The sequence below is a fragment of the Candoia aspera genome, chromosome 6, assembly GCF_035149785.1.
Source record: "Candoia aspera isolate rCanAsp1 chromosome 6, rCanAsp1.hap2, whole genome shotgun sequence".
NCBI lineage: Eukaryota > Metazoa > Chordata > Lepidosauria > Squamata > Boidae > Candoia > Candoia aspera.
Genome location: NC_086158.1, coordinates 82,835,483 through 82,907,571, shown reverse-complemented (window position 1 = coordinate 82,907,571; position 72,089 = coordinate 82,835,483). Strand labels below are relative to the sequence as shown.

Genomic DNA, 72,089 nt, shown 5'->3' with positions numbered 1-72,089 from the left:
TGGGGTATAAGCTCTCTGGACCCCAAGGCAAACCTCTCATCTAGGCGGCAAAACTCCAGACCAACAAATGCAGCAACAAGTTAAAGAGTTTTTTGTGTCTCTTTGCAGTCATCTGCAAGGTTGTCTAGATTTTAGCAGTCCATGTAAGGTCTGCCTTTTCTTTCTCCTCTTGTTCCTTCCCAAATTGAAGGAAGAAGAGAAGAGGAAGATTCAGAGAATGGTCAAGAGTAAGCACAATGAGACCAACCTTAAGCTCAAAGGCACCTGAAAACAGATGTTAAGATGTACCAATGTTAGTGTCTATGGCCAGCTGTTTTGCTCCTCCAGCGTAACCTGAGATGTTTATATAAGGTTCTAAAAATCATAAACTGGTTCTAGAAGGAAGACCAACTGACTAGATATCTTGGAGGAGGAGACAACTGCCAGCCAGTTCTTTGTTGACTTTCACTGCCATCACTCCCAATGCTGCAAAGCTGAACATTTCTCCTTTGCACAGGGTATCCAAGAAATGTATATTTTACCCTTACAGCTGCTTTGACCAGCCTGGCGCTTACTAAGTGTAAGAATTTGCTTAGTTAGAAGGTCTCACCTTTGTTAGGTGAGAAGAGCCCATTCAGAATGCCACGTTTGAGAACCTCCAAAATCCTGAAGTTCATGGTGATTATTGTTGTCTTGGAGTTACCAGACCAGCAGGATTGTAATGGGTGACCCAAAACAACAGAGGATTCCCTGGTCTCAAATATGCTGACGCAGTCTTGTTCCCCAGCCTGTGCCCCAGCTCAGTTCCAGACCAACAATCTTACGTAGGCACATAATAGCAGGGAGCCTTTTGTGAAAGCTTTCTCACTGTGCCTGGCTTTGCTGTATAACCTTTTCCTACAGACTGAGCTCTAGGCAAAGCTGGTTCTTCCTGTGTGAAGTGCAAGATAACATGCACAGCATTGATTGGCTGGGCCATTATAATAAACAAGAAATTCTCTCCCAGAGACCAACCTTCTTTGGAGCAGTTTATGTAGCTGCTACACACTGCCAGAATGAATGATTGGAGTTATGCAACTGGTACATGTTATTTGAATCAAGGCATTTTATCCGTGGGTCCTGGTGCCATCAATACCAGAACTACTTTAATATTACTTGATAATGCAGTTATAGGCTGTTTATAAAAATCCCAAAATTGTGCTTACTTTACCCCTGTGAGAACTTGCCATTGAAAAATTATCCTATATCATGCTGTGGCATGTCAGCTATGTAGAATTTGTTTGGTTTCTTTTTAAGGGCTCAGGAGTGCGAGGTTGTGATTGTCATACTGACAAGAAGGGACATCCCCAACTTCTTTGCCACAAACAGATTAATGTCAGCCCAACTCTTACTGCCGTTGGAGCTACTGAAGACAGCAGAGGGCATCAAATGAAATTCAGGCTGCTTCACAAAGATTGTTACTGGAGACGTAATTAATTTATACGCTTCTGGGAATGAATGTGCAATTGTGCAGTGGTACAAGTCCTGTTTATATTATGATTCCAGTTTAAGGCAGCAATATTTTTTTTGGTGAACAATTACTAACCTTTTTCTTGGCCACAATCTTACGCTGATAGTACACCATGTTAGTATGATCTCCAGGAACATTATTATGCCACAGAGTTATTCCTATTGCACTGTATGTGTCAAACACCACAGTGAGAGGCAGCACATAAACCAAGACAATGACAGCTATGTGATACCTAAACAGGAAAAAGGAAGAAGAAGGACAAGAAGAAAAGCTGAGTGAATTATCAGGGATAAATATTTCCCTTCCTTTATTGAGAAAATCCCCTATGATATTGCGGGCAGTCTACATCTACATGATGTAGATGTACATGGTGGTGTGATAAAAGCTCTGCCTGGTTTTTATGTGCGCCTCATTGTAAAAGTCTGTTAAGTTTTGGGACCACCCCATTTTAACCCGTATTGCATAAGGATGCATTTTAAAAGGGCATGGCTTTAATTATGCAGAAGAGTCATTATCCTGACTTTTTTGACCATCCCTGAGGATGCCCCTGCTCCAGAGGGAAACTGGTCAAGCTTTTCTATCAGTAATGGATTCCACAATCTTCTGATCCAATCAAGGGCCATTCAGAAAAGGAACTTCAGCAAGTGAACATGGCCTGTGTCCACCATCTTCACTCTTCCCTGTGTGAGAAATCTCAGAGCAAGATCTGGCACTGAAAGTGATGCTTTAATTACGACATCAGAAAGCGCATGACCATCTTCCTTCAGGGAATTGGGGTAGCTCATTAATGGCAATGACAAACTGCTGAAATCATGATGGCACCATGTGGAATATGTGGAAACAGAGAGAAAAGGAAGTGATGGGATCTCATAAACAAGACTTGGCTGTAGAAAATGTTGTTTTTCTTCCTTTTGGAAGGAGAGGGAATGGAAAAATATTTTAAGACTGCACAATAAAGAGCTTTTGTTATTTGTAGTGCAGGGAAGCATTTCCAGTCTCCTGTTTTCTTTTCATGCATTCTTATCTCTTCCTGTATCTGTCTTAATTTTTTTCCCCTTTGCTCCAGAGAAATTCAGAGTCACAGGGATGTAGAAGAAACATTGTAATGCATCAACCAGACCTTAAGGTGCTTCCATATTTTTTAACTGATAAAATAAGTATTCAGACAAGGCTTGTTTTCATAACTTAAATGTCAGGAATTGGACACAGAAGTTAACTCACTTCTGTAATACAAGGTGGTGTCTTTATTAATGTAGTTTATGTACTTCACTTTCCCATTTCAGCCATCTTTACAACACTGCAGCCAGTAGACCACCATTATTAGCTAGAGAATTCTGGGCTCCATTGGGGCACACATCTGTGTGTGTGTGAGAGAGAGAGAGAGAAAGAGAGAGAGAGGGAGATACATGTGCCATTTTGAAAATGACAAAAACTCAGGGCCAGAACTGTCACCTTGTTTTTTTGGGTCGTCTCCATGGACATCCATGCAAAAACTCTGACTAAATGTTTACTGCTCATGTTTTGAATAGACATGGGGGAGAGGACAGATGCTGGCAACACGTCTTGCTCCCAGCTGTGTTATATATCCTACACGTGCACAGAGGAAGGATTTTCTTCTAGCTGCTGTGAATACCAACAATATTAAAGACAACAAATGTGAGAAGTTCTTGGGAACAAATGGCAGAATCTATTTGACCTTCTCTGAGCTCCAAAGCTTAGCAGGGTTAAATCTGGTGAGAACTTGGATGGGAGTTAGTTAGCTACACTTGTGTTCAGCTCCTGATGATTATTGTGTTTGGTCAACATTTTATATATTGGGACGGTTTTTAAAAAATGTGTACTGTAGTGTTGGTTTGTTGGGGGGGTATTTTTTGATTTTGCTGCGCGCCATCCAGAGTCACTTTCTGTGAAGGTCCTGTGACTTCTCAAAAATATCAGGCATACTCTTCCCCAAAATCTCACTTCTTCTCCTTGCCCTAAAAATGGGATGCAGCTACTTATAAAGCTTAGTTGGATAAAATTTGAGGACTTTGACACCAAATTCTATGTGCTAATCTTTTAGGGCAGCCCTGACCCCAGAATGTCACAATCCAAGGAAGATAATAGCAATTTTTCATCTGTTGAGCAGAACCTGTGGTATTTCTTTCATCTTGTTATCTGTCATCCTGCTCCATAAGTATGAAGATGATACACCTTGAAAAAGGCTATGGACTTTTTCGCTGATGGTTCTGAAAACAGACGTAAGGCAGAACTACCAATGACCCAGCATTCTCATGCCTCCTCTTTCCTTGGATTAGATTTGTCAAAACTATTTCTCACTTCAGTTTACGTGGGGAACTTACATGAGCTGCTGTCTTTGGCCATGATCGTGTGGCCAAGCAACGATACATTTGGCCGTTCCGCTATCAGTGATGACTTGCGCATAAAAGAACTGTGGAAAAGCTAGTCCACAAGCCACCAGCCAGATTACTCCTATGATCACTTTTGTGTTTGCTGCAGAAAGTTTTTGCTTGAAAGGGTAAATGATCGCCATATACCTGAAAGAAACAGGGAAGAATCAGAAGAAAAGAATGTTTCCATTGAACAACTGTGTTAACAAACCCTTCAAATGTTAGTTGAGGCAAATTAATTTTTTCTGTGTTAACTTGTAGAAAATGTCAATCTAGCTTCATGTAAACCCAACAAGTTTTCTACAGTTCATCAGTTCTGATCTATCTTAAGAGCAATATGGCCCTTCCCCAACAGCTTGCCTGGGTAGCGAAAGGATCTGAAAAGTGAAAATGGAAGGGAGGAAGAATGAAAAGGAGATGACAGAGAAAGAATGGGAAGCCACCTTGCCAATCAGCAGCTGCTTCAGCCCTGCTCACCATGAGCTTCCCTAAATGCTAGAAAAAGGATTACTCATCCTCTGGTCCAAAAAAGTTGAATGGGGCCTTCGGTGCATGCAACAAAACTTTTGAGCATCTCTCCCCAACTATTTGAGAAATACATTTCTTAATGTATTTTTTAAAATGTAACCAAGGAACTTTAAGTATGATGTAAATTGCTTGGAGTTGTTTTCTAGGTATACAATCAATTAATTTTTAAAATGTAAAAAAATGAAAGTAAAAATACTGGGGGATGTTGCTGCACCTAGATGGGGTTCTGAGGGCCAGCTAAGATGTATGCCATCTTCAGTGCCCTCTGTGTCGACATATTTCCTCGATTCTAATTTAACTTGTAATTGAAGAAAGGACAGTCCAACTCTCCCACTCCTCTTCCCAGTATATTGCTACCAACAATCTTGGATTGTGCAGATATAAATCTCATTGCAAGGTCCTTAGTAATTTCCCCCCCGCTCCATTCTTTGAGATGAGGCATTACTTTATTCCATCTCTAACCTTTGTGAGACAGAAGGGGAAAACTAAATGGCAATTTGTATAGGACCTCTGAAAAATGTTTTCCTTCCATTTTTCTAATAGGAATAGATAGTGGTGTCACAGTTTACTCTGATTTGTATGCAGCTCTGGAAATGTTATGAGTCATTTTCCTTTTCCCACAAAGGCTGTCCAATCTTATCCCTTGAAGCTGAAAGCCACATGTTGCAAAACTTTCTATCTCACACCTGTCCTCAACCGTCATATCAGATTGCTAATTCATATGTTGCTTGGAGGCCAGTGAACTGTTGTGTACATACTGTAGATGTTATGATTTTAGCGCAGTCATGCTCTGGGGCACTGAAAATATTTCATTTTTGGCAATACTTGTCCTTCCCATTTAATTTTTCTGCATCTGTATAGTTAATCTAGACTTGCAGGAATATGTCTTGTGAAATAAAATTCAGGTTGTACTGGGTTGGGCAATACATATACATATTCATATTCATATACATATACATACAGAATATCTGAAAAATATCATATGATTTGCCTTTTTGGAGAATATTTAACACTTTTTACACTTTCATTTAGCCAAACCCAATACAAATTATATGCTCCCAGTTACTTTTTTATTTTATTTTTTGTTACACAGGCTAAAAGCCCTGGCCTAGGAAGATCTCTAGGTTTTACAGTAGAGCATAAAAGAATATTTAGGGATGACAAGTATTTTTCCTTGCAATGTTCTTCAGCCAGAAAAAAATGCACGAAAAGCAAACATTTAATGGGCGAAGTTTGTCTGATCTCACTATCTGCCTGTCATACACAGAAAAAAAATGGCCGAACCTGATTGCAACAAAATCTGGCTCATGTTTGGAAACTTAGACAAGGAGGATTAATTTAGCTTACCTCTTTTCCTGAAAAAAGGTTTCAACAGCTGTTTGAAAAGCAAAAGTTCAAAAGTGCCAGTCCCACCCCACATCAACACAGGTTGTTTAACTGCTGATTCCTCTCTGACCAAATTGGAAGGAGGGCACCAGCAGCATGTATGTGGGTGTGTTTCAGGTTACTTTCATAAGGTCTGATTGCTCAAGTGATCAGTATCAGCAAAGACCAAAGAAAAATTAATTAAAAGTGATTCATAGATGGTATAATATCCCTATACAAGTAAACTTACCGGGAAAGGCCCATATAAATGTTGGAAGTGTGGTGAAGCGGAGGGCACCTCTATGAATAAAGGTAGTCCTCGCTTAACGTCCATTCATTCAGCGACCGTTCGAAGTTACGATGGTGCTGAAAAAATGGACGTATGACCAGTTCTCAAACTTACGACCATTGCAGTGCCCCCATGGTCATGTGATAAAAGTTTGGGCTTGCCTGCATTTACGACTGCCCCCTGCTGCCGCTGCCACCCCCACCCCTGGGGCTTTATGCCATGGTGCTGGGGTGGCTGACAGTGGCGCAGGGCTAAAGGTGGCACTCTTTGCCAGTGGTGGTGGCACCAGCAGTGCCAGGGCTGAAGTAGAAGCCTGGGTGGTGGCGGCAGGCTGAGACTGCTGAAGGCCCCAGGCCTGTACAGCCCCAGTGCTGCTGGTGCTGTCACTGCTGCCAAGGAGTGCTTCTGTGCAGGGCAGCCAAAAGGGCAGAGATGGGGGGCAGATAGGCAGGTGGGGGGAGTTGAAGAGGAGGCAGTCCCTTACCTTGGAAGAACTGTGGCTCGGGGCTGGGATGGACCAAGCCGCGAAATGGCTTGGATTTGGGTGGGTCCTTGCCTAATGACTGCATGGGATTCATTCAACAACAGCGACAGGAACTGCCAGAACTGCTGTCGCTAAGCAAGGCGATCATGTAATGTCTCACTTAACAACCATATCACTTAGTGATGGAGTCCCTAATTGCTGGTCCCAATAGTGGTTTTTAAGTGAGGACTACCTGTACAGGTTGTCAGGCAGTCCTCGTTCAGCAACCACGATTGGGAATGGCAACTAGGTTGTTAAGTGAAACAGCCACTAAGTGAAACCGCGACTGTGCGTATGATCTTACTTCAGCTTTCCTTTGCTTTATGGACCTGTGAAGGTCGTAAATTGAGGACTGGTCATAAAGTTACTTTTTCATCACTGTCGTTAACTTGAATTGTTGCTAAACGAGGCAGTCACTAAACAAGGACTACCTGTATATGGTGGTTCTGTGAGGTTGTAGAAAGATTCTGCTCAGAAGTGAGAGAGATAAATAGCATGGATATAGGCAAATTTAGTTATGGCCCCAAGATGGATTTAGTGTTGTCATTTAGTGAGGCAACTAATGAACTAAAAATTAGATAACTGCTCAATTCATGATGGTGGAGGCAAGATGGTGCTGTAGCACACTATTGGAAAAAACCAGAGGCTCCATTACTAGAGCTCTGGTATGAAAAAGTATGGAAAATTGCTGTAATTGAAAATTGACGTACGAAAGATGGAGGGTGTTGGGAGACATCAAAAAGTTTCTTTTGACTCAGTTTGGGGAAAAGTACCCCTTTTTCCAGTACATAATAAGGCAAATTCTCTTTTTTTACCCCAGTACTTTAAAAAGTTACTATTGCAATCTTGCCTTGATTTTAGACCTTTTTAATACATTTGTTGATTTTTAAATTAATGAAGGTTTTTTTTAAAAAGTTATGTTTGCTAAGACAAAGCAAAGCAGCTGAAGAATGCATAGGGAAGGTTCTATGCACCTTTGCTCAGGACTCAGGGCTAGTACCTTTTTATATCAAATTGTACTATGATAAAGCAGCTCCTTCTGGGAGACTTGGGGAAATTTTTTCATGAGGGTTTAATTTTGTTATATTTGGCTTCTTTGCAATTTACAGGATAGAGCTGATTCAGAAAAAGCTGGTCTTGTCAGTTCCAAAGCTTTGTTCTAAGTAAAGGAAGTTTCTGAACAAGTTGAACAACCATCATTCCAGAGAGCAGATGCTGCAACAGAGAAGGTGCACTTCCTGCGTCCTGATAGATGACAGGGTTTAATTGAAGGAACCCAGATTGCACCACCCTGTCAGCTTGAATTAGCCAGGCAGATAATATGGGAGACAGTTGATCTCTTAAGTAACCAGGCCCTGTGCCATGTAGGGCTTTATAGGTGATAACCGGCACCTTGAATTGCATTCAGAAGCAAACTGGCAGCCAGTGCAGCTCACAGAGCAGAGGAGTCATATGGGCATACAAGCATGTCTATAATTGCCTCCGCTGCTGCATTATAGACCCATTGAAGCTTCCAAGTGGTCTTCAAGGGCACTTCAATGAACAGCGTGTTGCAATAGTTGAGCCATGAAGCAAGTAAGGCGTGAGCGACTGTCTGCAGGGCCTCCTCACCAAGAAAGGCTGCAACTGGCATATCAGATGTTAAATCATCATCGTCATCATCATCATCGTCATCATCATCATCATCATGTTTATTACAGCCCTAAGGTCAGACACAATAAAACTAGACAACAGCAATAATCTTACATTAATACATATATATATAAAAACAAAAGCAATTAATATACTAGGATCCAAAATTAATTAAGAATGAAAATACTAAAATGAATTGAAATAAAATACTATGTTAAGAAATTCAAAATCTAAGTGATGGTGTGGTGTTATTATGCAGATGGTAGCACAGGGGCAACCTGGGAGGATATTTTGGGTCCTTGTTCAAAAGAAGTAGCATTAGATAGAAGTCACTCTCCCTGTTTGGAAATTTCTTCAATAATGGATATATAAGGATCTGTCTAGAATCCTTATATAGGGAACAATATAATAACATATGGCTTAGGGTTTCTATTGAGCCGTCACCACACGGACATAACTGAAGGTGCATAGCGGTACCCTTAAAACAACCAAAAAGGACTGCTGAGGGCAGTGCGTCCAGCCAGGCTAAAGTGAAAGCTTTATGAAATTTAAAAATTGTGATAGATGGTAAATAAGAAGCTGGAACGAACCCTTCCGTGTAGCACCTTACTTAAATTTGTTTGGAGATCTATATCCCAGATTCGTTGTTTCAGGCCAGTTGTAGCATTATCAAATCCTAATGAGCACAGACTTGCCATAGAGTAGCCCAACAATTTAATTTTGCCTAAGCCTTTTTTTGGCCAAGATGACTTAAAATGATTAATGAGGCTAAACCTATAGGCAACATAATTAACTTTAGCCAGAAGTTAAGAAGAAGGAACCACGTTAAATAAAAAAGGCAAAAGCATTAAGTTGTGAGGCATCCGACAAATAAGGGGACCTTGGGCTCACCATCTCCCAATTTGCAAACATTTGCAGGATCTTTCCAAGGTCTATTTCCAAGTGCTCCTCCCTTCCTGAAGAGTGGTCTATTAGAAGTCCAATCAGTTCCTGTTTCCCTGGCTCTCTGCTTTTCGTTAGCTTTACAGCTCTTAGCTTTTCTAGAGAGTTAATTCACTGAACTGGGCGACATTCCATCTTCAAGGAGGATAATCTTACTTCTGTCCCCCTCTCATTTTTAAAGATTAGCTGTAAAAAAAATCTAGATCAAAGGTTATGCACTCTGCTTCTCCCATCATCTCCCTCTGATTGCAAATGTCTTTACAGCAGACCAATAATTGGAAGGAGGGGTTTGGGGACAGGGGTTGTAAATCACTAGCATTTATTGATGTTTTGTGAACTTTCTTTGCAAGTAGCAAGCTGTCTATTTATTTGTTTATTTGTTTGTTTGTTTGTTTATTTATCTATCAATCAAATTTATCACCGCCCATCTCCCCCCAAGGAGGGACTCTGGGTGGTTTACAATAAAACACAGTTAAAACAATGCAATATAAAACTATAGAATAAATATAATACATAATAAAATATAAATATGATGGAAACCAGATGGTTAAAAATTCTCTATAAACCTGCATCGATCTATGCAGTCTGTGCAGGAATACGTTTTCAGCTTGCCAAAGCAGCAGAGAGAAATATCTGTGAAAGGCAAGGAATTGACTGGTGGGTTTTGAAGTTTGCTTTCATTTTCCCACTGGCTCAATCAAAACAAAATGAGACGCAGCTCAGTGATGGAGCAGAGAGATTATACCCAAAGTGTTGGCCTTTTTAATCTGTTACAGTCAGAGCTGGGTAGTGCTTGATGTCTGTGCAGAAAAGGTCAGAGGTACTTCTGCTTACGGCTTATCCTTTCTCCCCCCCTCCCCCAGCAGCTCTTTATTTACCCAGCCCACCACAGCTGGTGTGAACATTTTCCATCATCCTGGGCACCATCTTTGAGTGCAGTGAGAGACTGCAAATGAAGCAGTATCTTTCATTGGTGAATCTTCTACGGAAGCAGAATCTTCCATACAGCCTACACATATGACATTCAATCTAAAAAAGTAAGCCAGAGGGGGGGAACCTGTTCTTCTCCAGATGTTTCTGAAGTACAACTTCCTGCAAACTCAACCAACATGGCCACTTTTCCTTCTTCGTATATGAGGATTTCTTAGAGCAGAGTTTTGAAATTATTATTCTTCTTGGAAGAAGAAATGAGGAACAATGTATTACTGGAGGCTTGTTTCAGATCTGATTACATTTACTATCCCTGTGGCCAGGAGCAAAGAAATCTTTAGTGAATACTAGACCCTCTTTTCCAAATGGTGAGACAGTTCAACAGCAGTTTTCCTGGAAGGACTGAAGCCATTGTTCTACTCCTCCATGTCAAATGACTTGTTAATTTGTCTTGCTGCACAGTGCCTGCTCTTTTGGAAGAGCAGTAGACGGTTTTTAGGAAAACAATCAAACAAGAGAAAGCTTTGATGGGTCTGTGCACATGCATGTGTGAGTGCCATCAACTCCTTCCCCACCACATCTGCTAGGCATCAGGAGAGGGCTGCAGATAACATCAACCTCAAGATTTGCCTTTCCCTCTCTCTGACCCAGCTTCCAGCACCCAGTGAAAGCGCCCAGGGAATTGACTCAAGTGAGAGACATAACAGCAGCATCTTCTCTTTCCCAAATTGCATTTCAGTTCAACATGGGAAACCAGGTGCAGAGCCCCTGAACCACAGAACACTTTAAAAAACAAACGAATCCTTCTGCTCCTACCCTAAGGTATTACTTTGACATCTCTTTTAATGTTACAGGGGTACCTTTAAATACAGCACTATTCTGAACAGCTGTATTCCATTGTATCACTAAACCTGTGTCAGAAATGGTTAGGGTTAGAGTTGAAGCAACCCTATGAACGATTCAAACAAAACCAGAGCAGTGTTTGACAAATGGCCAAAGCCATTTTGCTAGCTATTGTCAAACCTTGTCTCCATCCCAGCTCCATAGAGCAGCATTTTTCAACCCTGGCAACTTTAAGATGGGTGGACTTCAACTCCCAGAATTCCCCAGCCAGCAAACACTGCCATAGAGGAACTGGGGGATGTTTTTCCCACCCTGTGGTGATCTTTGGTTGGAAGGCAAATGAAACCAAGGTAATCCACAATGGCTTTCTTTAACTTGTTCTGCAATAAAATGTTAAGGATAGCCCAGCCCTACTCCCTGGCATCGCAACTGAGGCAGAATATACCTAAGCATTGAGGGCTGTGAAATTTATGCCTGCATGCTTTTATGCCAGCTCAAGGACATTAACTGGAAGGTGAGGAAGATCTCTCAGTTTCTTCTAGAGGCCTGAACTAATCTGCTAATTTCCTTCTGCTGACTCATTAAGACAGAGATCTGATGTCTGTTCTGTTTTCTACACAAGCATCTTTGGGGAGGGTCAAAAAAGTCAAGATGGTGGCCTCCAACTCCCCACCCCTTTTTATGGTAGCTGCCCATGCAATGCATGCAAAAAAGGAGCAGGGCTTTGATCTCACTGTCTTGGCTGCCATCTTGATTTCTTGGCTTTCCCACGCCCCGTGGACAGCCCTGCACACAAGCATATGGCTTGTTTTAGTTGGAGCATTTGGTACCTGAGAAATGTTAGCACGTATGTCTTTCTTTATAAAAGCAAGATGCTAGCCAAGGACAGAACAGGAGAAACATCAGGAGTCTTACAGTGTCTTCAAGTACAAACAAAAGTTAGTACTCAAAGTTCGTAGAGTACTAACAAAGACTAATAGACCTATTGCAGAAGGCTAATAAAGATAACCCTCTGGAAACTTGGAAAACATTTGACTAATGTTTAGTGAAATACCAGAAAGGGCTGAAGTGTTTCCAGCAGTGGTGAGGCAGGTCACCATTCCCTTGGAGTCCTAACCAGCAGAATCTGAACAAACGATGTAAAGCTGGCAAGCACGTTTTTGTAAGACTGTCACCGAAATTGGATCTTACAAAACAAAACAGTACAGAATGTACATAGCAGTCGATACGGGATGCCCCCATACAATTTAGGATTAGATTAAGTTAGCTACATGCACATCTACAAGTAGTAAATATTTTTCAGTTCCATGGGATTTATGACCAGTAAATGTGCACAACAGTCTAGAACAGTGTTTTTCAAGCTTGGGAACTTTAAGATGGGTGGACTTCAACTCCCAGAATTCTCCAGCCAGCATGGCTGGCTGGAGAATTTTGGGAGTTGAAGTCCACTCATCTTAAAGTGGGTGGACTTAAAACTTCTTAAACACATCTTAAAACTTTACATTATTCCCACTCAACACTTCTGAATACACGTGCTTTACAGTGTTAGTTTTCATATTCTAAGAACTATTCTACAGTTATATATCTAACACCTTTATATACAACTAAGCACCCAGCAGCAGATTTATACTTATTTTTTTTTATTCCAACAGAAAACTTTTCATCATTGCTTTTCTTACCTCTCCGCAGCAACAGCAGTCATAGAATAAATGCTGACAAACATTGCAGTAATGGGAACAAAATTAAGAAAGCGGCAGAATCCCTCGCCAAAATACCAGACATTATGAGAGGCACAAATGAAATTGAAAACTGTGTTTAAAGCGCTCATGAGCAGATCGGAAAGAGCCAAGTTCACAATAAAATAGTTGGCGACTGTTCTCATTCGTTGATGCGACAGGATAATCCAAATGACGGTGCCATTGCCCACAATGGATGCCGTGATTCTAAATAAGTAGGTGATGGCCCAGAGTGCAATTTGCCAGCCAGGCTGAGAAAATGCAATCACCGCAGTCTGGTTAACATCATCTTCAAAAAATGCGATCCTTGGAAGCATTGTTAATGTTTGAGAAGGAAACTGTTGTCATGTCTTTCTTCTGCTAAAAACAAAAACAAAAACCCTGGCTGCAATCGACTCAACTTGGAGATCTCAGTCTTATCAGTAGAATTATGAGTTCACCATAATTTTGGAGATTGAATCTAGAGGCATTTGATTCATCACACACTGACATTCAAAGATGCAAATGAATGAGAAGTGATTGCTGCTCTTTTATATTCATATCACCACAATTTGTGATGAGAAGAATCTTCTTAAAAATCTGTGTGTGTGTGTGTGTGTGTGTGAGAGAGAGAGAGAGAGAGAGAGAAATTAAAGAAGATACTGATAATGCAGCATGGAGTTGGTAGACTTCAGTTTGTTCTTCCTTTCCAATTCAGAACATTACGGAAGTGGCCAAATGGGGGGAAAAAAATCTACACAGGCTTAGGTAAAGTAAAGGTTTCCCTTGACGTAAAGTCCAGTCATGTCCGACTCTAGGGGGCGGTGCTCATCTCCGTTTCTAAGCCGTTAGAGCCGGCGTCCGTAGACCCGTCCGTGGTCATGTGGCCGGCATGACGACACGGAACGCTGTTACCTTCCCGCCGAAGCGGTACCTATTGATCTACTCACATTTGCATGTTTTCAAACTGCTAGGTGAGCAGGAGCTGGGACTAGCAACGGGAGCTCACCCGATATCAAAAAGAGGTGGGGAGACAAGAGTTTACAAAGTTAACTATGCATCAAATCAGATTTCAGGAAGCAGGTTTCTCGTTTCCTTCCAAAGCTGTTGCATTAATTAATCTCTGTGACTCTCCCCTCCAGTTATGTGAGTAGCCTCACAGATTTTACCCTACAAGGACCAAGATCTTTATTCCTTGGATAACTACATATCACTTTTTGACTCCAGTGGGAGTTTCAAGAAGCAGAACTTGGCCTGTAGAACACCATAAATATTGCCAGAAGAGCTGGAGAACAGCTCCAAAGCCATGATACAGAAGACAGGAAAATTATTTAGGAGTCAGAGGGAAATCCATTTCGTGTTTCAAAAAATCTGCCTACCGACTGCTCTGTGAGCCTCTCCAAACATTTTTAGGTAACCCCAGGCAATGCCTATTGTGACCAGGATCTGAATTCCCATAGGACATGCTGTCCTGGAGTTTATTTCCTAACAGTGGCCACATCTGTACCCCCAAACTCAAGGGGGTCTTCAGAGTGTTATTCCAAGACTGAGAGACAGCTAAGGAAAAACATTTTGCCTCTCCCCACAATATGTATGAACACTTTTCTGCCCGTGGGTGGGAATTTGTGAAATGGTATTTTACAAGTGCCACATGTTTCTCACCCATTTTCTATGGGTGTCATGACATCACTTGCATCCCCCAGAGTGGGGAGCTTGCGACATGAGGCTACAACCCTTCGCTCATCATTCCAGCAAAGGCAGTGACAGCCTGTGGGTGCCAGTATTTGTCTACTACTTTATAGGCCCATATAGTCAAAATCCATTTTTAAAGTTCCATTGTTATTTCTTTAATTTTAAATTGTACAATTTACATTTTAAATTGGGCAATTTCTTGTATATTTATGTCTTCAATGAAATTTCTTGAACTAGTCCACTCTCCACATGCAACATCGCCTTGAAAACATATTGAAGACTTCTGATTGACTTCTGATTATTCAAGCAGGTGGAGATATTTTTGTAGAACAGAAAAGCCCTTGATCAAATAATATGATGAATCCCCTATTACAAAATAGTCAGAATTTATGCAAACATAATTTCAAGAATGCTGTGCTCAGTTTCTAAAATGTATTTGGAATCTACAACTACTGTAAAGTTAAAGACAAATACTTTTACATCAAACAATGCCACAAATATACCAGTTATGAGGTACAAGTTAAAATCAAGCAGCCCAACCTTCAATAAATACCTTATCAACTCCAATTTCCCCATGTGCTTCCTATCATTAATTTTTTAATGTATGATCAAATCAATAAATCAACCTCTGAAAGTTACTAGTTTACAAAGAAGTTAGAAGACTATGTTCACACAAAATACTCAACCAGGTCAGTTAATAACTGCATTCACACATTAAGTCTGGTTAGTTTAAAATTTGGTTAGTTTTTTGTGGCTTAGTATCCTGTAAGACATTTGAGTCATTTTCTGGTCCAATGTATAGTGCAAATCCAGAAAAACTGGTTAAATCAGTATCCAAGTTCTGTGAACACAACCAAAGCTTGCATTGCCTAGTGATTGTGGAGAAAGCTCGCAATACAGAAGCACACACTCCCATTATCCTAGGGGTTTAACAATAACTAAACAAAAGCAAAAACAAGCAAGCAAACAAAACTTCCAGGAAGGCTACAGGAGGAAGGACAAAATGATGAGTCCCTTCTATTCCAGTCTGCACACTTAGTACCTATATGGATGGCACCGTTGCCTTTGGGTGTACATTGTTATCTATCATGCTGCATTTGATTTAAGTTTTGCCCTTATGCTGCTATTACCCCAAATGCTTAGTGTTATAGGCTGGGTTTGATTCATATGAATGAATAGAATTGTTCCATCAATATATACAAAAGTCTTGTATATAGTATGAAAGTTTTATCTTTCCATGTAAATTATGTCTGAGGAAATGAGCTAAAAAAATATCCTGTATCTTGAGGTTTCCCAGCTTCAATTTCAATTCCCTTGAAACCTTGGATAGATTTCAAATTCATCTGAAGACTTTAAAGAACTGTTCTTTTAGAATCAATTCATGTAAACCAGTCCATAAACAAATTTGAAAATGCACTTAAATTTTAATCTCTAAAGTTTCACATGAAATTTTTTTAGCAACTTTTGAGATTTTTCTCACAGACTCAACTCTTGCACAGCTGCACGAAGGAACGGAAAAGACCAACATTGTTGGATATTCTGTATGTGACAGAAGAAAGTACTTCGTTATATCCAAAATAGAATGGATTTGACATTTAATATCTTACTTAATGGAAAACTTCCGGTGGGGACATGGCGGACTGAACAGCTGTGCCTGTGGGCTCAGCAGGCAGAACTGACAACATGGCAGGTTTTTTGGATTCAGGCAGGTTTTTCTTGAAGCCCAGGAGTGTTTTTCCGGATAAGGAAAACACATGGAATCAACCCATCTGTCCTCCGGATGGCTGCTTGCAGCCAGAAGATCACAAACAGCATTGGTGCTCAACTAGTAAGAGCAGCCAGGAGGCTGGGATGTCACCATTTCCAAGCCACACTGTAGCTTTAAAGGGACACTAAAACCAGCCACCCCATTTCTAAATCACCCAATTGATATTTCTTTTAACTATGCGCACCCTAAGAGAGGCTTTCTACAGCAAGGAGAAAAGGGTACTTTTGGTGCTTATTGTTATTTTTGTGATTAATATTTATTTATTTATTTTCTCTAGCACCCATCTCATAGACGACTCTTTAAAAAAAATCTTTTTAAGTTTTGGACTTTGTTTTCCATCCAAATATTAAGGAAGATTGAGTGCAAATAATTGTCTCCCTGTTATTATTTTTGTACTAAATTTGAAGATATTAGCATTTTCCTACATGTTGAATCAGCTGTTTTGAACTTTCAGTTTTCTGCCTCTACTTTTCCTGAGGAATTGTCTGTTAGCTCACTTTCACTTGTGTAAACACATTCCAGAATTTAAATTTCCAGGTTAAGCTCCTGGGGGTGCCATAATCTACTGCTTGAGACATGGAGGAGTTTAAGCAGACTTTCTCTGACTTCCACCAAGATTTTAAACAGATTCTGTCTGATTCCCGTCAAGTTTTTATGGAAGGCACAGGACATTGTGGAAAATATGAGGTCTAAAATGTGTCATCTGGTTGGGGATGTTGTGGAGGAAACTGAGGAATTTAATAGCGACAGAAATGTCTCTTCTAAGGGTGAGATTGGGGCTTCTGTTGAAATGCTGGATGAAGATCGGACAGATGAGTTGAAGAAATTAAAGGGAAAGGTTGAGTTGCAAGCCATAAGTGAAACTGATTTTCTGATGGAACGCCATGGAAAAGAAGGGGTTATTATGTATGGGAGGTCTGTTGAAATCAATGTTTTTGAGGGGGGCAGTTGGTGTCAGAACCAAGCCTGCCTCTGACTTGGAAAGCGAAACTCTTTCTGAGTCAGAGGAGGAATTGGAAACTTACCAGGCTGAAACTGGGAAAATGAAACTCCAGGATGAGTCAGCAGTGTGGGAAAAGCCCAAGGCGTTGACTGGCCAAGATTCGGGTGAGGATTTGAATCCACCAATCAGCACACACCAACAACGGGCAGAAAAGCATGCAAAGGAAAAGGCAGCCTGATTAGCTGCAGGAGGGTCCAAGCGCGCCAAGGATCGGGATAAAAGGCAGCCGGATGAAGAGTGAACTGCCAGAGACAACCGATCCTCCAAGCCTCCAGCATCCACAGAAGAGTCCCTACCTGCATTGGAGACAGCGTCTGTTGCCGAGGAGGAATCAGAGCCTTCGCTCTGCTCTGAAGAGGACTTGAATCCTGCTTCTGCTGCCATTGAGGATCCTTTGCTCGCCGAGCCCAGCAGTCTCAGTTTTGCTTCCAGTCTTGAAGCTCCGCGATCGTCCAAGCGGCTTCTTCGTACCTTGAAACTCTGGCGCAGCCGTGTGCCTTCAGTTCCGTCCAACTAATACTGTGTGCTCAGCTGTGTTCAGGGATTTCATACCTATCTTGTTCTGGATCTGGATTCCAGCCCAGTCCGGGGCTTCCAGCAGAGTCCAGTCTTGCTCCTAGTTTCCAGTCTTGCTTCAAGTCTCCAGTCCAGAGAATCCAGCCTAGTCCAGGGCTCTCAATCGAGTCTAGCCTCGCTCTGAGTTCCAGTTTTGCTTCAAGTCTTCAACCCAGTCCAGAGTTTCTAGTCCAGTCCAGCCTAGTTCCCAGTTCCTAGTCCTGCTTCGAGGTTCCAGTTGCTGCTCCAGTCCAACGCAAGCTTCCAGCTATCCAGTGATCCAGCACCAGAGCAGCTCCAGTATTGTTCCAGTTCGAGACCTGTTGCCTTCAGCTTCAGCAGTATATTGAGTTCCAGTTCCAGTTAGAAGTCCTGTTCCACTGCCTTGTTGTGGCCCAGTTGGGCTCGTTGAACCCACGTCTTCATTTATCAAGGACTTATTTATTGTAAATAGGTATTAATAAAGAGTATTTTTGGTATTACTCTGCCTGGTTGCATAGTCTGAACAGGACAGTTGGGCTGTTCGATTTTTTAAAGAAAAACGCTCTGTGCGTATTGTGGGGATAGGTAGATGCTCTGGTTTATTTTGAAGAGGGATAAGGGTTTAAGAATATTTATCTGGATTGCTTTTAGGGTTTGGCTAATTTCATTTATCTTTAACGTTTGGATTATTAAGGTATAATAATAATACTAAATGTTTGGTTTTGGGTTTAATATGATTAAGATTATTAAAATTGTATTGTCAAGTATAATGGCAGACAATTTATATGTTTTTAGTTTGATCTTTATTATAGTAGACAGGAATGTATTGAAGAGTAGGAAGGAAATAATTAAATAAATGTTATCTTTGCAGGGAGTTGATTAGGAGGTGTGTATCTATACCTATACCTAAACCTATATCTTTTAATATAAGGGGAGGGAGCAACTGTATTTAGTGATTTTTATAATGTGCCAATGGAATGATTTATAGAAATAATGTGATTTTGGTTGATTATTGAGTAAGGGATTGATTATGGAAAATTGTTGTATATCCTTGCTGTTAAAAGTCAGAGGTCACCTCTTTTCGTAGTTTTGAAAATTTTACAAAGTGTGTTTCTACACTTTTTAAGTTTTTTTTTCCTTTGTAGTTTTTTGTTTTTCTGTAGCTTTTATCTTTAATAAAATTCTTATAAAAATATCTTACTTAGTGAATTTAATGGACACTTAATGTTCTGTAATTATTTTAAATAACTGTATAGTATTTATAAGAGTTCTCAAACAGTCTCAGGATGGTAATTACATTCTTTGAAGAAAGCTTCACCACTCAAGTTTTTGATGCTTTGGAAGATGAATAAATATTGTATTTATACAAAAGAATATGTACAAAAAAGAACTGTTGTGTTTACTGCCAGACCCTTATACAGTAAAGGGATGTACTCCTTTTTGGTTAGCAGAAAGATTCTGTTCTGCTCCTAGAAGAAAATACATTTAAAGGTCATATAGTGTACAGGAAGTCCAGCAGAATTTCAAGCAAGTTTTTGTAATGTTGCACAATGGAATTATTTATAAACCTTCAGTGTAATTTAGCAAGTAATACTATAGTTTTAAGATACGAGGATGTGTAAGTAAAATTAAAGGAAGTGCATTAGTAAACAAAGGATTCTGTTAAAGGAAAAGCATACAATTCAATGAGATGCATGATGTATAAAACTTGAAAGCTACTCAAATATGTTATTAGACACGGACACATTTCACAGCTTCTGTAATGTTAGTCATTTATTCTCAATTCCTTCATTCATTAGCTTGCTTGTTGGCAAACAGGCAAGAACAAATTCCGCAGTTGTTGGCTACATCAATAGGCTATTCTCCCTCAAGAAAATAGCTTTCTTGTGTAAGGCCTGAAGTGATACATTTCACTCTTTTAGCTAGGTTAATATCAATCATATATTCTCCTCATGCTAGCTAAGTAACATCATAATACGTCCCTTGCAAGGTCATTGTGAGGATTGTGCTAGGCATACTGATGGATTAAGTTGCTCGGATTCACTCTGAGTTGGACTTCAGCTGCGCTGGTCCTGAAGACTGGGATCCAGACTTATATAGTTCTCTGGGTGGAGTTTGATCTGGTTACTTCTGAGGAAGTGGATAGGGTCCTTGGGATGAATTCTGCCACCTGTGCAGAATTAGATCCATGCCCCTCCTGGCTGGCCTTGGTTGGGTTCAAGTGGTGGTGAATGTCTCTTTGCAGGAGGGGGTGGTTCTGTCTGCCTTGAAGGAGGCAGTGGTTTGCCCCCTCCTCAAAGGCCATTGCTGGACCCACGTACTAGACAAATTTCGTCCACTCTCCAAACTTCCCTCCAGCTTGCAACTCCAAAGGAGGAAGCGGATTATCTGGACCTGTGGCAGAGGAGGTTCAGGTTGGATATAGCACTGATATGGCATGGACTGCACTTGTGGATGACCTCTGGTGGGCTCAGGATGGGGGTAGGATGTCCTTCTTGGCCCTCTTTCATCTCTCTGGCTTTGGATACCATCCATCATGATGTCCTTCTGAAGTGGTTGAGGGGGCTGACAGCGGGAGGCACTTTCTTCAGTGGTTCTGGGGTCAGAAGGGGGAGAGGTCCAGTCCTAGGCCCCTGCTTTGTGGGGTGCTCCAGGGCTCAACTTTGTCCCCGCTCCTCTTTAACATCTACATGAAGCTTCTAAATGAGCTCATCTGTTGGGATGGGGTTAACTATCATGAGAACTCCATGTGTTCATTTACTTCCCCATTCAAATGTACAGGTGGAAGGGAAAAGAAAAAATAAATAAAATAAAACATTATCTGTGCAAACTTTCAATTAATATTCTGCTGCCTTTATTACCCTTTACTTCTCATTTCTATGCGGTTGTGCAGAATATTATTTCCTGCACACAGGCAGGCTGATCCTATCCATGTTAACTGAACGGGGTTTTCTTCCCAAGCAGCCATCCTGAAGAGTCACCCAGTTGTGGAGCTAAAAAAGAGGGGTGGAGGACTTGGAGCAGTTATGCGGCACAGGAGAGGTTGGACTAGGGATCTCTGAGCTCACGTCCAGCAACTCTGATTCTACAATGTAAGGTTTCCAGGAGACGGGAAGCGTTCAGGCACTCTGGAAGTGGGATTCACTCCGGACGGAACCAGGCGTAGACTAGGATTTCAGCGCAGCCCCTGTCCGGTCCCGGGCTTAATCCGAAGCGCGTCCTTTCCAACGAGATGAGGTCTACGGAGATCAGTTTGACCCCCGCTCGTGGCCTCGTTTCCAGTTGCCCCAAGACGCCAGCCCAGCCTTCAACCCTTCCAGCCCTAGCAGGGCGCGCCCGTCTCTCCCCTCTGCAGCTGCTCTGCCGCGCTCAGCCACGCAGGCCGCCTGGCGCAGGCGAGCCTCTTGCAGGAGCTGCCGCCGCCGCCAGCGTCGCCGCCTCTGGGCTGGCTGGCACGGAGCGTCGCAGGTGGCGAGCAGGAGGCGGCGGGCGATGGCGGCGCCGGGAGACTCGGAGCAGGTTCGCTACTGCGCGCGCTTCTCCTACTTGTGCCTCAAGTTCACGCTGGTTACCTACTCGACGCTGTTCTGGGTAAGCGCGGGAAGGGGCGGGAGGCGGCTGCTGCAATAGGCGCTCCGGGAGGGGGAGGCCACGGGCGCCGGCACCGGCCCGGCTGGGAAGGGCGGACGGCGGGCTCAGCCAGCCAGCCAGCCAGCAGGTGGCCGCGGGGCGTCTCCGGGCGCTGTGCTCGCCCCGCTGCCCCCAAGTGCGCGAGGGATGCTCGGGGGAAAGGCGCCGCTCCCAGACGCGGGGCGCCCCGCGGGCCACAGGTGGTTTGGTTGCCGTGGGGCGGCGGCGACTTCCCGGACGGAAGCGCGGCTGTCCGGGTGAAGCTCGTCTGGAAGGCTGCGGGAGTTGCCGGCGGCGCGCGGAGGAGGCGGCCGGGTGGCCAAAGTTTCCGCGCCGTTTGGAGGGCTGCGCGGAGGGGAGGCTGGGCAAGGCGCGGTTTCTGCTCGAAATGCCTGTTCGGAGGCGGCCGCGGCCGGTCGGGGTTGAAAGCGGAATAACGTCCTCGCAAACAGAGGCGAGGGGGGTTCGATTGTGCGGTCAGCGGACGGGCAGTTCGGTTCGTGCGGGACATTCAACGAGGAGACTTTAACGGGACGGTGGCCCTTGTCAGTCGCCCCGTTATTTTTCCGAAGGGAATTCCTTTTGATTTCTTCTACTGCTTTGTTTTTCGATTTATACTTACCCTCTGCCGTGTGTTTTGATGTTTTTAGTTTCATTTTTTAGACCTACTGTTGTATTTGCATTGTGTTGGGTAATGCTGGTTTTGAGTTGAATTTCTCAGAGAAATGTTCCTAATCAGCATCAAAATGCAGCTGTACTGTCATTGAGTTGATTTCAAGAGTTATTTTTCTTTATGGTCAAATACAGAAACAGAAACGCTATACGTTATAAATAAGATTTTACTCTCATGAGGAAATGAGGAGCATAAATGTCCTGCACGGGGCAAAAGGATGACTCATTTTTTAAAAAATGTATTTGTTCTAAAGGACCTGCAGCCTTTATGTTTTGTATAATAAAATCTAGGGCTGTGAGCTGACTGGATACCTTTTAGCTGATTAATTTAAGAAGATGGATTACTGCTTTAAAAATTAGACGTATCAAATTGGGCATATTATTTGTAAAATAACCTAGGAATAATAAAGAATAAATAATTTATGTAGTGATAAATAATATAAAGAAGTAACTAATAATAATATAGTATAAATAAAAATATGTCTTTTTGTGAATGTACATAAACTGCTTGAAGAGCAGGTGGCAGCTGTGGCCAGAAGGGCTTTTGCCCAATGCCAGTTGCTCCCATTCCTGGATTGGGGGGTTCTGCTTGCTGTCACTCATGCATTAGGAACCCATCAATCAGATTGCTGCATTGTGCTCTACATGAAGCTGCCCTTGAAAAGCATCTGGAAGCTACAGTTGGTACAGAATGCAGCAGGTGGGTAGTTAGGGATGTATCTTCATCCATCCCATGTAGGATCACTACTTAGTTTGCTGGTCTGGCTCCCAGTTAACTTCTAGGTGCAATTCAAGGTGCTGGTTATCATCTATAAAGCTCAACATGGCACAAGACCAGGTTATTTGTGGGACCGCCTGTCCTCAGTGGCATCTGCCCTTCCCACATTTGGATTCTGCTTGCTTACTAATTTTTTTTGTTTGTTGGTTTTCTTGCCCAGAGTCACAATCTTTTGAGTTGGGTAGCCATGTAAATTTCTTAAAAAAAAAAATTGGGAGGCAAATGTAAAAATTGGGAAGCAAATGTAAAATTTTGAACAATTAATCATATAGATCCATTGATGTTTACACTTCTGCTTAAAATATATTATTACCTTGTTTAGATTTAGTACTTTCTTTCCTTCTCCTGTTTTATTTTCCTTGAGCTGAATATAGTTAAATTCTTTGGGGAAAGGATTAGTGGGCTAGTACTGATGTAAAACCCTTTGCACATTGCTGATTCCATAGAAACAACAAGCAAATAAATAATATTTATGAATATTTATGAATGAAATCTATTGTTGATAAGAGTAGAGTTGTTCTGGGGATTGTAGAAACTCCGAGCTCTTGTGTGATCAGAAATACAGTTTAAATATCACTACATGCTTCTTCCACATTCCTTTTCCTTTTATACAATGCCATACTTTCCCATATATATTTGCTATTTAAAGCTGTTTAGATGCTTTTGAAGTTTCAAATAATCATAATAAAAATACTGTGCATTTTTGATTAATTAACCATCAAATATAGATAATATTAGCCATCACATGTACTGTAGATAATATTAAAACATAGCTGACTTGGACTGAATGTTTCTGGCTTCATAAACCACTGTTGTGATTTATGAACCAGTTAATGAAACCAGATAATAAACTGAGCTCAGTCTTATAATAAACTGAGCTCAGTCTTATGCTCATGTGGTCCTCTCGTTATGTTGATAAATCAGCCCTGACTCCTGGTGATTTCGGAGACAAATCCATGCAATTTTAAAAACATTTTCAGAAGTGATTCCTGCACCTTCTTCCTAGGGCTGAGAGGGAATGATTGGCCCAAAAAACAGGATTAGAATTCACAGTCCTCCAGCTTCTAATGCAGCATTTTGACACTTGACCAAACTGGTTTTTAGGGTTCTCCCTCATCCCTCCCTTTTTCTCTTTAGAGCAGTGTTGCTTAAACTTTTTGCTCTCAGGACACCTCCCCACTTTTAAAAATTATGGAGGACCTCAAAAGAGCTTTTGTTTGTATGGGTTATATTTATTGATATTTATTGTATTAAAGATTAAAACTGATGTATTCATAGAATATTTATTGAATCATGTAAAAATAACAATATTAAACCCATTAGATATTAGCATAAATAAAATATTTTTCATGAAAAAACCCTATATTTTTTTAACAAGTAAAAATAATAATGAGAAGAGTGGCATTGTTTTAAATTTTTGCCAGTATCTTCAATAACTTGCAAATAATTTTGATTTTGTGGACCCCTGAGAGGGTCTTAGGGACCGCCAGCAGTCCTCAGACCACACTTTAAGAAACTCTGCTTTAGAGTAAGGTCCTTGCTTGTTTAGGAAATGTAAACTTATTAAACTTTTAAGCCAGGTCTGACCTTGAGTTCATCTCCTGTTTAGTAAGCTAACATTAAACTAAATTTTCAGATGAAGCAGGGAACTGTTCTTTCTGTACTCATTCAAGTTTGTGCTGGGAAGAGGAGAATGGATATGGATATGGCCCTCATTCCTGGATTTAATCATCATGGTTATAAAGCTGGGACTATTGTATATGAACTCATTCCCTATTCACATGAATACAAGCATTTTAAAAGGCACTAATTGAAAGAAAAAACTCCTGACCATATGAAACATAAAATGTTTAAATGTATTTTTAAGAAATACAATTGATTATGCCTTTTGATTCTTGATGCTAACTAAGGCACATTGTTATGCAAAGGAACTGTCTTTAACGACTGTAGTTAGAATGTTATCTACTAAAAGGTGATTAGTTGCTTAATGCCCCTTCACAGAATCACTGTTTCCATAACAGGCATCCAGGAACTTTTTTTTTTAATAATAAAGAATGCTCATTTGCAGGGAGATTACTTGTTTTTGTACCTAAACAACAGCAACAATTTATTAAACTTGTAAGTGGCCAGACTTTCAACGACAGGGCAGCATACAAGAAGCGTACAAGAAAAACATTACTTTGGTTCTGCAAGAAAAGCGAGAAAAAATAAGAAGAGCTGAGGTGGTTTCAAAATGGTATGTTGGTAGTTGAAATTCTGGAATTCTAGAATTCTGTTTGAGAAGACAGGACACCCTGGAGAAGATGCTGATGCTAGGGAGAGTGGAAGGCAAAAGGAAGAGGGGCCGACCAAGGGCAAGATGGATGGATGATATTCTAGAGGTGACGGACTCGTCCCTGGGGGAGCTGGGAGTGTTGACGACCGACAGGAAGCTCTGGCGTGGGCTGGTCCATGAAGTCACGAAGAGTCGGAAGCGACTAAACGAATAAACAACAACAAGAATTCTGTTGTAAAATAGATAAGAAAGCAACATTTCAATACCAGTGGGCACTGTCATCCATGGTTTATCTAATGGAAGTTCCTCTGTTCTGTATTCAACGCAGAACTGTATGAGCAGCATGAAAAATTAATATATGACTGCACTTCCCTCTCCAAAAAAGGAAGTTAAAGTCTCCTATCCCCTCACACTGGGATACCAGTTTGGATCAGATCCTTTTCACTTACTTTTGACAAAGAAAATAAAATTTGTAGGAAGTCTTGAAAGCAGCGTGTGTGACCCTAACTCTTAATTAGTGTGGAAACATGCTTGATAACACCCTGGCATGACTTCTCAATATCTTTGAATTGTTCCAGAGGCCTTAATCTCTCTGAAAGTGAGACTTGGATACAGATTCTTCCATATATCTTTTCTTTTCCTCAAATATTTTCCTTTGTGTTTTCTGTGGCATTAAAGGAAAATTCTATGCTCTGCATAGGTTTATTTATTTATTTAACTACAGATTTTACAACCTGCCCAACTTAAAAGAGTCTAGGCAGGTTACAGCAAGTTAAAATTATAAATGCAGCAATACAATAAATGAAAATTATAAAAACAACAAGAAGAATAAATCAACAATAGTAAGTCAGCTGTACATTCTGCTTCTCAAAATGAAGCTCTCTTTAAACATATATTGTGAAGTTTTTATGCCATGGGTGTCCAACCTTTTGGCTTCCCTGGGCTACATTGAGTGAAGAGGAATTGTCTTAGGCCACAGATAAAATATATAATATAGCTAATGTATATAAGGAATAAAACTTCATTTTTTAAAAATATTTCTATTGTAAAATTTTTAAAAAGAGGGCAACATAAAACTAGTGGGACATTTGTCCTTGTTTTGTGAAACTAATGCATCAATGTCTGGTTTGATGAAAGTGCTTGCAATTCTCAGTGAGTTCTCAAGGTGCTCGTCAGAAATTTTAATTCTAATTTTACTTTTTGTGTGCTTCATCCTTGAAAATAGTTGTTCACAAATGTACATGCCGCCAAAGAGCGAAGTCATGAATAAGGTGTGATTGTGAAGTGAGGGATATTTTTCTCTAGGAAGATAGGTCAAGTCCAGTAGAGAAACATCAAATTTTTCTTTGAGTTGAATGTCTGATTGCAACTCTATGCGTTCCATTTGAAAATTTGGAGGTAATGTAGTTACGTCGACTGAAATGGAGTCGAAAATATACCAAAATATTGGTATATTGGCAAGTTGAGCCATATCTGTAGAATCAGTACTTTCATCAATCGCCAAAGCATAAAATTTGAAATTAGCAGCTTTACTCTTCAAACCTCTTTTGATAGATTTTCCTATTTCTTCAATTCACCTGGCTATAGTCTGGTGAGACAAACTGATTTTAGAAAAATTGCTTTTTTTATCAGGACAAATTATATCTGCCACACTTTCCATACATTGCTTAATAAACTTACTATCAGTAAATGGTTTTGATTTTTTTGCAATCAGATTTGCTACCAAATAACTAGCTTTTATAATAGAGTCCTTTTGAGTTGTGATTTAAAAAAAAAAAATTGTTGAGACAACAGATTTTTTTTCAGTTCCGCTAATTTGTCTTTACGACAAATTCCTTGATACACTTCGAATTTGGCAGCATGTTTTTCCGTATAATGCCTTTTCAAATTGTAGTCTTTGAAAACTGACACATTTTCCCTACAAATTAAGCATAGCGCCTTAGTACTTATCTCAACAAAAAAGTACTCATCTGTCCATTTTTCGTTGAATACTCTTCCTTCATCCACGATTTTTCTTTTTTTATTTTCTTCTTTGGGCTCTGTTTTCTGTTGAAGCCATGCTGGAATAAATTTATTTAGGAATAAATATATTTTTAAAGAAATAACACAACAAGCCCATCGTCAATTGTTAGGTAGGCAAATAAACAAAGCAAAGTTTAATAATCAGATAAGAAAATTTACATGTCTACTTAATAATAATAATAACAATAAACGCCTGTCATCACCGAACACATGTAGGTAGGTAGAAATATTATATAGAACGCCAAGTTGCCACAAGCTGACGTGTGTAGCGGGTGTCATCGTCAGCACTGCACTGTCCCCTCCCCTACACGGCGTTCCGTTGTTTCTACCTATGCAGGCTGCGCTTGAGCACTGCACAATCGAGTCACAAAAAGGCAAAATAATGTGAAAAGTTTACGATTTTGGGGGGCCACATTACTAGCTGTTCAGGGCCACATGTGGCCTGTGGGCCATGGGTTGGACACGCCTGCTTTATGCTCTCTTTCCCTTGTTCTTTTTTGGACATTGATAGTTTATAGACACTTGATTTTTTCATGATTCTATGAGTCTCAGTTCTTTGTTAGATTACTAATTTTGTGACTATTTATGGACACATGGACTTTTCTTGGGCAAGAGTTTATGCTCTCAGTGCAAACACACTTGAGAAACTTGTAAAAAGCTAACATGCTTTCTTGAAACTCACATTTCATTTTTTTCTCTTCAGTAAACATCTAGAGACTTAATTTCTTTACCGTATCACTTTTCTAACTAGGCAAAGGATAGTTTGACAGAGTGCTTCTTCTATTTAAACTACTTAAGAGCATGTTAAATTACCTCTCTAGTGTTTGGGAGAAGAGGAAGAATAAGATAATTAAAGTAGTTATTGCATTTTGTTTGTTTAATAATCTTCCAGTATTTTTGCTGGTGATTGACTGAATAAACATTACTAGTTAAACTGGTTAAACCTAGTGACATGTCCAGATTTCACAAACCAAGGTAGTGCACTACTAGGGTTCTGTCAGAATATCAGAATTGTTTGAAAAGCATAAATATTTTCTTTTCTCTCTTGCACACTCTTGCACACATCTTTTCAAGAATCTCATGCACCTTTCCATTCAGAATGCAGCAAATGCAACCTCTTTCAGGTCAACAGCAATAAAATGGACTTTCCTTTCTGGGTTTTCACATTGCTCTAGAATTCTGTTCAAAATCCATTGCTGAATTTGAGTTGGGAATCAGACAAGCGCTACTTTGGAAAAACAGCCTGCTCAGTAGCTCTGTGATCCAGCCGCAAATAATTGCTTTTGTAATCTAGTCACTTTCCTTATAATTCAGATTTTCCTCTGATCTTTTGTAATTCACTATTAGATGACATGTGACCCACAGAGATGGCAAATTAAGGTAGCACATCTGAAAATTATAGTTAATAAGGTACTGCAGTGTGAAATGTCTATTTTTTTAATCACGAGATACAGTATAGATCAGATGAAATCTCTTTTAAGTGAATTTATTTTTGATCAGGAATACATAAATGGAAAGAAAATGAGGATTTTGAGAAAACTATAAGTACAGTACACAATATATAAAATGCATAGTATTTACTGGAAATCTTTTACATTTCCTTACTGTACTACAGTAATTTAATAATAGAGATTACTGTTCAGTAGAATATCAAATAACTGAATTATTATAAGCAATAGGCGGAAGAGTTGCCTTTCAAGAAACATAGCATACCAATATAATTCCTTGCTTTGGATCTGCTTTCCTCTTATTTTCAGTTGTGTAAGTCTGCCATCCTTTTCTCCTCTTTCATTATATCAAGTATGTAGAAACATGGAGTCTTCATACCATAGTTTTCCTTCTGGATGGAAACTAAACTAGATTGATAACTGTTTGTTTAAGTATATATTAGGATTATGAGTTCATACATGAGTTAGATCTCTTCTAGCTGAGGCGCAACTGCACTGTCCTTCACTAATCTGTTGACTCTGTCACTTGGCCCTTGTGTCATGCTTTGCCCCAGCTCCATCTTGCTGCAGTAACAAGGTGTGTTGAAAACAAGGAAATCCGTTTTCAGATAGCAAGTGTCCATGCAGAAGTTCTGTTGCCACTGTAGCCCAGGTGGTCATTAGAGTGGGTGCCAGACTACCACCACGTTCTAGATCCCAGTATCCAGGCCTGGAAACAGGAATCAGGACTGGGTAAAGAGGCCACAATGGAGAAGATAGGGGATACAACCACTTGACATCTTAAACATGCTCCAAAATGCTTGTTTGCGGTTTGTTTGCTTGTTTGTTTTTTAAAGCAGAGGGTGGAGGGATTTGTTTTTTGGCAGAAATCTGAGGGAACTGGATGATGTGTTCCTTATTGCCAGCTGGCCAGGAATGATGAGATCCGACTGGCTGTCAGTACCTTGTGAGTGTTGCAGACTTGCCAAAAAATAAAAGTAAATTTACCTATTCCAGTAGCATTCTTGTAACCTCACCTAGTCAGATCAATTTGTTTAAACCCAACTCAGTTTTCATTGATTTGGGCCATGGTCAAACCTGGTCAGCTGGAAGTTCACTTAATGTTTATAGATTTCATAAAATACCATATTGCAAATGAAAATAGACTGATTTCATCTGTTTGTATACAGTGGAATTGTTTTGTAAGCTTCTGGCCTCTTAAGCACATCTTCCAAGCCATATTAATCTTGATCGTTGCAACTTCTGTATTTTTTTCCAATACATCAGTTAGTTAATTACTTAGATTATAAGAACACGAAGTTGTTCAAAATATCTAGAGTAGCCTTTCTCAGCTGGGATTGAGGTTGCTAAGTGTTCCATGAGATATTGTGACTGAAAAAAATAAAGATTGTTTTTTTAATGTTTAATGTACTGTGAGCTGTAGAAATAATTTTTATGCAGGGGTTCCCTGAGATCTGATAATTATTTCATGGATTTCTCCAGGTAAAAAGGTTGGGAAAGGTTGATCTAGAACAGTGTTTCTTAAAGTGTGGTCTGAGGACCCCTTGGGGTCCCACAAGACCCTCTTAGAGGTCCACAAAATCAAAATTCTTTTCCAGATAGTGAAGATATTTGCAAAAATTTAAGACAGTATCACACTTCTCATTATTATTTTTTACTTGTTAAAAAATACAGGGTTTTTTCCTGAAAAGTATTTTATTTAAGTTAATATCTAATGGGTTTAATATTGTTATTTTTACACGATTCAATAAATAAATATTCTGTGAATTTTTAATATGGTGAATATCAATAAATACAACCCATACAACAAAAGCTTTTTTGGGGTCCTCCATAACTTTTAAAAGCGGAAAGGGGTCCTGAGAGCAAAACGTTTAAGAAACACTGATCTACAGCAATATCTGGAATTGTAAGGGATCTTGAAATTATCTAGTTTGACTCTTACCAAGTGCACAGTCAGTCTGAGATGTGGTTATAGCATCCTTGATAGCTGTAGCTGTCCAGTTTCTGCTTAATTGCCTCTTGGAAGAAAGATCCTGTCTTCTGCCAAGGCTGTGGAAAAGCTTGTATTATTAGGAGGCCAAAAACTGCTTCCTACCACCCCAGTTTTAGAGGCAATTAGAAAATCAGTTCATCTATTACATCCCAGAGCAAAATGTAGTCAGAAAATCCATGTCTTCCATTCTTCTTCACGGGGCTACATTCCATCCACTGATTAGGGGAATACTGAGATGCTTGTTGAACAAACCAACTAACCAGCGTTTGTCCTTGCTGCCTGCAAGCTGTCCTTGGTGGCTGTCTACACGTCCCACCCCCACACCACATATGAGCTTAGGCAAATTTTGAACGTCATATCCTTCCTTAAACAAGCAAGCAAGCAAGAAGCAAGCAAACAAGCAAACAAGCAGACAAACAAACAAATAAGGGATTCTCTTCACCTACCCAATTTGCCTACTGTGAATCCAGGTCCATAATTTACTAACTGAGTGAAAAAAACGTAATGGCAGAAATGACATAGCAAGGGATCAAGGAGATTTGGACCATCCAGAAGGGCTATTTTTCTCTGAAAGGTTTGCCTCATCTGCCCTGTAATTTGGTCAATTGATAAAATATATTTCCCCCCCTCCCTTGCCCAAATACAAGGAGGTGTTTGGGAGCTGTGCACCTGGGAGAGCAAAAGATCACTAGGTAGCTGATCTCCTGGAGACTGAAAATGATGTGGGAAGAATTGAATGTCTCTGGAAGATCAGGGAGTGGTAGGAAAATACTCCTCTAGCAAAATGTCATAGAAGATTCACCCCCAAAGAATGATGAAGTGTTGTAAAAAGCCCTGACATTGTGTAACAGTGGAGCAAGTTACAGAAGAAATAATGGTGGATTGGGGCACAAGGCTTTTTGGAAGTAATTGATTATGGAGTTGTGAGAATGGTGGATGCGTGGCTTCTTCAGGTAATGGAAAAATGGGGAATTTAGAAAGTCTTGTTCTCAAGAGCAGCAGAAAACCAATTTGCTCCATATACTTGTTCTATTTACACTGAGTTCAGTTTTTAAGTTCATCATATTTTAATGAGTTGTAGCAAGAATGTTTATTTTCTGCCATTCAAAAACATGGGTAAAAATGACTGAAAATAAGAGTAAAACTTTTCATCATTTCAAATAAAACGTAAACCTAGGAAATAGCATAATGCACCAGGTCTGCCTTTCTCCACAGGGTGCCTTGCAGATGTGGTAATGGTCAGCTGCCAGACCTTATCCAATGGCCAGCTCTCTGGGGGAGTCTGGGAATAGGGCCAACATGTCTGAAAGGCACCAAGAGGAGAACACTGTAGCTGGTTTTCTATCTCAGAGTTGTGTCTCTCTCAATGACTATTTCAGATGAGTAATTTCAGGTATTATTTATTATTTATCCTTCTCCAGCCTGCTGTCCTCAAGACAGATAGGGCCCAAAACTCCCAAAATTCCCACTGTCCAGTCTAGGCAGAAAATCTGTAATGTATAGTCCTAACATAGAGCAGTATGTACAATTTTAAATAAATCAGTTGTTCCCGTGAGTAGTTAGATACTGTATACTTCAAGGGGATAATTATGACCTTATGATCAGTTATACTGATTCAGCTACAAACAGTTCAATAATAACATTTCTGTTGTGTGTAATAACCTAAAGGAAATGTAGTATGCTCATTTTATCACTGATCAAGAAGGTCAACATACCTCTGCTCTGCAATGATTGCTTCTGGTCTAGGCTTTGGATTAGTTTAGTGATGCTTATCAAAATTTCTGCACTTAGTTATCAATGAAATGCACAGAATTTGTAATTCATAAGCCATACATTTTTTTTTCTGTTCCAGTTGCTAGGAGCATTTGTCTTGGCTGTGGGCATTTATGCAGAAGTTGAAAGACAGAAATATAAAACCCTTGAAAGTGCCTTTTTAGCTCCAGCAATCATTCTAATTCTCCTGGGCATTGTGATGTTCCTTGTTTCCTTCCTTGGGGTGTTGGCTTCCCTGCGGGACAACTTAGACCTTCTTCAAGCTGTAAGTATTTTTTTTTTTAAGTATAAATCTATTTTGCCTTGACCCTTAAAGCAATTTTTATGGCTCCTGATAGGGATCTGGAAAAAGAGCAGAAAAAAAAAGGTGGAAAAAGGTGCATTAAAAACATCTGGAGAAAAGTACATTAAAAAAAGGGTTAAACAGAAGTAAAAATACAAAAGTAAGATTTATTTAAGAAAAGTGGAATATAAATTCCGGATTTTAAAACGTTTATTCTTAACTAATATTTAATCCATATGCTTGCATAGTATGATGTTAAAAAACAAATCAGTACTTCATTCAAAACACTCTACAGTATAGACATACATATTTCTTGGTAATAAAGCAAAGCTGAGCAAGATTCTTTCTTTCATGCTAGAATGTTGTTCACTTCCTTAACAAAATTAACTATTTTGAGGTAAATTATGTATTTTCTTATTCATAAATAACTTACATTGAAGTTAAAAAATAAGTTTGAGTTAAATTGAAGGGTATTATAATTATAATATTAATTATCCCTCTATTACTAGAACTATTATAAACATTTTGTTAGCCTGGTTGGTGAGATCAGAACTGGAAGTGAACAACTGAGGTAGTAACACTGTTAACTAAATTGCAGGATGATGATTGACAAAAAAAATGGTCAGAAATGTCTGCAATGAAGACCAGATTTAATTTCAGAGGGAAATTGTAGGATGAGCATTTGTTGTTCCAATATTTATTTCAGGCATAAGGGAAAACCTGGGTGAGTATTTGTCAAGCTTTTGACCTGGGACAGATTTGTGGTCACATTTGCAATCCTGTTCATAGTGTAATTACATACGTTTGTAATCAAATATTACAAACTTGTATAATTCTGCTGTAGCATGGTTAGATACAACCACAGTTTCAAAGTAAAATCTGCAATACTTCTGAGAACATATAGTTATGTCAACATACTTCGCTCTTTTGAGACATGTCAAAGCTTAAAATCTGCCCCCCAAAAAACTGAGCAGAGAATTGGATGGAAGAGTTGAAGAAAACTGTGTTGTTGCTCATCTCCTGGCCTCTAGCAGCCTGAGTGTTTTACCATGTAAGTGTAATAAAACCTCCATAAAGGAATTCCTGTGTACAAAACATCCTTATTGAAAAACAGTTAAATATTCAACTCATGCCATGCATCTAACATAATACCATTTCCTGTAGTATATTTCCTGATAGAGTAGAAGAGGGCTCTTTCCAGACTTTTTTTGTTGTTTTGCTTTTTGTTTCCAAATACAGTTTACCTTCAGTGGGTGACAGGAAGGGGCTGTTTCGTTTAAATCAGTGTTTTTTACCTTGGCAACTTTAAGATGTGTGGACTTCAACTCCCAGAATTCCCCAGCCAGCAATGCTGGCTGGGGAATTCTGGGAGTTGAAGTCCACACATCTTAAAGTTGCCAAGGTTGAGAAACACTGATTTAGATTATTTCAAAATACAGCCATTTAACTGACAAGACATTAAAAGCCAACCAAGAAGCCCATTGGGTCAGGAAATGCAAAAACAGAATGTCCTGTGGTTGTGTTTTTTTTAAAATACCCATCAGCCTGGTACTGAGAGAGCTATTTTGCTGGTAAATTGAGATAAGCAGGATGAGGAAGGGGTTGGGCTTGATAAATATAGTTTATGCTCTATACATATATTCAGAGCTGCTGTTCTGTTGCTATCCAAGACAGGAAAACTGTCAGGACTTGCAAAAATTCTTTTTTCCAAATGAGAGAGGATCCGTAGAAGCAGCTGCTGAGAATTGTACATGAATAAGAGGAAGAACAGTGACATTTCCTTGTAAGCAAGACAATTAAATGGGCAAAGATGGCTCCAGAAGCAGGAGGCATTGCTGTTTCCAGTGGATCACTAGAGTTAACACCATGCAAGCCCTGGTAGCTGAATAAAGGATACTATAAAATGCTCATAGCATGTTGGAGGCTATGCTATTGGACCATGCTGCCTTCAGCCATCTATGCCGGACAATTCTCTATTCAGTATTTGTGCTTTTCCACGTTGTTGGCAGATACACCATGCCTTGCATTGCTGCCTTGGCAAGTAAAGGTTCGAACCAAAGGAGTCGGAATGCCTCACAGTGACCACTAATGGCATGTTCCTAGTAAATTGCCATGCACTGACTCTCTAAAAATTGAGTGCTGCATGAGTGGCTGCAGTGTCAGAAGTGTGTCGAGAACCTGGGGCAGTGTGTCTCTGTGTGAGTATGCGTAGAAACGGGGTGGGGGTGGGACAAAGTGACTTTTTTCCTGCTGCTTTCTCAACTGAGTAGATGAGAGGCAAAAATCTGCCCAAGGCATGGGTAAGAACTAGGGGTGTTGCCAAGGTATGGTCAAAAAAGTCAAGATGGTGGCTGCAGTGCTACAATTGAAGCTCTGCCTGCTTTTTATGTGCATCGTGCACATTACGGCCACCATCCTGTCTTTTTTGACCATACCCTGCAGACACTCTTGGCGAGAACTCCAATACGTGAGCTCATCTCCAATCGTTCTGAAAGTTATTTGAATTAAATAAAAGTTAAAAATTCATGATTTCAAGAGTAAGGCTTTTGGATTGTGTGAGTTTTATGTAAGATTTTTAAAACCATTCTTTTGCAGTTCATGTACATCTTGGGCCTTTGTTTGCTCATTGAACTAATTGGTGGAGTTACGGCCTTAATTTTCCGAAATCAGGTAAGAAAACTGTTTGCCAGGTGACCAAGAAAGTAATCTACTTGTAGGTTAATGAGGAGTCGAATCAGAAGAGAAATTAATGCTATTAATTAAATTATGTGCATGTTTATTATTATTATTATTAACAAAAATATTGTGAGAAATGTCTGCATTGAAGACCAGATTTAGTTTGAAAAATATAGAAAATGTACTTAATTTAAAAACTAAGTGTCTGAAGTAAGATAATAGCTAAAGTAAAATGATGTGTTAGATTCTTTTGCCACTTGGACTTTTTTATTTTTTACTCTTATTTATATTATTTATTACTGTAATTTTATACTGTATATTTTATTTATTGTATGGTTGTTTTATTTGATTATTGTAAACTGCCCAGAGTGCCCCGATGGGAGGAGATGGGCGGGGACAAATTGGATAGATAGATAGATAGATAGATAGATAGATAGATAGATAAGATGTGTAGTTATGGCCAAGTTACAGAAGATCATGCCAGTGGCAAGGGTTGACTATCCTTGGCTATGAGAAAGCACCCCACAAACTGTATTCTGATAAACTCTGCAAACAGAGAACTTTAAAGAAATCCTATCATTTTCCACAATTTATTCTGCAATGGTTATTATTTTGCATGTAACGTTCTCCCAGCCAGATTATTTTTCATTAATCCTTCTGGCTTTCTAACATATTTTAACCACATCTTGGTAACCACAAAGGTTAGAAAACTTAATTTCTTTGGAAGTTGGGATCAGTCCCTAATACAATGTCCTGTTTGCCTTCCTGTCGTAACAGAATGCAAGCATCGGTTTAAACTCTTTCGGTATTATAGAATTGGCTTTCTCCCTTGCATATTCTCTTACTATTCACAAAATTTTCACTCTGGAAACTTTGTGGGCTTTGACAATTGTTCTTACATTATTGATAGTATCTTGCATGTGTTAAAATATTGATGGATCTGCTGCATCAGTGGAACATTGATGGTTGAATATAATAAATATGTCTTTTATCTAATGTAATTTTAAAAGGCTGGCAGCTTCTAACTTAAAATTATTGGCTGAAAACTCTGATGAGCAGCCCGAAATTGAAATCAGCTTTGTATGTGCCACTAGGAAGCCAATAAAGCTTTACACTGCTTTAAAAAGATTTAGGCAGGCAAAGGTCTGTATATTACCCATGGTATTTCATTATCCTTCAGGGGCTTTTCTGATCTAATATGTGTGCAATAATATAGAAACAATAGTCTGAACCTAGCCTGTACATGCTGCTAAAATAATGTTTTATTATTTTCCTAATCAGAAAAACTAAGGAAGTGTTTCAAGATGAATCCACTGTGAGGTTATTCAAAGGTAGTATGTTAGAAGGAGTAGTGCACAGGGGCTCAGGGCATAAAGCCAGGAATTGGTAGCCTTTTTTAGTTGGAGGGTACTAGTGATTTGAGAATGCTTTGGGGTGGCGCACCTCAATGGAGCTGATGGATTGGGCCAATCAAATCAGGCCACAGGCACTTCCCCTTCCTCTTCTCTATAATACACATGGATAACTTCCAAACCCAGAGACATCTTCAGCGTAAGCTCATGGGTTCTTCCCATACATACATATAAGGGCACAGCTGCACTTACTGCTTGGCTCATCATCTGTGCTGGCCATTCATGGCTTCCTGAGTGCAGGAATGGATGATGTCATCCTTCTCCCATTCCCACCTGTGGCAAATGCACTTCCTGCTTTGTTTTCCAGCATCCATGTGTGCAAAAATCCAGGAAAACAATGGACAGGCATGAGGACTAGTGAGGAGGGAACAATCCCTAAAAAGAAAAGGCAGGCACTGGTAGACCAGTCCATACAGAGTCCAGCCACTGAGACTTCCCTTCCTTACATGGAAGGACAAGAAGCAAGGGAATGACCAGTTGGGTCTTGAATTGAACATCAGCCTTGGCCCATTGCCAACTCACTGTAATCTGGACTGGAATTTCTGAATTCGGCTTAAGAAAAAGGTAGGGGCAGCATGGGAGACAAGCAGCTTAAGGATGGAGTGCAGAATTGCCTGTGCACTTTCACCTTTCATGCAGACACAAACACACATCATTCACCCAAATCCTTCCTCCACCAATAATTGGAAATCTGGAAGTTAAGGCCTCCCTTCTTCTGTTCTGGTGCTCAGCGTTGGGCACAGATATGCTTTTAATATGAAGGAGTAATGAACTTAACTGGGGTGGGAGATTAAAGCCCTGTTGCCCCCCCTCCCCCAAGCAATTGTGACTGAGATTGTTGTTTCCCTGCCACTAAGTGTAGTCATAAAACAGAAATCTCATCCCTGCTACTCAGGGATTTTCTGGCCCAGCATCAGTCCACAGGGAGTGGTTAAAGAAGCAGGGCCTGGCAAAGAAATGACTACTCACAGCACCACACACACACACACACACACACGCAAACAGTATATATCAAATTAACTTGATATAATGAGGCCATGTGATCTACTCATTCTAGATGAGTTAGCAGGATGGAAACCGGTTACAAGAAGTCTAGCTGGAAAATGAGAATCATAATGGGTGTAAAACACATCCAGGTCCACCCTACAGAGTAACTTAGGGATGTATCACCACCATTATTAAAAATTTTCATTTTGCAACCATATTCCGTGAAACACTTAGGTATTAGTGAAGTAGAGGAAGAATATTTTCCTACTGGAAAAACAGTGCAGTTGGAATACTTGGAGAATTAAGTCTGTCTATTACAGAAGCAGATGAGTTAGTTATTTAGATATTTATTTAAATCCTGGATACTGAAGAGTATCCAGAAGCTACAGCTGGTCGAGAATGCGGCCGCGTGGGCAATTCTTGGTGCCCCAAGATCGGCACATGTAACACCATTGCTGCGCGAGCTGCATTGGGTACTGGTTTGCTTCTGGGTCCAATTCAAGGTGCTGGTTATCACCTTTACAGCCCTACATAGCATGGGGCCAGGTTACCTGAGGGACTGCCTCTTCCCAGTTAAGTCAACCCGTCCCACCCAATCATGCAGAGAGAGCATGTTGTGGACCCTGTCTGTAAGAGAATTCCATTTGGCGGGGTCCAGGAAGCAGGCCTTCTTTGCAGTGGGTCCCACCCTGTGGAACATGCTGCCCCCAGAGGTGAGATTGGCCCTATCACTCCTGGCCTTCTGGAAGAATCTGAAGCCCTGGCTCTGCCACCTCACTTGGGGCGGGAAGGGGAGTAGTTATTCTTTGGGAGGGCTGGTGCCTTAGAGTGCTCCTCACATACATATGAACTGAATTAGATCTTTTACTGCCATCTGGATTTTATTTTTATTTTTATTTTTATTTTTTTATATTTATATTTATATTTTGTATTTGTATTTATATTTTATATACTATTTATAGCTATTGTTTTTAATTTGTTAACTTTATTGTAAACCACCCAGAGTCCCTCTTCCGGGGGGAGATGGGCGGTGGCAAAATTCGAAAAATAAAAACAAAAACAAACAAACAAACAACAAGGATTATTGCATAATAATATCATCTGGAAGATCCATAAGAAACAATCACTTTGTATGAGGGTTTTTTGTTTGTTTGTACCTTTGAATGTTGACTCCTGGCGACTGCCTGGACAAGTCCCTGCAGTTTTCTTGGCAAGGTTTTTCAGAAGTGGCTTGCCATTGCCTGCTTCCTAGGGTTGAGAGAGAGTGACTGGCCCAAGGTCACCCAGCTGGCTTTGTGCCTAAGGCAGGACTAGAACTCACAGTCTCTCCCGGTTTCAAGCCTGGTGCCTTAACCACTACATCAAACTGTCTCTCTCTCTTGTAGGAGTAATTCATGATTTTTCTACAATTTGGTCAAGTATAGATTTGGTAAATCATTTATTTGCCTATTAATTCACTCGTTGCTTGCCTTCAGTAATTTATTCAGTTAAATCTAATAGAATATTTTCATTTTTCTAAGATGTAGACAACGTGAGATAGTAACAGTTTAATAAACAAAGTTACCACTATTAGAAGAATAGAAATTTTACTATTTTCTGTTTGATATTTGTCATGTAACTCATTAAACTAAAAAAAAATCTTTCATTTGTAGCTTCAGTGATTAACCTAATGATTACATTAAAATTGTTTCTAATTGACTTCATATTAGGGCCATGCAACCTTTTGATTGTGCTATTGTACTGTTGTTTCTTTTCCTTTTCAACAGAGCAAGCAGGGGTGTCTGCAGGAAGGGGGTCAAAACAGTCGCAATGGAAACCACATCCATGTGATCAAAACCCTACCCCTTTTTGATGTGCAAGGGTTTGATCACATGGTTGTGGCTTTCATATTAACTTTTTTGACACCCTGTGGACCACCTTGAGAGAGAGCAAAATAGGAAAGTGATTAGGAGGCCTGGGAGATGCATGTGAGCAGAAGTCTTCAAGGGGGTAAATGATGAAAACATGGTTGCGCTGTTGCATTGCAAACTCTACCCCTTTTGTACCTGAATTGTGATGTCACCCGTATGAAAGGGGTGGAGCTTGGGTTATTTTGATGAAATAGTCCAATTTTATGGATGTCTCCAAGAGGCTTTGTTGCCAGCTACCATGTTGTATATGAATGTATGCCAACTTGTTTTTGTTACATATCTTCTCTTCTTTTTCCTTTTAAAGACAATTGCTTTTTTAAATGAGAATATCCGAAGAGGAATTGAGAATTACTATGATGACTTGGACTTCAAAAACATTATGGATTTTGTTCAAAAGCAGGTTTGTTTTTCAGCATCAGCTCGATCCTGCCTAAACTGCTTATAGATTCGTTAATATTCCAGAGATCAGCAATCTTTTGGCCTGCAGGTGCCATCTTATATAATGGCTCAGGCATTCCTCCTTCAAAATTGCCAGAATTTCATGAGAGAGTTGCTAGATTTTTGTATTCCTGCAAGAGAGCTTGTGAGATGTTGGTGATTGCACACAAGTCTCCAAAAATGGTGGCAGTCTTGCACTTCTGATTAAGAATACATCGTACCAGGGCATACATTCAGAAAAATAAAATTCATTTGATAGTAAAATGTTTAATAGCTCTTGTGGAATTCTACCAGAACTGCAGGCCATTTCTGCTGCTCATCCATCCATGAGTGACTTCTATTGCAGCTCATGACAAAATGAAATTAATGGGTGATATCCAGTAGATTACAAACAGAAGCCATCTATCAGCAGAAAGAGAAAGAATGATGATCTTCTCCAGTTCCTTCCAACCATGACAATCTCTATTAGTTTATGTTGGGCTTGACTCACGCACACCATATTTCATCTCTGATGTACTGTATATGTCAGCTATGAAATTCAGGTGCCTGTGTGGCGTTCTTCCTTTGAATATATGTTTTGTATTTATATAGTATAGTTTCCACTGTTTTTTGATAACTCTTTGGTCTGTAGCTTTATACAGAAATATTCTTCCTGACCTTTTCCAGCACGACTGTTCTAGAAATAGTGGATGGGGTAGGGAGTCCTTTCTTATTTGGGGTAAGAAAAGGGATCACTGGAAATTTCCCTTCTCTGTTTCAGCCCAATTCTATAGTAATGATTGGTTAGATACTAATATGTCTGTAAGAGTGACATATTACTGATGGAGTTTAAAAGGTTCATCAAAGAATCGAGGTTTATTTCTTAACCACTTACAACATTACAATTTGCAGCATAATTGTAAGCATATCTGAAGTAAGCCCCACTGAATTCAATAGAGAGAAAGCTTGGATGGAACCCTTACTGAATTTTTCAGTCAGTAAGAAGTTTGTTGAAACCTGAAATTCTTAGTGAAGGAAATATGCTGTTAAAATTCTCATGAGCTTATGGTGAATTGGATTATTTTTGCCTTAAGCCACTGAGAAGCTCAACGAAATAAAACCATCCAGAGAGGCATCATATATGTAGATGATAATGAAATCCCCTGTGATCATATAGGTATGTTGGAATGCAAGCTGAATAGAATGACTGAGAGGTGTGGAAGAACAGTTTTATATCTATATCACCTTTCTATTAAAGCTGTTCTTTATAACATAATTAAATTAAATTACTATAGCAATCTTCTTTCTTTGGAAGGAAAAAAAAAAGATAAATTGTATTTATACCACTTTACTGCTTTCCAAGTTGCCCATTTCTTCTATTTTTGTAAGAGTCTTGTTTATCCTTATTTAGTTTTATATCAAGTAGATGTTTAATTCATGTATTAAGTTTGATTAACAATGGTTAGTCTTCAAGCTCTATTCCATTTTCTAAATGTTAAATTATATTGCTGTAATCTGTTGCAATTTAACTGTGTCTCAAGTAGTTCTGATAAAATCTGTGAACCACATTTGTGATTTGTAGGCAAAACCAACTAAACAAAAATGCAAATGATAGAAGCATGCATTAGTATGTCAGAACTAATGCGTCTAAGGTTTATTGCCATTTTATCTGTACATTTCTAATCAAAATTCCAATTTATTTTGAAGCTAACTTTCTTTAGGATTGTCAGCACTGGCAGATCCTATTTTGTATGTTGAAGGTGCTTCTCTGTAAATGCATTGGGATTTTCACAAGATATTTATAAAGATCTCAGAAGATTTTAACCATTTAATTACAGTATACAACATTTTGCACGTTTCTTTACTTTTGAACTTAACGCTGCCTTTTTTCCATTTCAAACCAACTCATTTATCTTCTTTCTTTATGATACAACTAGACATCTTCTTGCATACATATGCACATATATGTGTACAGAGACAGAGGCAAAACACACATAACGTACTTCTTAATCACTAACCTGGGAAGTGTACGGTAGATTGGGATTTGATTGAAATCCAGTCAAATCAGATCTTAAGGCCTTATTTCCCTGCAGACTCTTTTCCAAAACTGTATTCTGAAGATTACTGCATAAGACAGTCCAGCTACTCTCTTATAACAAGCATTATTTTTTTCCTTGACTTCATCATGGTTTTTAAATGAGGAATGTTTAGATTCTGCAACAGTGCTAAGTCTGCCACCTTTTATTTATTTATTTATTTATTTATTTATTCATTCATTCATTCATTCATTCATTCATTCATTTATTTATTTGTCATATTTTACAGACCCTAAATACAATTATATAATACCCTTTTCTCTTAAAGTTTAAGTGTTGTGGCGGAGAAGATTTTAAAGACTGGTCAAAAAATCAGTATCATGACTGTTCTGCTCCAGGACCATTAGCCTGTGGAGTTCCTTACTCTTGTTGTATCACAAATAAGGTAAAAACAATACATTACTCTGGATTAATTGGGCAGTTTCTTGAGTGTTTGTCATGTTCCATGGTACCACAAAGGTTGCCAACAACACTGCATGTAGTTGCCAGGAGTCAAGTTTGCCTCAAAAAACCACAACACACAAAGATTGTATAACATAAACAGAAGGAAGCATAGTTCATGATTATATGGACATAGCCTTACAGGTATTGGGAGCATAGACTCTACAAGCAACTTCCCTAGCCAGCATTTGGATAAATCTAGTATAAATTAATTTGTGTTGGCTTTTTAATTGATAATTAAACAGCATTTTTGCCTTACTGTAAATATCTTTTGAAGGAAGGGAAAAGCCAGACTTTTTTCCTTCTAGCATGTCACTGAGGCTTATTATATGATGTATCTCTTTTTGTGACCAGTCACAAATGCACTATGAAATACGGCTTTTCAGAGGCACAATTCTAATAATAAAGTCCAATGTTCAAATGAATTATAATGTCCTACACCAGTGAGATTCAATTCATTGACAGTGTAATCCTGTTCATCTGCTCAGAAGCAAATTATTGTTTTCAATAAGGCTAAGCTTATAGTAATGCAGCTGTAGGCAACAGATTTTGCAGGTAAACTATCTGTGATGCTCTGATATGACTATCAGTGAGAAAAATGTGCACAGTCTATTATCAGATAATACCAACACCTATGTGAGGGCAATACCTTCAGTAAGTCAACATCACTACATTTGTGTGTTTTTTTCAGACACCTTCACAATGATAAAAATAGCACTGTTTTTTAAAAGCTTTAAAATTAACATTATAAACGCATCAAAGAATAGTCCTTGACATCTTTGCAGTGCTGTCTTGTGTTATACACATTCGTCTGAAAGATGCCACACTGGCACTCTAAAAATAAATTAAGCCGAATAAATCTTTACTGTTTGACATAGTTTCCAAAACTAGCTTGGCTTTTGCATTGGAAAAATACAGATGCGAGCAGCAATTATTCATTTACTCTGTGGTCATGGAAAAATACAATTAATATGGGAGGACAGTGTCTTTCTCTTTAGGCAAGTTTCATGGAATATACAGTATAAGATCTGGATATTAGGCTTTGCCACTTCAGTGAAAATCTATAGGGATAGTGTAAACAAATGCTTGTGCTATTCAAGCCCAGGAAATTTTGCCAGATTGAGCAAGCTTACTTTTTGCTATCTATAATCGCATGCTTATCAGGCCTATGAGTCAAGTCCATTTCTCTTGCATAAGTCATTAGAACTAAGTTGGGCTGTGTCATGGCTGATACAGGAAAAAGGTGAGCATGGCTTGACTCAGTCCAGATCATTTCCCACACTTTAACAGATAGGAAAATAAGGGCCAACAATTGCAAAATAAAAAGCTGGCTACACTCTATGCTAATTCTAAGGATACATTACTTTATAGCCAGCAAGTATTTGGGATGCTTGTATTGCTGGCTTCAGCTTGACTGAAGGGCTCCCAAACTTAGCACTACCAAAAGAGTTGTGGGGTTGGGGGGGGGGCAGGATTGTAAATAATCTTATTTCTCCTATCCTCAAGCTTGTTCTTAAAAAGTCCTATTTTGCAAGTATTCAGTGTGGTAAGTAGAATAGAAAAGATCTCCATGTGGAAGATAGTAAATGGTTGGCTTCTTAAATGTCCCATGCTGACTGTCAAATCCCTAGGGCACTTTTAGTTTTCTTTTAATGTTTTGATCCATATACAAGTAGATGTGCATAAGTGACAGTTTAAAGATAAATGAAGAGTAGCAACCCATTTGAATCAAGAGGAGATTGACCATCTTGGCAGCTAACCTGATTATTCAGCTGTCTGATGGGTATAGTGTGAGCTAAGTCCTTATGGTAATGCAGCTGGAATCCTGCCCACTCTATCATAGCTTCAGGTGGCTTCTCTCTTTGACAAAGGTTCTTCATTTTACTGATGCACACTGCTGGTTTCTGAGGCACCAAAAAACCCCTGTTGTAGATAACTAGAATATTTATATATGCTATGTTTTGGGAGCAGATAGTAGCAGGGACACCCACAGGAGCAGTAAAATAAAGTCAAGAGGATGGCTGTGGCTATGGAATTGAAGACCTGTCCCTTTTGATAGGCATTGTTTGTGCAATGCATATAAAAAACAGATGGGGATTTAATTGAATGGCTGTGGGTGCCTTCTTGACTTTTTTGACCCCCTGAACACCTCTGGGTAGTGGGAACTTTGTAAATGGCATTGATGCTTGTGATGTAAACCGAAAGACCTTTGGCTCATAACCAAGTAATACAATGTAGGAAAAAGGGTAAGCTGCATATAAATTTAACAAGTGTCTATTGGACAAGCATGTTTTTTGGTACAAGTATGAGGCCTGAAAGCTGACCAGGTGACCTTGGGCCAGTCACTCTCTCTCAGCCCAGCTCACCTCACAGGGTTGCTTTGGGGAGAATAGGAGGAGGAAGGAGTAATAGGTATGTTCCCCGCCTTGAGTTATTTACAAAAATAATAAAGGTGAGATTAAAAAACTTAAAAAAAACCTGAAATGGGTGGAACCTGTTTTTTTAATTGATTGCCTTATTTCAGAAGGGTTAGTATTCAGAGTATAATCCCAGTGAATTGTACCTTGATTTGTTCAATTCATGTGACTTGCCAATGTTGTTGGATGCTCTTGTTCAATACTTAAATATATAGGACAAACAATCTTGATTTTTCAGGGGAGTTCTTTTGGAATGGCTTAAACCTTTTACAAGTTGTTTACAAGAAAAAGTGTGGCCTGGTAAAACCAGGTATATGGTTGGATGGCCAAATATGTACAGTGAATCAACAAACTGAAATGTAACTTTTGAACAAGTATTATTGATGCCAAAGTCATCTATAAAACGCTTTGGGCGTTACTAATAAATTGTACTAATAATTTGGATGCAAGGAGGTTTATTTGTGCCCCCAAATACTTCCTTTTGAGATATTTAAAAACTTGACAGAACTATGTAGTGATTTTTGACCTTCTAGTGTTTTTCTTAGCTAGAACATTAACAGAAAATGTGTTCTATGCAACAAGGGAATATATTTGTTTCTCGAACTATAACAATAGCATTTGGAGTTTTAACACATACTGGGTTTTAATTTTTCTTGTTTATTTAATGTTTCAGGAAAGATAAAAATAACTAACACAAGATTGTGTTTTATGTTATATTCAGTTCTAAAACAAGCTCTATAAATCTGTTCATGTTACATTGTGTGTGAATGTTTGTATATGTGTTTTTCCCAGACAATGGTCATTAATACCATGTGTGGATATAAAACGATTAATGAAGAGGTAAGGATATGAAATATTTTTATATATAGTTAGCATTAAGTCACTTAACAATTTGCTGTTTTAAGAGTGGCTAACTTTATGCATGGCAAACTTTTAAGAAAGGGGACAGGAGCCACCCGCTACTTTGTTTGTCTTGTTCTCTTTATTATGCTTTGGCCCCACACCCACAAAAAGAAGAGTGCATAAGTGGCAGTGTTCCTTGTGATATCTGTCTATTGCTGGTAGATTAATAGCTTGATGAAGTACTGGCTTCACTGAAATAAACACCAAAGAGAACAGGACAAAATGCCAGCGGAATCCAGGTCTTGAGTGGTAGACCAGGAGAAGCAGCTATAAATCTATCACGCTACTATTGCAGTGCAGGATAGCATTTAATTTCAATTGCTACCTTAAATAATATCAGTCAGAAAACAGGAGTTAATTGCATGTCCTTTCTCTTATCCCTTCATGATTTAAAATTAAGATCCTTAAATAAAATGTAAATGCAACTTGAACTAATGTGGTTTAATATCCACATGAAACCAGTGAGAGAAATCATCCATTAGTTCACATGCTCTGCTTCTTGCCCCCAATTTTATTTGTTCTTAAATTCTTTTAATTAAAAGCAAGGGCAAAAGTCAAGATGGCAGCTGGGACTGTACGTTGAAGCCCATCCCTTTTTTATATATGCATCATGCCCTGTAACATAGTCAAATTCCATATGTACCTGGTGATTGCCAAATGCTGGAGACTTTGTGGTCTGTCTTACCATGTTGCATGTCTAAGAATGGCTAAGCTTATCCCCAGGCCCTTTGGAACAAATCTGTTTTCCATAATTTTCAAACCAACCATACACAATGTAAAGCTGTCCAGGTGTGCCCATAATCTCAAGATGCCAGACTGAGAGCATCAGATTGAGGAAGGCTTTTTAAGTAGAAAAAATAAGTTGGCCTGGGGGGGACTCTTTGGAGAGAAAGTTCTACAAGGAAGGTGGCAATCAAAGCCACCATCATGACTTTATTGAGTTGTTTCTCCACCACCCTGGATCTAAATGATCAAAAAGAATTGGGTTAAGGGCACTCAGATATCTCAGCTATGCCAAGCCTTCTCCAGGGAGTCCTGTTTGGTAAGAAGTTACTCTTGCCAACAGAACCCCAATAGTAAGTTGTCTGCATAAAATATGGTAGGGGTGTAGGCAGTCAAGAGAGGGGAAACCCATTTTGTCTCCCGCATTAATGAGGTTGCTACTTATTGCCTTCCAGCGCCTGAGTGTTCAACATATCATATATGTCAGAGGATGTACAAATGCTGTACTCATTTGGTTTATGGACAACTATGCCATCATGGCTGGAATTTTGCTTGGTGTACTGTTTCCACAGGTAACTCTCTTTGTAAGATAGAGGGAGCATTGCCCCTTCCTCTTTCCCTCCCTCCCTCCCACTAAACAGCACCTGAGTCTGGGTCTAGATTCCACCGCCTCCTCTTGCCCAGGTTTCTGGGTTGGCAAGGAATCGAGAACAACAGATTGCAACAGACAGAGTTCTGTGTGGTTGGGAACTTCTCCTGATAGGAGGGGAAGCAGCTTGAACTCAGAAATCTTGCTCAGCATCAGCTACTTCTTTGGGCTTTGCAGAATGTTCATGATGATGAGTGCAATGTCAAAGTTGGGCAAGTAGGGGTTTTTAATGGTCCCTGAAGGCCTATTGGGTGACAGGGAGGAGGAGGAGGAGGAGGAGAAAACAGATCCTATGGGAACAATTTTATTTATTTGTTGTTTGACAGTTTCTTGGAGTGTTGATAACTCTGCTTTACATCACCCGAGTAGAAGACATAATTGCTGAGCACAAGCCGAACGAGGGGCTGCTTGAAAGAGGAAGGCGACAGAAGGACGATATTGAGCTCGCTGGAGCTGGGTGCTGTATGTGTTTTCCTGAGTAACACCAGGTTGCCCTTGGAACAAGACTAACAGTTAATATCCCCTTGCACTGTGCCTTGAATGTAAACTTGAATTGACTGCCGTTTGTAAACCTACTGTCTCTTTCCAGATATCATTAATTAAAATATCTCAACTCTAAGCATTCTTTGTTATAGTGATATTTGTTCCTATCTTGGAATCTGTTTTCTCTTGTGATATCTAAAACAACTAGCCAGTTTCCTGCTTTATGATAATCCAGGAGAGAAATAATAATTTATTCTAATGTAATTATTGTAGACAAACTGACTTTATACCTAGCTGATCTATCTAAGAGTATATATAACAAGATGAAATTATATTAGAATTATTTTAGTCAGTGCCAGAATATGGCAAGTCAGCCAATGCAGGAAATGTTTCCAAAACCCATATGTACTGATTTCCCACCATAAAATGATTCTGTGCCAGAAGCAGCCCATGCTTCTTTGTTTCATGGAAGGATTATATATCTGGCTCCTATATGTAATTAACTGGGTGAAAACTGGGCTTGCTGCAGTGTTGTTTTTAAAATGAACATAATTTTCAAGCTCCTCGTGCAGATTTCATAATCACAACTGCAGATCATAATAATTTTCTGGGAATAATCAAATGTGAACTCCTGTGTGGGAGCCTACATAAGAAACTTTCCAGTTGTTTCTTTGTTGATTCCTAGCAAATGAAGTATTTTAAGGAACTGATTTTCACTCTTGTGCAATCAAGTTTTTTTATGCTGCTTCTTACAGATAACTGGAAATTTTAAGAGGCCTTTGCTGTGTTTTTTGTACTCTCCTGATCTAATCTACTGTGTGATTGGTTAAGTAAAAGTTGCTTATTTTGATGCCAGTTTTTAAATTTCTGTTTTTAACTGTACAGATTTTTGTGTGAAGCATATATTTGATATCCCTAACTAATATGAGCTTGTATATACCATGTGTATTTTTCTTCTGCCTGTGATCAGGATTCAGGTGTGGAGAGATGTGCCACTGAAAAATTATATTGTTTACATTGAAAATAAAAGTTACAGTTTTGTAAAATAAAAATGTAATCTTTTCACTATGGAGTTGTAAAAACTGAGTGGGATTTTTAAGGAGAGTAAGTGCCCAAAATAAAATAAACCACCCTCTTCACTCACTGCTTTTTATGTAATGCCAGGCTGTTGTTTTACCAGCTAAGAGACCCTTCCCTTTCCATGTTTTCATTTGCTTGAAAAAACAACCTATTTCTCACTTTTGGTTTTCCAGCTGGTGCACGCATCCAAAAGATCCTGAGCATAAAATATTTCTGTTCTTTTTAAAAACAGTGATAGCTGGCTTTCCCATGCTGGCTGGGGAATTCTGGGAGTTGAAGACCACGGATCTTAAAGTTGCTAAGTTTGTGAAGTCTAATGTATTATGTGCAATTTTCCCACAGACATTTTTAATGAATTTTCTCTGACATATTTTTATGCAATTGTCCATAATAAGATTTTTTTTATATACAGTGAGCATCTTTCCCAAGTAAACCTATTTTTATTCAAAACAGAGATGAGAATAGCAAACATTCCATGCTTTTTTGCTCTCCAGCTTATGATCGAGTTTGCATTGGTATATCACAGTATTTTGTGCCACATCTATGCAGAATTTCTTTCATATCCCAGAACTAAGGTGCCTATTACCTGCAGTTGGGGGGAACTACTGTTCCCCTCCCTTTTCCCCCAAAAGCCCCCCAATTGTTGTTGTTGTTTATTCGTTCATTCGCTTCCGACTCTTCATGACTTCATGGACCAGCTCAGGCCAGAGCTTCCTGTCGGTCGTCAACACCCCCAGCTCCCCCAGGGACGAGTCCGCCACCTCTAGAACGTCATCCGTGGCCCGTGGTCGGCCCCTCTTCCTTTTGCCCTCCACTCTCCCCAGCACTCTCCTTGCCCAATTATTGGGGTGATATTTTTCCCATTAAAAACAATGTATGCATCAGGACTTGCGTAAAGAAAAACAAGTTCATTTCTTCTTAAGTGATGGTTGTTTTTGAGTAAATTATGGCTTCTAAGGCATCACAGAAAGTTGTCACCTCCCACTCTTCATTCATCATCCCCATCATGCAACAGAGAACAGGCTGTAATTGAAGCAACCAAAGGAACAAAAGGTTATTTTAACTCCTGACCCATCAGAGAGTCCAGAGATTTAAGGTTACCAAATTAAAAGTCCTCTTTCATGATCTCAGGTACTATAGAACTGCAGCCATTGCAAATGTGTTATAGTACTTTCCTAAGAAATTGTACTTGACCTGAATTTGGGGAATAGATTGACTCAATAGTGATTGGTAAGTTATTTACCTCCCCTTTAATAAATATGAACCTTCTGTTTCTCACCTTCAGTACTCTGGGTTCTTTAAAGCTTAGACAGACTTTAAATATTTTTACTTATTGGTGCCTAATGCAAAGTACTGTTTATTAAAATGGTTATCATTAACGCTGTCTGTCCTATACATTTCTTGCAGCATAACAAGTGAAGGGAGAAAAGGATCTTACATATCTAAATATTGTATAACTTTTTATTACGTCTCCCAACTTCTAAAATTTGGTGAAATAAGTTTAGGGATATCTACTACTTTTAATATTTTGCATAGTATAAAAGAAAACAAATCCATTCATTAAGAAACTTTATTATAATGTTGCTTGGTTTATTCAACTCTGCAAGCCTGAATTTTGAGCTCTGTGTGCATTTACTGTGTCCTTTCCGGACAAATGTAATTCTGGAAAGAGAACATTAAGTCACATGACTGTGAATTAGCTTTTTTGCTAATACAGGTTGAGTACAGGTTGGTTCATCAGTTACAGTCTTCATCTGCCAGAGATATTTTAACAGCCATGAGATCCTTCTCAGTCTTTTCTATACTAGAGGCATTTTAAGACAAGTTATAACCTTGACTAGCAGTCTGAGCTATGTCCAATATTAACCAAGGCAAGTCTTTAAATTATTTGTTAATTCTTTCAGGTATACTTCGTAAAACTTTTTTTTATGAAAGTAAAGGACTTTTCCCATTCCAGTTTCAGATCCTGTTTGAATTCTTTGAACAAGATGATTTAAGAGCTGTGATTTGCATTTTGGTTTCCTCCTCTGGTGGAGGAGGATGTTTGATTCCTTGTTTTTGGCTCTTTCATGTATGTTCTAATCCCTTTAGGGTTTTTTTTTTTTTTGTGCAAAGCAGCTCTCCTGGACACTTTGTATTTTTTGTTTGTTTTGGAAAGAAATTCAGTTCCATGAAACAGTTGATAATATCTAAGAACATGGCGTTGGGGGAAGAGCAAGGGTTTCAGCATGCCACCTGAAATTGGCTAATTATCATTCTGGATATTAAGGATAGGATTCAAGACATGTATAATCTATCAAGTTTTGAAAAGGCATTTTTTTTCTGCTAATCAAAACTTTATGTAATATTTTTCTCTTTGGTGCAGATTTAATGACATTTCATAACAATAGAGGTTTTTCTTTTTTTCCTGAAAATTTGAAATGTTTATATATTGTTTAATATTTCATATATAGGCAACATGCTAAGATTTTTTCTTTTTTTTCTTTTTTCCTTTTTATGATGTGTTACTAATTTCGTTCTTTTGTTTTTCTTACTTTTGCTTATAGTTTGTTTTTGTTGGTTTGGGTAGTTGGTTTTCCTTTTCTTTTTTGTGTTTGTGTTTGTGTAATTTTAAGTGTAAACATCTATCATCTCTGTCTGTCTGTCTGTCTGTCTATCTACCTGTCACCTTCAAATGAGGCTAAGCCAGATCCCCCAATTTGATATAGAGTGATGTCTGAATCCATCCCAACATATTTTTTTGTTTAATTCCTCATGTCTGAATCCATCCCAACTTACTTTTTTGTTCAATTCCTCATGTCTGAATCTGTCCCAACTTACTTTTTTGTTCAATTCCATACTTTTTTGTTCAATTCCTCGTAAGATTTGCTCTTGACTATTTTTAAGTTTCTCAATCTTTAATAGACCGGACAGTCAATTATAAAGTAGGTTCTGCTGCAATTTCTGATCACGCTCCTGGTACATTATCATTTGTTTTAAAGAAAAAAAAAAGTACAGTTTCAAGCTGGCACTAAGATACTTGGTTATTAAAAGACTCACATTTTATAAAGCAGATGGAGACAAGTCTTTGAAGAAGATTGTTGTTCAACCTCTTGGTTTAGCCTACAGCTCTGAAATTTCCCTGGAGTCTCCCATCTAAATACTAACCAGTTCTGGCTCTGCTTAACTTTTTGAGATGACTCAAATTTGATGGATTCTGCTACCTGGCTGGACTTTGCAAAAGTAATTCTGCCCAAAAGTGTCAGTGAGGACCTATTAAAGAGTCTCTGAGGACTTAATACCACAGTACATTAAATATATAATGTTCAGCTGCCCTTCTCTTACTTTTCCCCCCTGTGGCTTATGTACTCCTAGGGTTATTGATCCCGATCAAGATCATTGGGCAGGTGGGAGAGAATTAAACCTAACCTCAGTCACTTGATTTTCTCTTCATCCCCCTGCCTGCTCCTATGCAAGGATATAAATCAGAGGACATCCCAGTTGTGCTCTAGGAACCCAACAGGTACTGTATAGTTTTAGTTGAAGGGCCAACACCATGAGGAGCACAAATGGGTTTCTCCTGGTCTGCCCTACAAATACTACTAAGATCCTCTACGTCAGTGGCTCTCAAATTGTGGTCTGGGGACCCCTGGGGGTCCCCGAGACCCTTTCCAGAGTCCGTGAAGTCAAATAAATATTTTAAAATTTCTCAGTTTTAATTTCTAATACAGTCAATATCAATAGATATAACCCATATGACCTCTTTGGGGTCCTCACTCATTTTTAAGAACGTAAAGGGGTTTTGAAACCAAAATGTTTGAGAACCACTGCTCTAGGTGATGAAACAGGGAAAGCAGGAAGTCTGGAGTACATTTTTGTTTCAAATCAAGTACTTAGACATCCCAGGCAAACACAGGACGATGGTTTATATAAATCTGCGGCCCCTCTATTTTATTTTCAACCATTTTTTTTACTGTTAGTTTCTCAGTTTGTGGCATTCCCTTCTCTTTTATGAGGAACTCTCCCTCGCTGCAATTAAACCTTACTTGTGTCAGTCCAGGAACCAAAAGATAACAAGGCAGAAACAGGAAATGCAGAGATTCCATATTTTGTACTGTTATGTACTTTATCCTTTCCTTACTCCCTAGTATGTCCCTTGCTAACCTCTTCCTTCAGGACATCCCCACCCATTCCTTAGATATCTTTCCAGCCTTGGAGGCCCTTGGGAAAAAAAACAGGAACCATTCTAGAACAACTTGGGCAGGGGGAAGATTGCAACTGAAAAAGTTAGTGCCCTCTCCCAGATATCATCTGAAAATATTCCTCCAGCATAAAAAAAATCTTACTTAGAATGGTTTTTATTGCCTTGTAATCTGTCTCAATTTGAATCTTTACTTTGATTAAAAACTACAAGGAACAACTCATTACTGGAGTTACCATTTTACTAAATGCAAGGTCTTCCCTTTACGCTAAAGCAGTGTTTTTCAAACTTGGCAACTTTAAGATGTGTGGACTTCAACTCCCAGAATGCTGGCTGGGGAATTCTGGGAGTTGAAGCCCACACATTTTAAGGTTGCCAAGTTTGAAAATCACTGCTCTAGAGAATCCAGGTAAATTGGATGACAGCTACCAAGATCCAGAAAGATTTGGAATCAAGTATCTAAATTCCCATCAAGTCAAAACTCTTCAAACAGCCTGCTGAAAGTAAGACAAAACCGGCTAAAGAAGTAATCATCCTTGTTTTAAATATTGCTTTTAAATTGATATATCTTAATTAATAAATTGTATATATATCTTATTAATGTTTAGATTCATACTACCTGGATAACAAATGTATCAATATAGTAACAGAGTGAATGTTATATTATTATGTGATATATTTTATTAGTTGGTAGCATATTATTGTATCTCTTTGTTTCACTCTGTTTTCATTCTTTTAAATTTTGCTGGTCATTGACTGAATAAATATTGATTGATTGATAAACAGCACTGTATTAAAAGAGTTGCAAAAACAAAAGGGGGCACTTAGACACTTGACTGAATTTAAAATCTTATAAGACATAATTCAGAACATCTGCTGAGCCTTACTTATAAACTGCCGATGAAGTATAACTCAGAAACCAAACAAGTCAAAGGCGGTACAATTAAATGAATGTTGAACCCATTTAATGGGATTTTCAATGGGAATTTCAGTGGAAAATGGGAAAATTCAATGGGAATTTCAGTGGAAAAAGGACATTAAAATTATCCTGAATTTTATATATTCAACAGCATATTGTTTTATTATTGGTATATTACTCCAATCCTGACTGCAAATATGGATATTCATTCTCTAAAAATTGCTGGCAATGTAATGAGCAGTCAAATAATTCTTTCACATTTGATGGCAATGTTGTAAAGCTCAACAATTTTGGAAAATGATTCATGCCAGAATGAAACAAATGAAATAAAAGCTGAATTTCCATTTCAACTTACATTATTTTTTATTGAACTTTACTAAAACGTATCTTTTCTCAAGGTATACCAAATTAGTTCTGTACATGCAAACAGCTGCAGGATTCTATATGGCTTTTATTGGAAAAGAATGTTCAATCCCTTCTATAGAAGAATAGCTAACAAACTGTGGGGTGTATGCTTCATTGACCAGAATAACCTTATATCTTAAAAGTAAATTTGACACAGAATTTAATTCAAATTGGAAATATACATAGACTATGCATTAATACATGGATTTATACCACATCCAAAATGTGGGTTTCTCTCTGCCTAAGAATTTCAATGTTATAGGATTTCTAAACTGGAGTGGACTTTTATAATACAAATAGAATTTATTGAGCAAAGCTGGACTAGATGAAAGAGTGCAATCCTTTGCACTCCAAAACATTGGATTTTTCAAGAAAAAAATGGATCAGTATCTTCAGACGTGACTGTCCTTTTGTGGCGCAAGTAGCTCTTGGGATAAGAAAATTAAATTCCAGAAGTACAACTGTGTAGCCTACAAAAAATGAAGAACTTATGGGATCTGGAAGATGTGATCTGATATAGATATATGTATATATGTGATCTGATCTAGATAATTTCCAGAGGAGAGAGAGAAGTACTGTGGGGGCAAGGAACAAGAACTAAAAGTGATGACAGCTCTGTAAATATTAGTCTAATTAGCTGGAGATAGGTAGGTAGCTGGAGTAGGTAGCATAAGAAGGAATAGAAGGGATTCAAATGTGGCATCCTTAAACTACCTTTGATTACATGTACTGCTCCTAGTGGCCAATATGTTGAGGAGGTGCAATGAGACAATCCATATTGACCTTCCAACAGCTTCTGAGGATTCTGAGAACTGTTGCTTCGGGAATAAGTAGAATATCTATTAGAGAACCCAACCCACCTTCTCTCCCACCCTATCTTTATAGCATATTTCCTTAAACAAATCTGTTATATACATACTCACATAAACAACTAATTGTTTCATCCTCCAGTGCATAGCTGTGCTGCACTTCTGGAGGAGTGCAAATGTGCTACTGAGCTTAACTTTGGCTATCAAATGTCTCCACTATCAGTTAAAAGAAAATACATTTATAGTCCTTGTAACTGGAAAGATAAGCTTGAAAATCGAGGGAAATGCCTTGTGACATTACAGAGGTCAAGAAGGGCAACTGAGTCAGAATGCCAAGTGGTTGGCTTCAGTCTATTGTAATCTTCTTTGCCCCTCTTCATGTCGAGAAAAACATGATATGCAAACAAGCAAAAATAGGAGATGCATTTCTCAAGACAGAAATATGCCAATTTACAATCTTTATAAATTTTTTCCAGTTGAAAAGATTTGAGCATTTTTGGCACACAATTTGGATTGCCTGGGTGTAAAATAATTACCAATACACAGGGCAGAATTTGTTTCATTTTTTCCTCTTTTGTGGCATGGGGTGTATTCTGTTGGCATGGGGTGTATTCTAAAACATGGCATGGGGTGTATTCTATTGTCCCAACACTCACAATAGTAAAATTTAAATCAGTTCTTGGTTTTATCTAAAATGTAAACAAAACTGTTCAAAAATATGTTGTGTGAACTGTTGTCCAGCCTTCTCAAACTGGGTGTCCTCCAAACATGTTGGATTTCAACTCCATAATTCCCAGCCAGGATTTTAGAGGATTTTTCCTAAAAGTCTCTATAACATTGTATAACTGTATAACAGTTTTATGACATGTATACAGTTATACAACTGTATAACATAATATAACTGTATAACATTGGCTAATTCTTCTGCAAGCTTGCTAAATATCTACATATGCACTTCTTGCCAAGGAAAGATCAGTGCGACTCAGTGATTGGAAGAGGGCACTTGAAGTAGTGGGAAGATTTCAGGACATATTCTTTATAAGGTATAGCTTTAAGAATAAATCTATCAAATAGTTTATAGGTTATTCAGAAAAAGCCTTTTGTTTTAGTTTTCTTTTAAAAGCCTTCTTGCAATTATATGTTGAATGGAAGGGCTACTAATTCCTCTGAGAGTGAGCAAGGCAGATTTCATTTCCTTGGAGACAGGTCATTGTTTGGCCATGTGAAAACAGATTACTGTTTTGCTGGATTTCTTTTGCAGAACTGAATTTGTTAGAATTAGTGACTAATTTCATGTTTGAAACTATTTAATAAAGATCAAGATTGTTAAAAGTAAAAGGAAGCAATATAAAGTTGGTTTATTTCATCAAGGTTAGATAGTTATGTTATCTCTGGTAACCTTTAATACACTTTTGCTGACATCAGGACTGAAATGACGAGGCTTTATGGATTTTTTTGTAGATAAGAGATGGGATATGGGAAGAAGAGATCATGGGTTGCATTTTAAAAGAAGGTGATAGGTTACTAAAATTGTTTACACTTGTGACGAAGGGGGAACTCACTTTATATATTTATTTTCTTTACTATATTCATATTTTTTCTTTCTTTTCTATTTCTATTTCTATTCCTATTTTTTTCTTTTCTGCACCTTCTATTTTTTCTTTTTAATTTTTTTTAGTTTGTATTAGTTTTTACTGATGTAATCGTAATCTTTAATAAAATACACATAGTAAGGTAAAGGTTTCCCTTGACATTAAGTCCAGTCGTGTCCAACTCTAGGGGGTGGTGCTCATCTCCGTTTCAAAGCCGAAGAGCCGGCGTTTGTCCGTAGACACTTCCTCCGTGGTCATGTGACCGGCATGACTAAACGGAACGCCGTTACCTGCCCGCCGAAGCGGTGCCTATTAATCGACTCCCATTTGCATGTTTTCAAACTGCTAGGTTGGCAGGAGCTGGGACTAGCAACGGGAGCTCACCCCGTCATGCAGATTCGAACCGCCGACCTTCCGATTGGCAAGCTCAGCAGCTCAGCGGTTTAACCCGCAGCGCCACCGCATCCCATAAAATACACATACATACTATTTAATAAATAAATACTAATCAATAAATTTATTTATTTAATCAATAAATACTAATTAATAATTAAGCAGGCGTCATCCTGTTCCTAAAAATGAGAGTTCTGAGTTGTGGTTGTATTCTCAGACCTCTTTTATCTGGATGCTGTGCAGAACGGGTCACATTTCATTCTTTGACTTTGACAATATGATTGTTGCATTTACAGGTTGATATGCCACCAGGTGGCAGTAGAGTTCATTCTATCTGAGTAGACCACAGCATAATGCTTCCTACTGTCTGCTATGTTTTTGTTGAAAACAAGAGACAATAAAGTTGCTGCCTCATGTCCTGATATTTATGTATTGATTAGATCTGTTGCTCACTGCAGACTTCTAAAACTTCCTTGAAATGGATTAGATTTGTCATGGGGATTAGAAATTGGTACATACTACAGTGTCTTACTACCTAGAACTGGAGAATACTACAGATGAAACTGTGTGAAAGAGCACTAGACTGGATTATATAAAATCAGGACCAGCAATCTAGTCCAATGCTTCACAGAAGGAGATCGTCTCAATGGCAAGTGGGGGCAGTGCTCACCCACTGTAGTCCTTCCTTCCATAAAAAAACTCAGTGATGTTTCTCACTTGAGATCTGGTTCTTTCCTCCAATTCTCACCCCTCCACTGTGCTGAAAAGAAAGCAATAGAGTACTTGATTTGGGGAAAGGGAAAGTGGTTATGGAGAGCAAGAACCACGTCTAATAACTTTGCATACATTCTAGTGATGTGATGTAGTTGAATGCATGGACTCATTCATTCATTCATTCATTTTACTTTTCCCAGCATAATTTTGGGGATAGTGGGGGACAGCTTGTTTTATATAGATAATGGATTAATTGCAGGGAGCAGGGCATGATCCAACGGGGTGGCGAAGAAAGACATTGAAGATCTGTGACTTGGGGGACGTAATGCTAGACGTTGCTAGCCCTGGGTCCCCAGGACAACCTCAACACAAGCCTGCCCATTCTCTGGTCCATAAAGGATGCATCCCTATTACTGAGCTACGATGCAGATGGGAAACTTTGGTTCTAGCTCACTAATTACCTCTCCTTGGTCCATTCCTAGATACTTTTTAAATATTTAAACATTTCACATAGAAGACTTTTCACTCTGGCCTGAACTGGACAGTCACTTGTTAGGGAAACAAGTGGCAGATCCATCACTATGAAAACCGTATCTGAATATGATCTGATATCATGGTTGAGTCTGTTCCTTTTATCTGTCTCCATCTCCATCTCCATCTCATCTCTCTCCATATTAATAAAAGGAACAGACTCAACTATGATAGGTATAGGTATAGGTATAGGTATAGATATATAGATATATAGATTTTATTAAAACTTTTAAAAAGGAAGATAAAAACTAACAAACTAATATAAAGTAAGAAAAAATTCAAAAGAAAGCTAAAAGTGCAGGAAAAGAAAAAAGTAAAAGAAAAATAGAAAAGAAAGAATAAAGATACAAAGAAATGGCTTCTGGTATTCTTCACAGCAGTTATAAGTACAATTAGATTTTAACCTCTCTCTCTAAATTTACATCATGATTCTTTCCTTTCTATAATCTCTCTTACCTAATCATCAAAGCCATAAATCACAAGTTCATTTTTTTCATTTTTATGCAAAAAGTCCATAAGGAGTTTCCAATCACCAATAAATGTAGATATTGTCTTTTCTCTAATCAGAGAAGTTTGTTTATCCATCTCAGCATGGTTGAGTCTGTTCCCCAAGTACCGTTAGAGTATCTGCTATGTAATAAACGAAGGACAGAACATCTATTGTTAGAAATCTTAATTGTTCTTCTGAACAGGAGATCATCACTTTCTTTCTGTGAGATCAAAGCCATTCCCAAAAAGTTGGCCAAATTTTTAACTATAGCCATAGCTTGTAAAAGTTACCTGGTGCCTCCTTTACACCAATAATTATTTCAGGCTTTCCTGAACAATGTTGATAGTTGTTTAATATCTTAGATTTGATATACTGTTGTATTGTTACGTTTTTTTAAAATAGTCTTACCATAAATTGACAATAGTTGTTGTTTATTTGTTCAGTCGCTTCCGACTCTTCGTGACTTAATGGACCAGCCCACGCCAGAGCTTCCTGTCGGTCGTCAACACCCCCAGCTCCCCCAGGGACGAGTCCGTCACCTCTAGAATATCATCCATCCATCTTGCCCTTGGTCGGCCCCTCTTCCTTTTGCCCTCCACTCTCCCTAGCATCAGCATCTTCTCCAGGGTGTCCTGTCTTCTCATTATGTGGCCAAAGTATTTCAGTTTTGCCTTTAATATCGTTCCCTCAAGTGAGCAGTCTGGCTTAATTTCCTGGAGGACAGACTGGTTTGATCTTCTTGCAGTCCAAGGCACTCTCAGAATTTTCCTCCAACACCACAGTTCAAAAGCATCGATCTTCCTTCGCTCAGCCTTCCTTATGGTCCAGCTCTCGCAGCCATATGTTACTACAGGGAACACCATTGCTTTAACTATGCGGGCCTTTGTTGTCAGTGTGATGTCTCTGCTCTTAACTATTTTATCGAGATTGGTCATTGCTCTTCTTCTAAGGATTAAGCATCTTCTGATTTCCTGACTGCAGTCAGCATCTGCAGTAATCTTTGCACCTAGGAATACAAAGTTTTTCACTGCTTCTACATTTTCTCCCTCTATTTGCCAGTTATCAATCAAGCTGGTTGCCATAATCTTGGTTTTTTTGAGGTTTAGCTGCAAGCCAGCTTTTGCACTTTCTTCTTTCACCTTCATCATAAGGCTCCTCAGTTCCTCTTCGCTTTCAGCCATCAAAGTGGTATCATCTGCATATCTGAGATTGTTAATGTTTCTTCCAGTGATTTTAACTCCAGCCTTGGATTCCTCAAGCCCAGCATGCCGCATGATGTGTTCTGCATACAAGTTGAATAGGTAGGGTGAGAGTATACAGGCCTGCCGTACTCCTTTCCCAATCTTAAACCGGTCCGTTGTTCCGTGGTCTGTTCTTACTGTCGCTACCTGGTTGTTATACAGATTCTTCAGGAGGCATACAAGATGACTTGGTATCCCCATACCACTAATAATAATAATAATAATAATAATAATATATTAATATATATATATATAATATATATATATAATATATATATATTAATATATATATAATATATTAATATATATATATAATATATATAATAATAATAATAATAATAAGACAATAGTAACAACAACAAATAATTCTAATTGAAGAATCTCCTCTTATCTTGATTTTCTTCCAGTAGGCAGAAAAGCTTTAAAATAAGAATCACAAAATGGTCATCTGGATTCTTGAGCACTCCTCTGGTCACCAGTAGCATAGATAAAGGCAAACAGGAGCCAATTATTTTTAGGAAAGTGGACTGAAAAATAATAGGGGAGCACTGAAAATAAAGAAGAAAAACAGTGAGTTGTTGGGTAGTCTCTTGCATGCCCTGTAAATACCTCACAGTGGATTCCCATCTATCCCACTGCTATGGTTAAAACAAACAAACAAACAAAAACATTAAAAAATAACATGGGGCTGGGCTATCCATGGAAACTATCCTTACAGATGTCTGGAACAAGCCATGGTGACGTATATGCACCATGACATCATTACACAATCGACACAAATTATGTAATTTGCATCATTTGCACGATGATGTTGTAACACATGCAATGTCACTTGTCCTTCCTTCTGCAGAACTCATGTACACACTTACTGAAACACATCATGTGTGTAGGAGAAGGGGGGTTTGTGATCTGCCACCCCACCCACCCACCCACCCACCCTTTAAATTCATAAATGAAGGAATCTACTTCCTTGCATTCAGGGTAACCAGAAGGGTGTGTGTGTTAAAAGAGTCAAGATGGCAGCCACAGTGGTGCACTTGACCCCCCCCCCTTAAAAGTGTGTTGCACATAATAAAGGGGCAGGACTTGGGTCATGTGGTGGTGGCTGTCTTTCTGACATTTTTGGTGTACCCTGCAGATGTCCCTGCTTCTGTTCATCTCCTTCAAGGGCTCAGCAAGCAGAGGATAAAAGTACATCAATGAGCTGCAGCTGACCTGAATGCCTCTGTGTTCGGAAGCAAATGTCCAATGCCAAACGGACTTCAGGGGACCTGTTCACAATCAACTACGACGATCTGGCAGCGAGGGCTTCCAACTATTTTGGATAAATCGCATGAAGAGTTCATTAGCCATAGAAGGCAGAAGCTGTCCAGATCTGGACGGTAGAGGGCGCTGCTTGCTCACAGTTAACCAACTTCAGGGAACCTGTCCCATCAGCTTCATTCCCAGACCCAGCCAGCTGCCGGTTCCTTCAGCTCTTTATAGGGAAAAAATGAGCAATCTGGCTTGGGGAAAGGAAGTTGCACGTATTTAGGACCTCCACATGTGGGGGGAGGGGTCATGCAACTTACTTGTCAACAGTAAGGTCATCAGCAGCTAGGTTGCTGGGGTGGTGGTGGGTGAGGAGAAAAGTTCGTAGAAGTCCACATGTACTCCCACAATTTTTATTAGGGACATGTATCTTGGGGAGGGGGGTAGCTGATGCAACTATTTCCATTCAAACTGGCTGAGCTGCTCCCGGCACTCTCTTAAATTGGAGATGGGGTCTTTCTCTGTCAGCTCCTGACATGATTTTGTCTTAGCCCTCAATGCGCCCTCTGGCCTCTCTTCCAAATCCACGGGCGGACTTGACTGGGGGCCTTTTCAAGCTCCCTGCTGGCTCCCTCATCTCTTTTTCATTAAGCCCTCTCGCGCGTGTGACTTTGGGAGGGGGCGTGGGGGGGGGGTAAGTGCGCCTTCTCCTGGAACCAGCATTAATTGGCTTCAGCTGCCCTCCAGAGCTGCTTCAAGTGTGCCTTCCAGCTGCTTCTCCCAGAGGGTTAACCATTTCCTAGCTGAGCGATGTGGCCTTGGCCAGAAGCCATTCCATTATGAGGAGTTCGGAGGCAGAAGAGAAGAGGCAGGAGGGGTGAACCACCCCTGCCCTCAGAAATGTGGGATCCAAACACCAGAAGGGTCCTGGGGTAGGTGCTTGCTTAGCGACCTACGTTCCGTCCTTGCATCTGTAGGGAGAGCAGGAGAAGCATTTCTGGACAGAAGGGGGAGGTACAAGGGAGGTCCAGAAGGTCGAGATGGCACCCTGGCCCATGTAAAATAGGGGCAGGGCTTTGATCACATAGGCACAGTGGCCTTCTTGGCTTTTTTGATCCTCTTGCAGTTGCCCCTTATCTACTGGCAGTAAAGCAAATGACCAAAACCTCCTCTGAAACTGCGTCAGGGTAAGGTTTGTGGAATTTGAGCATTCATCCATGGTCAGCTAGAATATTTTCTGTCTTTCTTTTTGACAGCTCAGGGCCAGTTTTCATATATTTATTTCTTATTGCTGAGGGACTATCCATCATGTATTTTGAATGCATTGGCACAGAAGCACCTCCAAAGGCACTCCTGGCTTTGCTATCTACCTTGGTGGCCCCTGTTGGCTTCCTTGGTTTTTCCCCCACCCCACCACCCACCCACTCCACTGTCCCTCCTTCTTTAGCCTGGTGACCTAAAGGAGTCCCTTCTACAAAATGACATCCATCCACCCAGTCTTTGCACACATCTAGCTGCCAGTCATCATGGGACTTCCCTCACACCACTGCAGCCAAAAGCCCCACTGCTCTGCCCCAGCCAGATTTGGAGCTTTGCTGGAGGAGCTACTCAGACCCTCCCTGGAAGCCCTTTAATTTTGATCCAGGGTCAGCAAACCATGCAAGGAGTTTTAAAAATTCTAGCTGTAGGACTGTCAACTTCTCAACATTCCTATGGATAGAACTTAGAAAAAAAGACATTAAGGCAAGGTGACCTCCCACAGTCCCAGTGGAGGTGCAGAGTCCAGTGGCTGGATGGTGTGCATGTAGACCTATAGACCAATTGCAGTCTAATATGACCTCTAAAGGCTTCTCCTCTGTTTGCCCTAGAATGTCCATGTGAAAGGTCTTCTGCTGGCACAAGATAGAGAGAACTTTCAGGCCAGCTTCAGCCTGCAGCAGACTGATGATGGGATGGGCTAGGTGATGAGTACACAGCCTCAAGAAATGGTTAATAAGGCATCTTTGCACTGTGCCAAGTAGGTCATATGGGCCTCAAGCCCTCCTCATATGTCCATGTGGTGGACTCTGGTTTGTGGAAGGCTGCTTTACAAAGTCCCAGAAAAGAAGATTACCTATCTCTCCTCATTGCTACATTTGAAAGAGGAAAGACTCCTGTGATGTGACCTTCTCTTCACATAACTCTTGGAAGTCCAGAAGTCCAGTTGTTTCACACATCACACAGCAAAGCCAGCAGCAGGGTGGGTAAAGATCACCAGCTTGGCAGAGGGCTGCTTTGTGAGCCTGCTCCTTTTGTATGTGTGTCAATGTTGCCTATGTATCTAAGAGAGGTGGGCTTGCACTGCAGTGCTCCATTGGTCAGCCTGCCAATTTTGACCCCCGAGTGTGGACTCCACTAAACAGGATATTTGCTGGTTGGATTGTACTCCCAACACATCTGGAGAGCATCAGGTTGGGGAACTAATATTAGGGAGTTTCCTATGTTCTGTCTATGACCTAATTGTGATTTAAACTAAATATGTTCAACCTTTGCTGTTAAATAAGTTTGGTGTATTATCCTTCAATTTCCCTTTTTTGAACATGGATGATTTTTCAATCCCTAAAGGTAAATTCTCCTTTGAGATGAACTTCTTTCCTAGAGTCATCAAGGGCACATCAGGCATGCAATATGGAACTGATTTGTTATTCCCTTCTTCCAAGATATTTTTTTACTCCCAGTCTCACCTACAGTCTTGGGATTTCCTCATGGTCTCCATCCAAATACTAACCAGTTCCCACCCTGCTTTTACAGATTAGCAAAGTTAGAAAGGAGCTGCCACTAGGTTGGGCTTTGGGTCTCTAGACATGTACTCTATACAACCCTCCCTTCAATCCATCGGAAGTGATGGTCTGCACTGCTTTTACTGATCAAATATAGCACATGATGGCCATTAGCATAGCTCAGTGCAATTTAGATATGCCTAAAGAGCTGGGGAATATGGGTGTACAAACAATCCATAATTCAGATGTCATGGGGATCACTAGTTTGTACTGACATGCTCCGGTGGTCAGTCTCTTCTAAATATTTATGAATGCTCTATGAAATTATGCTCTTTCCTGAGAGACCATATAATTTTCACATCTCCCTAAGGCAATATCACATATTACTGGAGGACAAACCAATATTTTGGCACTTGGTGTATACCCATGAAGATCTGTGGCTGATCCTGAGATGGCAGCAGAACAATGCAGAAGTTTGCAAACATAAACTTTACCTTTGTGGGCCTTGGGGGGAAAGAACTTAAGGCTTACGCCACCAATATGCAACATCTGAGCTGGTCTTTGCTATTCAAGTCATCTGAGCCCCCACCACATCCAAAGCATCAGATGAGAAGAGCAGCACAGCATCAAGCCATAATTACTGTTGGGTGTTGACGAGAATCAATGAAAAGAACGTGCAGGAGTGTTGTGAAGAGGCCATTTTAGTGCTCTTTCATTTCTTCTCTGAGAAGGAAGTTAGAAAAGCAGAGTTGCAAAGCAGCATTGAAAGAGGGCAAGAAAAGATAATGTGCGGAGCCGAAGCAAGGGATCCCTGAGTGTGAACCACAGTGTCTTAATTATCGGTCAACAATTGTTCCTTTCAGGGTGGAACATATGGTAGATGGTTTGCTTAAGAAAGAAAACAAAAATACTTTAGAAACTTAAATGATGTTGGAAAAATAGTAGAAATTGCTTTAAAGGGGTTGATGGGGGGGTGAGGGTGGAGAAGGAGGTGCCGTGCTTTAGGATATGTTTCCGTAAAGAGTCAGCTGGATTTGGTTTTTTTAACAGTATTGCTCCCAGCACACAGGGGAAGTCTGCTCTGTCTTTCTCTTTGCACAGACTGTTTTTGAGGGAATGCTTGGAACTGGCCAAGAGAAACAATAAGGAAAGCGTCTTCATAAGGAAGCAGTTCCTGGTTGGAGCTGTGAACCAGATCCCAGGTTTTGATCATGGAGAATCACTATTTTTTTTATTGCAAAAACTACATTGGCATTGGGTGAGTGCATGGGAACAGGACAGAATTCCATATAGTGAAGTCCACCACTAACCTAGGCTTGAATTTCCATTTCCTGGATCCCATGATCTCTAAATAAATTATGCTGAATGCATCCTTGGCTGAATTTTTAAACTCTAGACCCCAAAGTGGTAGATATTGCTGCAGAAAGAATAGTTTCATCTGCATCTCTGAAGATAGGAGTAAAATTATTGTTCATCTTTGAACTAGCAAGGCTGGTATCGTTTCCCATTGAGATTCTGACATACAGTATAACTTTCTCTTCTTCAGTTCTGCTAGTTGCTCAGCCAGCAAGAACGATGGTTCAGCGGGAGAGTGTTGTTTGCTGCAGATCCTGGAAATTTTAACACGACTTAGGTCTACCATGAGAGCCAGTTTGGTGTGGTGGTTAAAGACACAAGGCTAAAAACTGGGAGATCGTAGGTTCTAGACCTGTCTTATGCACGAAGCCAGCTGGGTGACCTTGGGCCAGTCTCTCTCACTAAGCCCCAGGAAGAGGGGTAGGGCAAACCACCTCTGAAAATGCTCTCAAGAAAACTGCCTGCGTTTGTTCATGCAGCTCTCAGGACTGACTTGAAAGCACCCCCTCCCCAGGTCAACCATATTTGGCCCGCAGAAATCCAGACAATCACTAGAGGGCAGGCAAGACTTAGTTTTCCATCTCTTTGCTGACATTTAGTAATTATTAGATCTTGGCAGCCTGGGTTTTATTTTATTTTATTGGTGAGATAAAACAAAAATAAATAAAAATAATACTGCATAAAAGATACATAATAGTAATTAAAATAAATTAAACCTAAAGAGAAAAAGCAAAAAATCCATATATTATTAATATAAAACTAGCTAAATTCTTTAGCATATGATTTAATCTAGACTATAGAGAAACGTATTGCTCCAGCTGTGCAGTTTTACAATACAGAGATGTTCCAAAAATGATCAAGAACATATCTCTTGAATCCACTCTTCCTAAAAATCAGCTTGATTAATTTAAGAACCAACAAAGATCTAAAAACAAGGCAAGATTCCAGTAGCAACCTTTGTATTTACCGGGGCCTCTTACACTTTGTGAAAAAAAAATGCTTTTCCTCAAACTGAGTCAAAAATAACTTTTCTGGTATATCCCAACTTTTGTATGTCAATTTTCCATTACAACAATTTTCCATAGTTTTTCATACCAGAGCTCTAGTGATGGAACCTCTGCATTTTTCTAATACTGTGCTATGGCCAGCTTTGTCTCACCTATCATGAATTGAGCAGTTGTCTAATTTTTAGTTGCTTCACTAAATGACAACAGTAAACTTATCTCGGGACCGTAACTAAGTTTTCCTATATCCATGCTATTTATCTCTCTCAATTCTGACCAGAACCTTTCTACAACCTCATAGAACCACCAAATATGCATGAAAGTGCCCTTTGCTTTGCCACACTTCCAACATTTATATGGGCCTTTTGCAGTAATTTTAATTACTTGTATATATAATACCATCTATGAATCACTTTTAAGTATTTTCCCTGGTCTTTGCTGCTATTGATTGTAATGTGGAGTTCTTACGAAGTGTAACCCATTGTGTGTCAGAGATATTATGTCTGAAGTCTGATTCCCATATTTCTTTGAGAGATGTTGATTTCCTTCCAACAGCTTCTAACAGCATATTTTGTATTTTGACTATCTGACCTTTAGAGGACTTTGAAGGTTCTAACATAAGATTTTCAAAGGCTGTCAGTGGTCACAATGCTGTCAACTTACAGGTTATGTATTTTAAAAAAAGACTCATTTGATTTAATCAACTTAATCAAATCAAAACTCATTTAAACAAATCAATTAAGGTCCATATATGCCAATTTATGCTTCAAAATATCTTCAGGCATGACTTGATTATTTCTAAAATAATCCTTTCATCGAAAAAGGTTTTGCTGTCTCCACATATTACTAGATAGCCCTGTTAAATGATTTGGGAAAGAGCCATAACCTGTAATTGGCATTAATGGGAAGAGAGATGGAACTATTTTTTCCCCCAGTACTTCCAAATCTTTAAAGAGCAGTCAAGAAATCTATTGCTACCCATCACCAACATTGTCCAGGAAGCCTTGTACATCATGTCCACAGTAAAGCATGTCAGGAGAAAAGGAAGACACTATTTTATCCTGGAACAACTAAAGGTGGATTTAAGCTGTCTCTATGATGCGATGGGAATAAGACAAAAGCATTTCCATGTGGACATGTCTTTTAAAAAAGGTTAACAGGACATCTTCATGTCATAGTTAACAGGATGGGAAAATGAGCCCTAATTCACATGCTCACATTTATCCAGTTTGGTTCTTTCCACTTTCTCAGTATCTGGTTGACCTTGGCTGGGCTCAGGAGCAGGGCTGGCCCTGGCTAGTACTAATGTATATTCTTTGCAGACCTCCAAGGAATACTAGGACTATAGGTAGGCCTGGGAACTATATAAACAAAATCCAGAAAAAGGCAACAGCAAATGACTATTGTTGCCAAGAAAACTATATGGATGTCCATAAATTCACTATAATTTACGTATTTATTTATATCAGTTTATTTATATTTATTTTCCTTATCTCGGGTATTCAGTTTCTTTGGCTTATGATTTCTTACTCCTTTTCTGTGCTTTCCATGTTGTCTATCCGAAAAGGGAATAGCGTGAGCAGTGTGTATGTACGTATGTCCCCACAAAAGGGGGTTCCTGAACTAATTAGGATCCCTATCCTCCATTTGCAAACCTGTGGGTCTGTCATGTTCACCGTTCCAATGTTGCCGGTGCATCGTAACGTTTCGCATGTCATTTGGCTGATGCGTGTTTTGTCTGGGAGGGGAGGAGGATTCCATCTCGTGGGATTGTTATATGTTGGCAGCTGGATTGGAATGTGTTTGGGTTATCTCGTGTGTTCAAGGTTCCTTTCCCAGGACATCAGCAGAAGCGGTTACCAGCACCTGTGGGGGTGGGGGGTTGCAATGGCAGGGCGAGGGGAGGGATTACGTTTGAGCCGAGGGTTTTTAGTTTGTATTTGGTGCGCTTTTGCTCATTCTCAGCTTTCTCTGTATTTGCATACTATTCTTTAATAAACCAGATATCATTAAGTTCCTGCTTGTGAGTCTGAGTCTATTAGGGTAGGCAATCCTTACATAAAGCTGAGAATCTCAAAAAATTTTCCGTTAGCCCCTTTCCAGATTTATTTTGTGAGGGAGAAGTGCTAGCGATGAGCAAACCAAATCCCCAAACCACGGAAAGTGAGGAATCGAGTGAGGGGGAACCCGACTCCACGGTGATAAGAACAGAGAGGGTCCCTACTCAGGAGCTCTCAGAAATTCGGGAGGTGTCGAGCTCCAGCCTGGGAGAAGAGGAGGTTGGAGGTAAAAGAGCCCCTGAACCGACCGGCAAGTCGCCAGGCGAACTGGTCACCTGGGATGAAACACAGGGATCCCTACCAGGGACGTCCAAAATGTCTTGGAAACAGCGGTACCTGAGTTCTCCAACTGTGGTGAGGCAGGAGGGAAAGGAGGATTCCCAAACTCCTGACCATATAAGACTGGTGGAGGCCAAATTGGAGTCACTAGAATTTATGTTTCAGAAAATGTCCATGGACTGGGGTCCCCGGGAGAGGAGGAGAGAGGAGTCTAGTAATAGGCATTCGTCTCCTTCTTCACCCCCACCTTCTTCAGAGGAAAGGAGTAGGACCCGGCGCAGAGAGGAGGCAAGGGCACCGAGGGTGAGAATTTCAAGGTCCCCTCCTCGAGAGCGGAGATCCCTGGGAGCTAAAAGAAAGTCCTCCCGCCCAGCTGTGACGAAGGGACCGCCCGGAGTGAGGGTTAAGGACTTTACAGTTAAATTTGATGGAGATCCAACTAAGCTATAGTTCTTCCTTACCAATGCAAGGAGTTATATGGATGAATGGGAACCGTATTTTCGTTCAGAAAGAGCCAAGATTAATGCCATTGCCACTAAGCTCAAGGGGCGGGCTGCCGATTGGTATGTGCAGTTATGTCAATCCGATGCCCCTGAGCTGGAGGAGTTCGAAGAATTCCTGTGGGCATTGAAGCTACACTTTGAAGACCCGCTAGCTAAAGAAAGGGCAAAACAGGCACTGAGAGAGCTTAGCCAGGGGCCACGATCAGTAGCAGACTATGCTCTGGAATTTAAGGCTCTGGCTGGGAAGGTTGAGGATTGGTCCCAATCTACCTTAATAGAGCTATTTAAGAATGGTCTGAATATGGAGGTCCTGAGGTGGTCGCTGGGTAGGGAGAACCCAGATACCCTGTACGAATGGATACAGTTGGCAGGGAAGGCTGAACATGCCCATGAGACCTTCGCTCACAGGAAGGTGATGAGATATTCTGGGCTCAGCAAGGGTTCCCGCCCTGCTGTGCCTACTGGAAAGTCTGGTCAACGTGCCTGGGAGGAGGAGAGGGAGCGCCACTATGCGAAAGGGCAGTGCTTCCAATGTGGAAAGGAAGGTCACCGAGCGGCGGCGTGCCCAAAGGGCAAGACCGATGATCGTTCGGGAAAGCCGATGGGGAAATCTCCCTCCCTACCCAGGAAAATGAAGGCAGCCATGGCTGAAACTGAGGTGGAGGAGGTTCCTTACTTCGGGGGCGAGGGGGAGCCCGATCTACACCAGCCGGCGGGAAACGCCAGCCACCTGCTCTAAGGAGCGCCTGTGGGCAGGTGGTGGAGGATGGGCACAAACATGTTTCGGTGAGCGCCAACTATCCCACACTGAACGTGAAAGTGAAGTTAGGCTCCCGCACAAGAACCGTTGAAGTTTGGGCATTGATCGATTCGGGGTGTTCGCGTTGCTTGATGCACCCTGACGTGGTGGCTGCTTTGGAGTTACCCAGCTTGCCACTGCAACATCCCATGATTTCCACCCAGCTGGATGGTTCTACGGCGGGGGGGAAACCGGTCACCCATTACACGGGCATGGTGGCGTTGCAAATGGGCAGCCACTGTGAGGGGCTGCTGTTTGTGGTGGTGCCTGTGGGGCATCCCTTAGTCATTCTGGGGATTCCTTGGTTGGTCCAACAAAACCCCTATATAAATTGGGTACACAGGACTTTGACTTTTGGGGATGGTTTCTATCAAGCCCCTGGGGAGGACGACGCTCCGGAGGCTGCAGTGGGGAGGGCGGCGGCAGCAACCCTGCATTTTGCTGTCACACCACTGGAGGGCTTGCCAGAGCAATACCAAGGCTTTGCGGATGTGTTTGGTGAGAAAGAAGCGGACCAACTCCCACCCCATCGAAAAACTGACTGTGCGATAGAGTTGGTCCCTGATGCTCAACTGCCCAAACCAAAAATTTATGCCATGACTCAAAAGGAACTGGCGGCATTGAGGGAGTTTGTGGACAAAAACTTGGCCAGGGGTTTTATTGAACCAGCAAATTCGCCAGTGGGCACCCCCGTCTTGTTTCGAGCGAAGAAGGATGGGACATTGAGACTTTGTACAGATTACCGCGGATTAGATGCAGTCTCGATATTAAACAAATATCCTCTGCTGTTAATAAAAGACATGTTAGCACATCTGGCTAAGGGGAAAATCTTCTCTAAGCTGGATTTGTGGGAAGCCTATTTCCGCATCCGCATATGGGAAGGAGATGAATGGAAGACTGCTTTCAATTGTCCACTGGGTTCTTTTCAGTATAAAGTTTTGCCTTTTGGGTTGGCGGGGGCACCAGGGGTGTTCATGCAATTGATCAATGAAGTATTACATGAACATTTGTTCAAGGGTGTACTGGTCTATTTGGATGATGTTTTGATTTATACTGAAATGGAAGAGGAACATGAGCACTTGGTGAAACAGGTGCTTAGCAAACTGAGAAAGGCTGAGCTCTATGCTAAGCTTTCTAAGTGTGAATTTCATCAGACTCAGCTTGACTACCTGGGGTACAGGATCTCTGACAAAGGCATTGAGATGGATCCTGCGAAGATTCAAGCTATTTGGGGGTGGGAGCGCCCACGCACCCGCAGGCAGCTCCAAAGTTTTCTTGGGTTTTCCAACTATTACCGCCAATTCATCCAGGGGTTTGCTGAAATTGCATTGCCTCTCACTGACTTGTTACGTATGAAGGGGTTGGGGGACACACGCAAGGTAAAGAACCCGGGGGCATTGCTCAATTGGACACCTGACTGCCAGTTGGCTTTCAACAAACTCAAAAGCCTGTTCACTGCTGAACCCATTCTTCAACACCCTGATCCCACTAAACCCTTTGTGGTTCAAGTGGATGCTTCCGATTTCTCAATTGGAGTGCTCTTGCTGCAAGCGGATGCTGACAACCGCCTGAAGCCGTGTGTGTATCTGTCCCGGAAATTTTCCGAGATGGAAAGGCAGTGGCATGTTTGGGAGAAAGAAGCTTTTGCAGTCAAGGCTGCTTTGGAGGCATGGCGCCACCTATTAGAGGGGGCTAAATGTCCTTTTGAGGTTTGGACCGACCATAAAAATTTGGAAGCGCTCAGCACGCCCCGTAAGCTCAGTCCTAAGCAGACCCGCTGGGCTCAATTTTTCAGTCGCTTTGACTTTAAGTTGAAATTCATTCCAGGCAAGAAAAACTTCCTGGCTGATGCGCTTTCCCGCCTGCCCCAGGATTCGGTCCAGGCACCTGACGTTGTGGGTACACTGTGGACAGAACCCCAATTGGGTTTGCAAGCTGTCACATGCAGTCAAACTCATGCGCAGCTGCCCCCAGCTTCAGTTTCACTGGCTGGGGGAAGGACGCCAATTCCCTCGCAATTGCAACAACAGTTTCTGCTAGGGGTGAAATCTGATACTTGGTTGCAAGCGAATAGAGACAATGTTACATTT

General features: G+C 40.0%; 2 protein-coding genes across 3 annotated transcripts in view; one reads left to right on the top strand and one right to left on the bottom strand.

Annotated features, from left to right (window-relative positions):
* The window catches only part of TACR2 (tachykinin receptor 2), a 17,079-nt gene extending 3,695 nt beyond the window's left edge, over positions 1-13,384 (bottom strand). The window contains 3 exon segments of the mRNA XM_063306172.1: positions 1,565-1,721; positions 3,832-4,026; positions 12,611-13,384. Coding sequence (XP_063162242.1) covers positions 1,565-1,721; positions 3,832-4,026; positions 12,611-12,984 — 726 coding nt within the window. The 5' untranslated portion in view covers positions 12,985-13,384.
* A 7,478-nt stretch (positions 13,385-20,862) lies between these two features.
* On the top strand, positions 20,863-48,686 carry TSPAN15 (tetraspanin 15). Of its 2 annotated transcripts, XM_063307532.1 has the most exons (8): positions 20,863-21,237; positions 32,317-32,502; positions 35,116-35,190; positions 39,810-39,905; positions 42,287-42,403; positions 45,669-45,716; positions 46,958-47,074; positions 47,478-48,686. In XM_063307532.1, the coding sequence occupies exons 1-8, from the start codon at positions 21,139-21,141 to the stop codon at positions 47,631-47,633; spliced, it is 894 nt and encodes a 297-aa protein (XP_063163602.1). In that variant the 5' UTR covers positions 20,863-21,138; the 3' UTR covers positions 47,634-48,686. The 2 variants fall into 2 exon arrangements, with proteins under 2 accessions (XP_063163602.1, XP_063163601.1); XM_063307531.1 differs by lacking the exon at positions 35,116-35,190 and having other exon boundaries at positions 21,075-21,237.
* The last annotated feature ends 23,403 nt before the right edge of the window (positions 48,687-72,089 follow it).

Excerpts from the sequence above, each read along its gene's own strand:
- TSPAN15 (XM_063307532.1), top strand. The coding sequence starts at position 21,139 with ATGGCGGCGCCGGGAGACTCGGAGCAGGTTCGCTACTGCGCGCGCTTC. Across the intron at positions 32,503-35,115 it reads ACTTAGACCTTCTTCAAGCT|TTCATGTACATCTTGGGCCT; the intron begins GTAAGTATTTTT and ends ATTCTTTTGCAG. Across the intron at positions 47,075-47,477 it reads TTGGTGTACTGTTTCCACAG|TTTCTTGGAGTGTTGATAAC; the intron begins GTAACTCTCTTT and ends GTTGTTTGACAG.